Genomic DNA, 72,089 nt, shown 5'->3' with positions numbered 1-72,089 from the left:
GTATTTTATTCTCGTTTTGTGTAGAAGAATAAAAAATGTCACTGGGGGCTTATTATTGTTTCACACTTGAATGGATTCAAATAGAAATAACAGTGGTGGTCACCATTATGTGCAGTTGCAAATAGCACGGCTCCCTCTGTTCATACTATTCTTTAATTATTATAATGTCATTATCCATATGCGGCAATGTTGCATGAAAAAGAAACCCAGGCCCACCGGGTATTAAGTGCAGGTTTTTAATCTCCTCACTGTTAAATGAGATCACACCATAAAGAAGGCATTATTAGTGATGCTATCATCATCAGTGCAACACAATGTTGGAGACTTTTAGCAGATGTACCACACAAAGCCTTTTTCCTATAGTAATTCTCTGTTGTCTCCCTACATGATAATACTATGATACATATTTTTATTATGCTGCATTTGAGTATTTTCTTTTGAAATTGTCAAGCCAGATATATATATGCTCTAACCACTAGGCTACCCTGCCGTGATGACTCCATAGAGCCAGGCAGGGAAGAGGGAAGACATATCTACTGGGGCCATGTATATATATTTATACAAGCTACTTTAGACAGGCAAGTTAGAAAATGAATCCAACATGTTCCCCTTGAGTATTTATATTAGAACATGTATTAGTATGCAAAGAAAAAGGAAATACCAAAGACCAGGATCTAGCTGTAGAGGAAGAATAAGAAGAATAACGCAAAAACCAAATACACCACTTCATTCATAAAACAAAAACAACATAGCAGACATTAGAATAGAAACCAATAGTAATCTGTCATAAAGCTGAAGTTAAACACTTTGAAGTAAGCACCTCATTAAAGACATCAGAGCCATTGGACCACTCTGATGACTAGCATTGCAAATTGAGGATGCTTTAAAAGAGGACAGAGTGGCCTCCCTGATAAAGTTCCTGATTTCACTTAGACTGTTTGTGATGCGCAATCCATGAGAGACACAGCAACTAGGCAGGCAGTCATTTTTTTCTCCACAATTACCTGAAGTCCTTGATAATGAGCAGCAAAAAAAGACACATAATTAGAAAAACACCATTATTGTAAGGAGAACACAACTGTATAATGAAGCAATTATAAATGAGTGCCTTTGTGCTTGTCATTCATTTCTGCTTTTAAGGATGTGGACATGAATCATGGCTAAACGCTGGAACCTTGGAGAGTTTAGAGCATGTTTAAGGTAGGTTAGACTAGCGAGGCCTCTGGAGGGTTTCTCCATAGTCAGACCAGGTCTGGAAAGGAAAGCCCTTGGTGATTTTTTAAAATGTAACTTACCTTTATTTAACTAGGCAAGTCAGTTAAGAACAAATTCTTATTTTCATTGACTGCCTAGGAACAGTGGGGGCAGAATGACAGATTTGTACCTTGTCAGTTCGGGGATTCGAACTTGCAACCTTTCAGTTACTAATCCAATGCTCTAACCACTAGGCTACCCTGCTGTGATTACTGCATAGACCCAGGCAGAGCCGAGAGGGAAGACATATCTACTGGGGCCAATTCAAGATATTACAACCCTCTCAGACACACTTCAATGGTACCAGTCTGCCTGGCCTCCCTAGCGTATATGACATTACATTCAGTGTAAAAACTGTGAGCCATGTGAGTGGCCTGTAAAACATGGCGTAGATACTAAGGGATACACACCAAGCTTTCACTGCTTTTGTGACAAAAATTTGCCATGTGTTATCTGGGTGTTTGTTTGTATTGTGAGTGGTGTTAGAGGATAGTGATCTGGCTACAACGGAAAGGTAATGAGGAGAAAGTTTGCTGAGTGAGAAGCATAATAGAGAGTGATCTCTACTGGGATTGGATTTAGGAAATAAATTCCTCATCTGATTTGAAATAGACCCATGTTTACTATAGCTTTCCCTTTGAAATGCACACTGTACTCCTTGTAAAGCCACGCAATTAAGCCTGGAGATGTATTTCATTCAAATAGCGTGCTCTTCCTCCCCAACCACTGAGCGGATTGGAGACACAACTTTTTATTAATTAGCATTTTTTCTCTTTGATTTTCAGCTCATATTTAGATTCATCGTGACATGCAGAAATCCCAGGTTCCTCCAGATATGTGAAGAGTTTCAATGAGCTCAGTTGTTTTGCTGCCTCCCCAAAGACATCAAACAATAAACATGTGAACAAAGAAAAAAGAGGAAGAGTGAGAGGAGTCACTCCGCCTAGTATACACAGGGAATTGAACTCCAAAGGAATTGTCCTCCTCATTTAGAAACACCATCTTATTAATAGGCAGACACATGCTACAGGCACACTGCATCATTATTGTCTTGAGAATGCAATTGTATGGAAGGGGCAATTAGGATGGAGAAGCTGTGAGGTTGCCATTATTTTAGCATTTAATGACCAGGCAGTACGGCAGGAGCTTGATGTAGAAATGAGGGCTGCAATACTAAAATTATGCATAATCTGGCAGATTTTACTGCACCCCCCCACACTCTCTTCCTTAGCCTTGAATAAATTTACATGGAAATGCTTATTCCTCTAATTTATTCGGGGAATTAGAATATACATTACCAATATTTCCATAGAAGACATCAACGACATGCAGTTAGGTTTTTAACGACTTATTTCTTTGTTTTCAATGGGTGTGAATTGGATTGTTACCCTCCCTAAAAAAAGCTTTTTAGGAAATCAGACAAATAATTACTGTAGAGGTATGAATATGCATTTGGATTTGTCTTAAATACTGTAGGAGGACCTATATAATTAAAAAGCTTTCAGGAGGAAAAACAGTGGCACATACGATAAATACCACAGACATACCACAGGATATGAATGTAAGATGCATGGGTATACGGACACAATCCAAAAGCATGTGATATTGACATGTATGCTAGACCATTAATAAGCTGCTGTATCCGCTGTGTTCAGGGTCACCATTGCCTGCTATAACTATACCTTGTCAAGACTGCTCCAGCCTCACAATATGTACCTCATGTACCTCCTGTCAGCAGACATAATTCCTGTGTGCTGGCACACCACTGACTTCTGCATAAGTGATGCAAGCCTTCCACTAGAGTTAGGAGCTGGCGTTTTTTCACCACTGAGAGATGTTCATCATTCTTGATCTGTCTCTGTCAGGGCCTAGTGTTTTAGTGCCTCTCACGATTAGGCAGAATTGACAGGCCAAGAAGGCAGCGAATAGCAGAAACGTGTGCAACTAAGGGAGGTGTGGTGTAGGGTGGAGGATGAAGTGAAGTGTGGCCATCATTTAATCTGCAATTTATCAGTTTAGGCTGCACCATGTAACATCAGGATATTACATTCTACAGAGGAGAAGCAGTATCTCTCCTCTGCCTTCTCTTGTATGCTTCTTAATGTCGTCTAGGGAGGCTGGAAGAAGAGAGGGGGCGGGATTTCTTTATTGTTGTTATTATTATTTCTGAAACCCTTCATTAATATATAGCATTGTGGACTCATCTGTGGGGTAGATGTGGTGTTGGTGACAGAGTGATGGAGTGAAAGAGGTGTGCTGCAGAAAGAGAGAAAGTGAGAGAGCATCTCGCATGGTGACTGCGCCATTGCCTGTCGTGAGACCGAGGTCATACAGTATTGACACACACACGTACACACCCGCAGCACACACTCATGCACACATGCACACACAGACACACACACAGAGCGAGAGAACTGATGCCAACTGTGTCTACTAAAACAGTATCTGCTATTATACATGTTCTCTCTAACAACACTGACTTCGATACATGACCTCTAACAACACTGACCTCTATACATGACCTCTATCACTGATCTCTATACATGACCTCTAATAACACTGACCTCTATACATGACCTCTAACAACACTGACCTCTATACATGACCTCTAACAACACTGACCTCTATACATAACCTCTAACAACACTGACCTCTATACATAACTTCTAACAACACTGACTTCTATACATGACCTCTAACAACACTGACCTCTATACATGACCTCTAACAACACTGACCTCTATACATGACCTCTAACAACACTGACCTCTCTACATGACCTCTAATAACACTGACCTCTATACATGACCTCTAACAACACTGACCTCTATACATGACCTCTAACAACACTGACCTCGATACATAACCTCTAACAACACTGACTTCTATACATGACCTCTAACAACACTGACCTCTATACATGACCTCTAACAACACTGACCTCTATACATGACCTTTAACAACACTGATCACATTTTGGAGTAATCAATGTTTAATTGGCACGTTTTCCATTAGGCATCTATTGATCCAAACGCATCTAATACATATGAAGTGCTTGCTGGTCCCACTCTACACTAAATAGATGTATTGATTTAGTAGATGGTTACATTCACTATATTACCTTCAGTTGAAATTCCTTTACAAGATACAATTCCTTGACAAGACAAAAAAAGTATGTAAATGATCCTGATGCATTATAATTTGATAAGATGTGTGTTTTCCTCAATAGCATTTTCCTGTGGTAACCCCTAGGATGGGAAGCCCAGGGGCATTGTCTTCTGCTTGTAGACAGGGAGCAGTGGCCAGTGGCCAAATAAACTCCCTCCTCCAGAGGTGTCACTCAGATTACCTCCCAGTAAGTGATCCCCAGCCCAGTGTTTAGTGGACTGTTACAAAGCCAAATCACAGTTAGTGGCAAGGGGCTTTGCGTTTCTCTCTCAAAATGGATTAATTTCCTCCTTTCTTGGGAGAGCTTACTCCACCTCATGTCCTGCACATACGGCTAGTAGTAGTAGTGAGCAGACACTGCAAGTAGGGCCTAGTACAGGGGTGGGAAATTCCAGTCCTCGAGGGCCTGATTGGTCTCACAGTTTTGCCCCAGCTAACACACCTGACTCCAACAATCACCTAATCATGATCTTCAGTTTAGAATGCAATTTGATTATTCAGCTGTGTTTGCTAGGGATGGAGAAAAGTAGGATGTGTGCAAAATTATGAACCAAAAGTATGCTAACTGAAAAGAGAAATGCATTGATAATTATTAAAGTTAAAGTATACCTCAATTTTAAATCACGAATATACAACAATAGCATAGTCATCATCATACTGATAATGTAGTCTGCCCAGTACATCACTGGAGCCAAGCTTCCTGCCATCCAGGACCTCTATACCAGGTGGTGTCAGAAGAAGGCTCTAAAAATGATCAAAGACTCCAGCCATCCAGGTCATAGACTGTTCTCTCTGCTGCCGCACGGCAAGCGATACTGGAGCGCCAAGTCTAGATCCAAAGGGCTCTTTAACAGCTTCTACCCCCAAGCCATAACAATGCTAAACAGTTCATCAAATGGCTACCCGTACTATTTGCATTGACATCCTTTTTTACGCTGCTGCTACACACTGTTTTTTACATATTCAAAGTCAGTTTACTTCTACCTACATGTACTGTACATATAACATCAATTACCTCGACTAACCTGTATCCCAGCACATTGACTCGGTACCGGTACGTACTGTTTATAGCCTCGTTATTATTATTTTATTGTGTTACTTTTTGAAACGTTCGTTTATTTATTTATATATTTTTAGCATATATTTTTTTACTTACTCTACATAAAAACTCTGCATTGTTGATTAAGGGCCTGTAAGTAAGCGTTTCACGGTAAGGTCCACACCTGTTGTATTCGGCTCATCTGACAAATACAATTTGATTTGATTTGTACAGTCAGTATGTGTTAATAAGGCTGAGAGCAGAAGCTATTGATCAAAAGCTACATTGTGTTTTTAGTGGTTGATCCACTTGGCTTCCAGAGCAAGAGTCAACCTGGAAGTGCAATGGGTGTTTAGGTCACAAAAGGCAGACAGGATAATAAGAGCAGACCAAGGTGACCAATCTGAGCTGGGTGTCTGTGCGCAGTCCACCTACAGCTAACGACAGACTGGAGCCTGGGCTGACACACTGTGCAGGGAATCAGGCTCTGAACCCTTTTAAGCTAGGGTTCGACAAACAGACTTGCACAGCAGAAAAATTCTGTGCAAGTCAAGTACCTTCAGGGCATACGGAGGGGAAGAGAGGGGGAGCAATCTAGGGCATCTGAAAAGGTAAATTAGTAGGGAGCTATGACTGGATTATGCAGGTAGCAAGAAATAAGTGTTTTAGTTATGCATTGACTCTAGAAATACATTTACAGTGCCTTCGGAAAGTATTCAGTCCCCTTGACTTATTCCCAATTTTGTTGCGTTAAAGCCTTATTCTAAAATGAATTAAATAGTTTATCTACACACAATACCTCACTACCTCATAATGACAAAGCAAAAACAGGTTTTTAGAAATGTTGGCTGATTTAAAAAAAAAAACGGAAATATCACATTTATATTAGTATTGAGACCCTTTACTCAGTACTTTGTTGAAGCACCTTTGGCAGCGGCTACAGCCTTGAGTCTTCTTGGGTATGACGCTACAAGATTGGCACACCTGTATTTGAGGAGTTTCTCCCATTCTTCTTCCCATTCTCATTGCAGAACCTCTCAAACTCTGTCAGGTTGGATGGGGAGCGATGCTGCATTGCTATTTTCAGGTCTCTCTCCCCTGCGTTGTCTTGGCTGTGTGCTTAGGGTTGTTGTCCTGTTGGAAGGTGAACCTTCGTTCCAGTCTGAGGTTCTGAGCAATCTGGAGCAAGCATCTCCCTGTACTTTGCTCCATTCATCTTTGCCTAGATCCTGAATAGTCTCCCAGTCCCTGCCGATGAAAAACATCCCCACAGCATGATGCTGCCACCACCATTCTTCACTGTAGGGATGGTGCCAGGTTTCCTCCTGACCTGATGCTTGGCATTTAAGCCAAAGAGTTCAATCTTGGTTTCATCAGACCAGATAATCTTATTTCTCATGGTCTGGGAGTCTTTAGGTGCCTTTCGTCAAACTCCAAGCGGGCTGTCATTTGCCTTTTACTGAGCAATGGCTTCCGTCTGGCCACTCTACCATAAAGGCCCGATTGGTGGAGTTTTGCAGAGATGGTTGTCCTTCTGGAAGGTTCTCCCATCTCCACAGAGGACCTCTAGAGCTTTGTCAAAGTGACTGTTGGGTTCTTGGTCACCTCCCTGATCAAGGCCCTTCTCCCCCGATTGGTCAGTTTGGCTGGGCGGCCAGCTCTAGAAAGAGTCTTGGTGGTTCTAAACTTCTTCAATTTAAGAATGATGGAGGCCACTGTGTTCTTGGGGCCTTCAATGCTGCAGATATTTTTTGTTACCCTTCCTCAGATCTGTGCCTCGACCCAATCCTGTATCAGAGCTCTACGGACAATTCCTTCTAACTCATGGCTTGTTTTTTTTTTGCTGTGGGACCTTTTATAGACAGTTGTGTGCCTTTCCAAATCATGTCCAATCAATTGAATTTACCACAGGTGGACTCCAATCAAGTTGTAGAAACATCTCAAGGATGATCAAAGTGTCTGAATACTTATTTAAATCAGGTATTTCTGTTTTTATTTTTTTTAATGTCATTATGAGGTATTGTGTGTAGATTGCTGAGAATTTTAATTTATTTAATCAATTTTAGAATAAGGCTGTAATGTAACAACATTTGACTGAGGTTCACCACAATTTATATTTTTATATTCCTTTGCAAACAATTATGAATTTATTGGTTTTACTGTAACTATGTACACAATACCCATAGCATATCCATGACATGTACTTCAGCTATTTAAAAAACAGCATATAAGGTTACCATTTTGAATTACTTAGATAAGTGACTTACTGTATTTTCTCCCACAAAAATCGTGTTGGCCACCATGGAATAATCTACCCATCCAGAAGGATCATAAGCTTTACTTCATGCAGGAGCAGCACAGTACTGTAGTTAAGTCTTAACAGACAGCTCTCTGCTCTCTCTCTCTCTCTCTGTCTCTCTCTCTCTCTCTCTCTCTCTGTCTCTCTCTCTCTCTCTCTCTCTGTCTCTCTCTCTCTCTCTCTCTCTCTCTCTCTCTCTCTCTCTCTCTCTGTCTCTCTCTCTCTGTCTCTCTCTCTCTCTCTCTGTCTGTCTGTCTCTCTCTCTCTCTCTCTCTCTGTCTCTCTCTCTCTCTCTCTCTCTCTCTCTGTCTCTCTCTCTCTCTCTCTCTCTCTCTCTCTCTCTCTCTCTCTCTCTCTCTCTCTCTCTCTCTGTCTCTCTCTCTCTCTCTGTCTCTCTCTCTCTCTCTCTCTCTCTCTCTCTCTCTCTCTCTCTCTCTCTGTCTCTCTCTCTCTCTCTCTCTCTCTCTCTGTCTCTCTCTCTCTCTCTGTCTCTCTCTCTCTCTCTCTCTCTCTCTCTCTCTCTCTCTCTCTCTCTCTCTCTCTCTCTCTCTCTCTCTCTCTCCACAGCAGAGAGAAGCCTGCTTCCCTCACTATAGCCTCCTATTCCCCCCTGGATGCCTGTAACCTGAATACCGGACAGCTAGCCTGGGTTCATGCAGATCCTTCACAGTGCATGGCTTCTCACTGAACCCTGCACTGACACAGAGCAGTAGTAAAATGTGAATGCCTTTGTGCAATGCCTAAAAGAGATGGATGGGACACAAGCATGAGTATACAGAAATGTCAAACAGGGAAAGTGAAAAGCAGTTCTGTTCCTACCATCTTACATAATGAAGCAAGAGATCATTTAAATGTAATCTTTACACCTTGGTAGGGCAACTGTATGTCTGAAAAGGATAGGGATCTGAGGATACACGTATCTTCATGGGTTCTCTCCAATGACAGAAAACTCGATTCCTCCTGAAATGTGGATTGAACTCTTCCAAGATGAAGACATGGCATGACATCTTACGCTCACTTGATGTCAATGATAGGACAGCTCACTTCTAGATCGGGCACGTTGCCAGCCAGCCCTCCTCGGGTCCTGAGATCCAGTTGTCGTCTCAGACCCCATATGAAAAAATACTATAGTATACTATGTTGAAATACTGTAGTATTTACTATAGTTTTGGGGGCATGACTGTAGTATACTATAGTAGTTACAGTTTACTACAGTATAAATACTGCAGTGAGGAAAAAACTGTAGTGTATACTATAGTAATTACTGTACTGTTTATGTGGACTTTAATATACTGTAGAATTTACTGTATGGTTTTGCAGACATTACTTGTCACACCCTGACCATAGTTTGCTTTGTATGTTTCTATGTTTTGGTTGGTCAGGGTGTGATCTGAGTGGCCATTCTATGTTGGATGTCTTGTTTGTCTATTTCTATGTCTGGCCTGATATGGTTCTCAATCAGAGGCAGGTGTTAGTCATTATCTCTGATTGGGAACCATATTTAGGTAGCCTGGGTTTCATTGTTTGTTTGTGGGTGATTGTTCCTGTCTCTGTGTTTTCACCAGATAGGACTGTTTAGGTTTTCGCACACTTATTGTTTTGTTAGTTATTTCATGTCGAGTTCCTTTATTAAAGAACATGAATAACCACCACGCTGCATTTTGGTCCGCTTCTCCTTCACCAGAGGAAAATCCTTACAGAATCACCCACCACAACAGGACCAAGCAGCGTGGTAAACAGCAGCTGCAGCAAAAGCAGCAGCAGGAGAAGGAATGGACATGGGAGGACGAACTGGACGGTAAAGGACCCTGGGTTCAGCCTGGAGAATATCGCCGTCCCAAGGAAGAACTGGAGGCGAAGAAAGCGGAGAGGCGCTGGTATGAAGAGTCAGCACGGTGACGCGGATGGAAGCCCGAGAGTCAGCCCCAAAAATTTATTGGGGGGGGGGCTCACAGGAAGTATGGCGAAGCCAGGTAGGAGACCTGCGTCAACTTCCTGTGGTTACCGGGGGGCTAGAAAGATCGGGCAGGCACCGTGTTATGCTGTGGTGCGCACGGTGTCCACAGTGCGGGTGCATAGCCCGGTGCGGTATATTCCAGCTCCGTGTATTGGCCGAGCTAGATTGAGCGTCGAGCCAAATGCCATGAAGCCGGCTCTACGCATCTGGTCCCCAGTGCGTCTCCTTGTGCCGGCTTACATGGCACCAGCCTTGCGCACGGTGTCCCCGGTTCGCCTGCATAGCCCAGTGCGGGCTATTCCACCTTGCCGCACTGGCAGAGCGACCGGGAGTATGCAACCAGGTAAGGTTGGGCAGGCTCGGTGCTCAAGAGCTCCAGTGCGCCTGCACAGTCCGGTCTACCCAGTACCACCTCCACGCACCAGCCCTCCGGTGGCAGCCCCCTGCACCAGGCTTCCTGTGCGTGTCCTCGGCCCAGTACCACCAGTGCCAGCACCACGCATCAGGCCTACAGTGCGCCTCTCCTCTCCAGCGCTGCCAGAGCCTTCCTCCTCTCCTGCGCTGCTGGAGTCTCCCGCCTGTTTAGCGCTGTCAGAGCCTTCCTCCTCTACAGCTCTGCTGGAGTCTCCTGCCTGTTCAGCGCAGCCAGAACTGCCAGTCTGCATGGAGCAGCCAGAGCTGCCAGTCTGCATGGAGCGGCCAGAACTGCCAGTCTGCATGGAGCAGCCAGAGCTGTCAGTCTGCATGGAGCAGCCAGAGCTGCCAGTCTGCATGGAGCGGCCAGAGCTGCCAGTCTGCAAGGAGCTGCCAGTCTGCATGGAGCAGCCAGAGCTGCCAGTTTGCATGGAGCAGCCAGAGCTGCCAGTCTGCATGGAGCAGCCAGAGCCGCTAGTCAACATGGTGCCTCCAGATCCGCCAGTCAGCCAGACTCTTCCAGATCCGCCAGTCAGCCAGACTCTTCCAGATCCGCCAGTCTGCCAGACTCTTCCATATCCGCCAGTCAGCCAGACTCTTCCAGATCCGCCAGTCAGCCAGACTCTTCCAGATCCGCCAGTCAGCCAGGATCTGCCAGAACCGCCAGCCAGCCAGGATCTGCCAGAGCCTTCCTCCTCTCCTGTGCTGCCGGAGTCTCCCGCCTGTCTGGCGCTGCTGCCGGAGTCTCCCGCCTGTCCGGCGCTGCTGCCGGAGTCTCCCGCCTATCCGGCGCTGCTGCCGGAGTCTCCCGCCTGTCCGGCGCTGCTGCCGGAGTCTCCCGCCTGTCCGGCGCTGTCGGAGTCTGAAGAGCCCCTCTGTCCCGAGCTGACCCTCTGTCCCGAGCTGCCCCTCTGTCCCGGGCTGCCCCTCTGTCCCGAGCTGCCCCTCTGTCCCGAGCTGACCCTCTGTCCCGAGCTGACCCTCAGTCCAGTGTCATTAAGTAGGGTCGCCGTGGCTAGAAGGCCACGGAAGCGGACAAGGTGGGGGACTAAGACTACAGTGAAGTGGGGGCCACGTCCAGCACCAGAGCCGCTCCCGCGGACAGATGCCCACCCAGACCCTCCCCGATAGGTTCAGGTTTTGCGGCCGGAGTCCGCACCTTGGGGGGGGGGGGGGGGGGGTACTGTCACACCCTGACCATAGTTTGCTTTGTATGTTTCTATGTTTTGGTTGGTCAGGGTGTGATCTGAGTGGGCATTCTATGTTGGATGTCTTGTTTGTCTATTCCTATGTCTGGCCTGATATGGTTCTCAATCAGAGGCAGGTGTTAGTCATTGTCTCTGATTGGGAACCATATTTAGGTAGCCTGGGTTTCACTGTGTGTTTGTGGGTGATTGTTCCGGTCGCTGTGTTTTCACCAGATAGGACTGTTTTGGTTTTCGCACACTTATTGTTTTGTTAGTTATTTCATGTCGAGTTCCTTTATTAAAGAACATGAATAACCACCACGCTGCATTTTGGTCCGCTTCTCCTTCACCAGAGGAAAACCCTTACATTACTGTAGTATTTACTATAGTGTTTTTGTTTTATTATCTTTGACATAGCAGTGGGGGCTTTATCCTTCAGGAAACCTACTGGACAAAATACGAAAAGAGAAAATGTTCCATAACCTGTTGGTAGGTAGATAGGATTGAGGTCTGAAGAGAAAGTTCAGCACTTTTGCTATTTTTTTAATAACCAGTAGGGACCACAAAATATGCTCTATACTTGGCATGTAGATTTCTCACTTATGGAAGGCACAAATTGGGATATGGGGGATGTGAATGGGCAGGGTATATGCAAAATAAATACTGTAGCATATACTAGTAATTACAGTAGTGTTTTTGCAGACTGTGGTGTTTTTGTGGACATTACTGTAGTATTAACTGAAGTAATTTTTGCAGACAGTAGTGTTAATGCAAACATTACTATAGTATTTACTGTAGTGTTATTGTGGTCTGTACTATACTGTATTATTTACTATAGTATTCTACATTATAATACAATATTCTATACTAAGTACTGCACATGATTGATATATACTACAGTGTGTAGTATAGTATTCTACAGTATACTACAGTTTACTGTAAAATCCTATAGTAAGTAATGTAGTATTCTATAGTAAACTGTAGCATTGTTTCATGTGGGAGCAGAGGCTGATATCAGCTATTGCTGAAAAGGGAAATCTGCAGTTGAAACCCTGTTATAGTTTTGAGACTATACAGTGTTTGTTAACAATTGAACAAAGATGTAAAACAAGCTTATATTTGGGGTTCTGATTGGTTGAGCTATATTTAACCTGTATCGCTTTCGCGTTACAGATTGCCCGATAGAAATGTAAAGGTAATTTCCGATTGAGCCGTGAATCCAGTCTCTGCTTACGCGGGATCATTGCCTTGAAATTTAAATCACACTTTAACTCTGAACTTCCACAATACAGATTGAATAGATCCCTAAAACAGATGAGCTAAGCTCATGAGGCATGTATAAGTTATACTCTTCAAGAATCAATGGGTATATATCATGAATTTAAAAGTCAAAAAATGGATGTAGAAAATCGCAGATTACCCTTTTAAGGACAGCATAACCAAAGTAGGTCACACAAGGACAGGGGAGGTACCCAAGACATCTTCAGTGCATGTGGGTGGGATGATCATCTAACCAATCCGATGCGCCCAGTCAAATCCCTTCTCAAGCTCACAACTGATCTGTGATATCCATCCCGACAGAGATCAACATAATCAGAAACAGCATCACATGCCCTGTCCAGATCATACTCACTGTGAAGGCCAGGCATTGACAGTACATCCTGCTGGACAGCATGTGTTTAGTAGTAGCTAACGTTTTTGAGGAAATGATTCAGTTGAGAATAGTCTGTGGCACTTAGGCTGATTGTGACAGTATTGTGGGACTATGACTAGTTCATGTAACTGATGAATGGTACAGTTTAATAAGAAAGAAGTATCACTTTTTGACTGAATACATCACACGCTCATGCACGAACGCACACACACAATTCACAAAACTGTATATTGCTGTAAACAATACAAAAGAGCTTTTCTCAGAAACATCAGCTCAAATTCATTTAGAAGCATCATAGACAAATGCATGGTTCAGGAATCACATCTTTCTCCAGGGGATTTTTTTTTAGAATAGAAGTCTTCCATAACTATGCTGCTTAATTGCAAGAACAAAGGAAAGTGCATGTACAGTAATAGCAGCATCTCATTGTTGCCATGTATGGGAATGCCATGATAATGTATGAAAGTGAAATGAGGGGTTTGTGCACCTTCACTTGTCAAGTCCACCAGGTAATTGCATGTTGATTGTTGCCATTTACATGATGGCTAAGTGCATCTAATTCTTGTTATATTTCCATTTCCATGGTTCGATTTGATGTCACCACCTACACTTTCACCCGTAGGTGATTAGACATGCATAGAAAACTGTTTGTCTCAAATGGTGTAGGTAAGTGCAATTGTATGAAGGTGTGCTGTGTTCTAACCACCACAAGCGCAGATGTAAATGACACCAATGCCTAATTAACACTTTTTGGTACACAATAAAGGAACATGACAGACACATTTAATTTCCTATCTCTTATTTCAGAACTAAACCACTTCTATTGGCATGGATGGATTTGACAGGGCTGTCTTTGGCCATACAGCCTAATTCAATGTTATATTATATCTTTCTCTCTGTCTGTGAGTCTCGGTTGATACAGTCTCCGAGGAACAAAAATGTTCTCTTGAATAATTTTCCTGATCATGTTGATGAAATCAGCTTTTTTTATATTATGCACCAATACCACAGGCTCCTCCATTTTTTTGTTGTCAATTATTTTGTACTGCATTTCAGTTTGTAGAATGGGTCTATTGACGTGAGACAGTGCTGAGTTTTCAGCTGCATCATATCAGCGGGAGATCTCCATCACGTTGCCCATTCATTCCCAGTCTGTGTAGTTTGGGAATCATCATAGAGAAGAAAGCTGAGTTTCATTATTTACGCCTGTTATCACCTCAGGCACAGATACTCCTGAGTTTTAATCTGCTCGTCTCCCAGCATCCTCCAGGCTATTTCATTTAGGTTTTAATATGTGTATTTGACATTTTGTTCATTTAGCCTCTCCTTTAATTTAATTGACGTGCTGCTGCCTTGTGCTGTTGGTTTTCTCCTCGGTGAAAGGACTCCTTACAATTGCATGCCTACTTCTCATAGTTGGCCTATTGCTTATTCAACTTCTTCTCTTCACTGCATCCCCAGATGGAGTAGGTTGATTAGTATTAGAGAGGAGGGAAGAAAAAAACAGAAATAGGACTTTTGAAAATTTGAACTATAGTATTAATAGTGACCATTTAGACATACATAACACATAGACACACACACACAGTCCAACTTCCAATGTATTTAGACAGTTGGTGTATTACTTTGAGCCATAAATATATACATGTAAACCTACATGGGGTTAGATAGGACGTTTTGCAATGCCATCATCAACTGTTTTACCACTTGAATGCATGCATGTACGAAAAGTAGTTAGGAATAGAGGAATTATAAAACAGTGGTGACCACAGACAGGTATGTAAATGTAAATATGTATCGATTCTGTCTGTCTACCCAGTAATTTGAATGTAGGGCTGTGTGAAGGTAATATGCATTACTTCGAAAATAGCTTCGCCTGTGGCGATTTGTTTGAGAGCGCAACTGTGCAACGCTAATGGTGAACTGCCCAAATGAATGGGGACGCACACCTTTCATTATTACGATTAGATTAGGTGGCGCCAATTGATGGATTCACTTGTGGCCAAATTTACCGCATTACCGCGGTTCCCATCAATTTGGTTTAATACCAAATACAGGTCTTAATGTTATGGGCACTTGCTAAGTAGCTTTTTGTCTTTGTCAGTCATTCATTAATTGTAATGATACGTTTACTTCTATCCTTAGGGATTTTGATATCATCTTTATTAAGTAGGGGACCACATAACCTAGCGGTTAAAAGCGTTGGGCCATAAACCGAAAGATGTCCGGTTCGAATACCCGAGCCGACCGTCTGAAAAATGTTTAGGCCTACTTGGGCAAGGCACTTAAACCTTGTTGCTCTGGATAAGAGCGTCTGCTTAATGACTAAGATGTATAAAGACAACAAATAAAGAACATAGGCTTCTCTACAAAAGTAAAGTTTTATTGATCTAATAAATTAAAGATATAGAGACAATAATAATAAAGCGACTAGGCTTTATAACATTTGTGTATAACTTACTTTCTAACGCTTTATTTGTCCATGCATTTAGAAATATACATATTTTTTAATAATCTACGTCCGCTCTTTCATGGATATTGTTTACAATTACATCAACCGACATGCTTGTGTCCATAGACTTTTAACTTGGTAATGTTCCATAGGTCCCTGGTGTTCTTTGTCTAAACTCAGCTCAGGAGACCGTCGTCGGGAATGGTGCGTCTGCCATCTGCAGGAGAGCGACCGCACGCCACATTAAATGACCGTTCCATTGGCCACAGTCCACACATTCAGACGTTCTCAAGGCTGCAACTCTTCTTTTCAGACTATTGATTTACCACATATCGTTAAAAAGGAAAGTGCACTAAACATGTCCAGTTAGAGTGAACCTTAATTTCCCTCAGTTCCCATGGTTTGGGTAGGCCTATTTTCCATTACAAAACGTCAATTAACACAGTGGAGGCCCACTGTACACTAGTAGCCTACATTCCTCTCTGAAGCTAACCTTTCAAATATTGATTGGTGAGGCTTACAGAAATGTACCATGGTACTGCTATGGTACTTTAATTCATACCATAGTACTACTATGGTACTGGCATAGATGTGGATCATGGAAATATCATGGTTTTAAAATGTGTTATAACACACATTCTACCACAGTAACACACCATTATGATAAATTGTAGCAAAAATGATCATATGGTCCCATCTTTATCAATGTGTTAGTTACCATAGTACAATTGCAGTATACTGCATTAACCCCCTGATTTCAAAAGAGGTTGGTTGGCATTATATTTATTAATCTATATACCATTATAGGCTAGTTTCTGATAAAGTCAGAGGCAGGCTACTAGTGGTCCTGGTTTGTCTGTAACATCAAAGAAAAAGGGAAATAGTTGCTGTTAAAAAGGAGTAATACTTTTTATTTTTCTCATGTTTGGGTTCCCTGTGTTGCCAACCTGAAATATCGATCATGTGAGATTTTGTAACCTAATTTTGGGCATTTTGTAATCCTTTTCAGAATTTATAGTCAAGGGGTGTTACTCTTGTTTTGGCCCGCAGAGGGAGCCGCTCGTTGCGCTAGCCTGCCTCGTCAGTGAGTCAGTTGAATGAGATCCAACTGAAAATTTCAATAAAACTGAAAATTTCTATAAAAAAAACGTAGTTAGTTCAAGTCAAGCTACCCTGTCTATTCATGGCAGCAGGACCACCGAAAGTTCACCCAGTGTAAACAAATGGAAACATTGTAACTCGCTGTTTTAATGGATATGTTGAGAATCACATGATGGAAATGTATCTATGAGATATTATGATAATTTATACATTTTTGCAAATAGTTTTTTAGTATGTTGACTATTTAGAATTGTATAAGACTAGCCAAGTCGGTTGAATGAGAGAGAGACAACTGAAAACTGTAATGAAGAGAGAAGCACCAGATTAAATAACTTTTTTATATCTTCAAGGTGTCAGACTCAATTCTTCTCACCATACCCTATCCAGGTTTTTATTTTCTTTTTATTTAAGCTTTATTTAACTAGGCAAGTCAGTTAAGAACACATGCATATTTACAATGACGGCCTACCCCATCCAAACCCGGATGACGCTGGGCCAATTGTGCGCCGCCCTATGGGACTCCCAATCACAGCCGGTTGTGATACAGCCTGGAATCAAACCAGGGTCTGTAGTGGCGCCTCTAGCACTGAGATGCAGTGCCTTAGACTGCTGCGCCAATCAGGAGCCAGGTCCCCAGGTTTAAGAGGATGCACTACTCTATTGGACCATGTGTGTTGTGGTTTTTTACTAGGACCTAAAGGGGTTTAAGAGGGTACTACAGCTAGACTTTTCCATTGCAGAGCGGGTAGTCAATGTTGCATTATGTTCATTTTTGTACCATGGTAGCTAGTATACTGAACAAAAACATAAATGCAACATGCAACAATGTCAAAGATTTTACTGAGTTACAGTTCATGTAAGGAAATCAGTCAATTGAAATAAATAAATTAGGCCCTAATCTGTGGATTTCACATGACTGAGAATACAGACATGCATCCGTTGGTCACCGATACCTTAAAGAAAAAAGTAGGGGCGTGGATCAGAAAACCAGTCAGTATCTGGTGTGACCACCATTTGCCTCATACATCGTGACACATCTCCTTCGCATAGAGTTGATCAGGCTGTTGATTGTGGCCTGTGGAATGTTGTCCCACTCTTCTTCAATGGCTGTGCGAAGTTGCTGGATATTGTTGGGAAATGGAACATGCTGTCGTACATGTCGATCCAGAGCATCCCAAACATGCTCAATGGATGACATGTCTGGTGATTATGCAGGCCATGAAAGAACAGGGACATTTTCAGCTTCCAGGAATTGTGTACAGATCCTTGTGACATGGGGCTGTGCATAATCATGCTGAAACATGAGATGATGACGACGGATGAATGGCACGACAATGGGCCTCAGGATCTCGTCACGGTATCTCTATGCATTCAAATAGCCATTGATAAAATGCAATCATGTTCGTTGTCCGTAGCTTATGTCTGCCCATACCATAACCCCACCGCCACCATGGGGCACTCTGTTCACACTGTTCACATCAGCAAACCGCTCGCCCAGACGATGCCATACACGTGGTCTGCGGTTGTGAGACCGGTTGGACGTACTGACAAATTCTCTAAAATTACGTTGGAGGCTGTTTATGTTAGAGAAATGAATATTAGATTATCTGGCAACAGCTCTGGTGGACAATCCTGCAGTCAGCATGCCAATTGCACACTCCCTCAAAACTTGAGACATCTGTGGCATTGTGTTCTGTGACAAAACTACACATTTTAAAGTAGCCTTTTATTGTCCCCTGCACAAGGTGAACCTGTGTAATGATCATGCTATTTAATCAGCTTCTTGAAATGCCACACCTGTCAACTGGATTATCTTGGTAAAGGAGAAATGCTCACTAATAGAGATGTAAAGAAATTTGTTCACAAAATTTGAGAGAAATAAGCTTTTTGTGTGTATGGAACATTTCTGGGATATTTTATTTCAGCTCACGAAACATGGAACCAACACTTAACATGTGGTGTTCATCACTACCATAGCACAGAAATACCATGGTATTTGTGACCAAAATACCAAAAATAGAACCATGGTATTTTTTCATTGTACTATCATGGTACATTTTTGTAATGGACAGTATTAATATCTACCAAATCGTGAAATAAATTAGCAAAGAAAAAAGAGCCTCTCAGTAATTGAGTTTGTTCTAAGTTCACTGAGGTCAGACTTACATTACATTTGCAAACACTATTCAATTCCCTCCTAATTCAAGGAACTTAATGCACTGAGGCTGGACTACAGTATGTCCCCTGTAATAAATGTTATCATTAAAGAATATAGATGACCACAGTACTCTATTTTGTCTATAGACCTGTAACACAGATATAATTTAACCTCTCAATGTAGGCTACTAGTGGAGGAGCAAGGAGAGATATGACTCTCCATGGTTCCCCCAGAGTCAATGGAAGTGTTTGGTGCAGACCAGTGTGTGTGAAGTCATGCACAAGCCCCGCTGGACTGATCATCTGTTATTCCAGAGCCATCTGGGCCAGGCTCCAGGGCTGTTTATATCCTCAACAATCTGACATCAATATGAAACAACAGTTGCGTCAGAGAAGCCCAGTCCACATTTTCTTCAATTCAACCGCCAAAAAATAAAAACTGCAAGCATCTTTTGTATCTAATTTAAACATCAGCACAGAACGAATTGTATGCTGTTGCCCATACAGCAGAGGAAATTAGAGCGGTCTAATATGACCACATTGGGATCATGTACAAGCAGAGAAGGGGGAAACAAAGACCTCATCCTCCATGTATCTGAAATCAACAGAGTAACAAATAAACAAAAGAGCCAATCTGCAAATGAGGCCAGTTTAGCCATTGGTTTACTAATTCATCTAATAAACTTCAAAACATTTTGTATTTAAATGAACAATCGGGAGATATCAGGAGATGCAAGGCACCCCACGAGTAGTTATGATCTTGCTCGAATGTCCTCTCCAACAGTTATGTTCCATGTAAAAAATGTGGTCAACATGAACCACCTATTGTGCAGCCTAAATCTCAGAATTTCTCAGAACCTAAATCTGAATTAGGAAAAGGAGGACCGAGCACGCCCCCATTCTCATCGACGGGGCTGTAGTGGAGCAGGTTGAGAGCTTCAAGTTCCTTGGTGTCCACATCAACAACAAACTAGAATGGTCCAAACACACCAAGACAGTCGTGAAGAGGGCACGACAAAGCTGATTCCCCCTCAGGAAACTAAAAAGCTTTGGCATGGGTCCTGAGATCCTCAAAAGGTTCTACAGCTGCAACATCGAAAGCATAGTTGCATCACTGCCTGGTACAGCAATTGCTCGGCCTCTGACTGCAAGGCACTACAAAGGGTAGTGCGTACGGCCCAGTACCTGCCACCCAGGACCTCCACACCAGGCAGTGTCAAAGGAAGGCCCTAAAAATTGTCAAAGACCCCAGCCATAGACTGTTCTCTCTACTACCGCATGGCAAGCACAATGCCTTTCTCTCTACTACCGGAGTGCCAAGTCTAGGACAAAAAGGCTTCTCAACAGTTTTTACCCCCAAGCCATAAGACTCCTGAACAAGTAAACAAATGGCTAACTGGACAATTTGCATTGTGAGCCCCCACAACCCATCTTTTTACACTGCTGCTACTCTGTTTATCATATATGCATAGTCACTATAACTATACACTCATGTACGTACGAACTCAATTGGGCCGACCAACCACTGCTCCCGCACATTGGCTAACCGGGCTATCTGCATTGTGTCCCACCCACCACCCCTCTTTTACACTACTGCTACTCTGTTCATCATATATGCAGTCACTTTAACCATATCTACATGTACATATTACCTCAGCCTGACTAACCGGTGTCTATGTAGCCTCGCTACTGTTTTTCACTCACTTTTTACTGGTGTTTTTATTTCTTTACCTACCCATTGTTCACCTAATAGCTTTTATGCACTATTGGTTAGAGCCTGTAATTAAGCATTTCACTGTAAAGTCTACACCTTGCACGTGACAAAAAGTTTGATTTGAATTACAGAGCTCTCTCTCCCATAGCATGATATTTATGCATTTTATTTAACCTTTATTTAACTAGGCAAGTCAGCTAAGAACAGATTTTTTATCTACAATGGATGGCCTACACCGGCCAAACCCGATGCACGTTCAGCTGTGATACAGCCTGGATTCGAACCAGGGTGTCTGTAGTGACGCCTCTAGCACTGAGATGCAGTGCCTTAGACCACCGCCACTCGGGAGCGAAATGGAACAAGACTAACCTACAGCATACACCTTCCCTCCGTCCACAAGAGAGCCCTCACATACTATTACCTGCATGCACAGAAATAACATGATACAGGTACAGAAAAATGCATTTTATTGTTTTAAAGAATGATATGATACATGAATCACCTTAAAGACAAACGCCTTCCCCTTCGCATATGTCATAATTGTGCAAGCTTACAAATGTGAAATGGATTATTTTCTGCTTGTTCTGCCTACTCTGTACAGGGACTGGAGCACAGAGAGGATTGTAAAGCTTTGATGAACACATTTCCATAGTTAAGTCTCTTCTTGTCCACCATTCTGGCAACTGTCCACTTGTTTGCATACAATCAATGCTAAACTCAGGCTATAGTACAGAATTATTCTCAATGTTAGGATGTGTATTTGTACTTTAACTTCACAATGTGAGGTATTCTGTCACTGTATGAACAGTATGAATCAGGTCAGACACAAAGGCTGGTTGTAGTTTTCTAGCTATTGAAAAGTATCTTTGTTCACTGATATGTAGAAGGCAACATTAATACACAAGCCAGGTCCAGATTGTTTGATCACATTGGTCTGTACTGTACATACTTCTAAAGTGACATCACATAAACACTTCTGGTTACAGTCTATCTACATTTTGTGACCAATCAGTACATGGGTGTTTTCAAACAGGTTAAACAGCAGTATCAACTATTTTGCACAGGTGTATTTAAAAACCATTAGATGCTGTACACTCAAAAAACAGGAACATAAGTCAAGAAATGTGGAGACAACACTAATATCACAACTTGAGATTGCTTATAAATGTGTCCTTAACTGATGTTATTGGATAAAGTGTAACAGTCAGACCTAGCTAAGCTACCCATATAAATCTGTTACAGTATCATTTGTAATGTCAGAGGCTTTAGTTAAAACGAGTGTGACTCATTACTAAAGAGCAGAGTAGAAAACATGTGAAGTTCTGCATGTCATATGTACGGAGCAAGCTTCGCTTACCTTGTACAAAAAACATCCAGAGTAATTAAGCTCCGAACATTGAAAAAGAAATTACATCAGTGAGACAGGCAAAAGAAAACCCAGCCTCATTCTTCACAACCCTTTCAGAACTGGTCGAAGTTCGAAATTAACTCTAGAAATATTTTAGGTTTTTCACCAACAAGGATTTACTGCTCATCAAGGAGTACTGTAGCTACAGTAAGGAGATCGTCCTGACATTGTGAAAGAGGAGGGTGGACCTCTCAAAAAAAACACAACAAACCAACATATCACACATTCACTGTACAAACCTCTCACGCAACATAGCCCACCTTATCCCACACTGCCTTTTTCAAATGGTCAGTAACATATCAGATAGTGTTCTGATTATTTGCTCTTTTTATTGTGCTGTCTATTAATGGGATACTGTTTGAAAGTAGTGATTTAAATGAGAAAATAAGACATACACTTGGCACAATGCAAAGTTGCACAAACAGAGGGGCAGTGTTCCTGCTTTTTGTAGCTGCAACAAACAGATGATTTTATGAGTTTTGGTGCCTTTGGCTGTAAGTGATTAGAAACATGTCTGTAAATGAAAGAAAATGAAACTGGAATATCTCTGCACTCTAAAATGAAAGAAGAAATCAAATAATACAAGAGTGCATATACATTTAAGAGTCCCTTTCTTGATCGTGTGAGGAGGTAAAGAGCTAATCCAATCACTAGTCTTTCTGCTCTATGCTGAAACATGCATGCATTATAACAGCTTCAACTACAGAAAGTCAACTTGTTCATTTGGAAATGCTTTACTACCTTGTTATACCATGTAATTGCAAGAGAGCAGTCATCAGTGTCAATAGAGGAAGCTGATGCTAAACAGTGAATACCTGTTCCATTACTCTTCATATCCAACCAATATTAAAGAGTATTGTGCACAAACAGAAACGTCAGGCTCATTGGTTCTAACTTTGAGGTAGGATATTAAATATTGAAGGGGAAAGGGGATGAGTGCAAAGGGAATGAACCGAAACAACCAGTGGGTGTTCCACTCACAGCACTAAGGTTGGAAAGAGGTTTCTCAGAGAGACTGGATGTGGGGATCAAAGGTGATAATGCAGGGGTGGGCATTAATTTAGGCTTGAAGGCTTTTCAAAATTCAGTGGAGAGGCACACAGATTTTTTTCCCGGACCGATTTGTTCGTCAAAAGTAATTCGCTAGCAGTTAATTGAAAACGTATAGGTCATTATAACATTTGAATTTTTACATACTTGATCTTGTTTTAGACGTTCAAGAGTGGCCTGGATTATTTTTTTAACCCAATAATCATTTCCCCAAAATATATATATTTTTATTACTCAAACCTCCGGCGGGGCCAGACTGAATAGGGCTCGCAGGCAGGGCTGTATGTTGCCCACCACTATGATAATGGCATGGGGAAGTAATGCCTATCCTTTATGGAAAACCAAAAGCAGAACCCTCACTCTCAAGAAAACATGTTTTTTTTTGTTTTTTGTTTTAAAACAGACTTACACAAAGTGGCCCTCCTCAAGGCACATTTCAGTATTTCTAAAAATACCAGCACTACTGATATTGTGCAGGAGCTGATCAGTGGTGACCCTGTCTATAAGCTGTAGCAAACAGCCAACAACTTATCCTGGGGGCTTCTCAGTCTGAGGACAATGCTGTGCTTGCCCTCCTAACAATATTAAAATATCTCAACCCTTACAGCTGCCTTAAATCTCCTAAATAGGCATGATGTGTGATTTCATTTATAGAAATAAAATACAATTCCATTAAATAGAATGAAAGAAATAAATACATTTTATATATAAATATGTGGGCCCTTCTGTCCAAATTGCCACGGAAAGTATTTAGGGAAGGATGAACCGAATAATGAATACATCGGTTTACATTTTATGAAAAAAATCTGTCCTATTATTGATGTGCTAATGTCAAAAAATATATACTAATATTAGCAGGATTATTTTGGGTTGCTTTTATCATTTACTTGAGTCACTAATACTCAGTCAGTATCTATTGAGTTATGTGATTCCCCAGGATACGATGCATCTTGAAGAGCATTAGGATGAAGAGTATTTCAGGGGAAAGATTGCACAACCTTAACAACCTTTCTCTCTCGCTCACCTTCAGGTAGTCCCCCTTCCACAAGATATATCTGAGATCATCTCTAGGAAACATGGTCCCTTTTCATCTGGTTAGACGCTTTCATCAGTCAATTTAACGTCAGAATCGTAACTTTAGATATAACATTCAAGACATACACCCCCACACCTCACCATGACTAGAGACAAGAGATTAAATGAAAAATGCTAATTAGTTTAAATTCAAAGTTAACTGCCATTTTTTCCAAGGACTTTTTCTCCATGATAAAACCTGGATTTTGTCCACATAATAATCATATATACTTTTTAAATCTCTCAAAGTCTCTGACTATGTACAGCTATACAGACAGGGTGTGGGTCTGGGTCCTGGGGAGCAGAGGGAGAGGGTTGGTTGGGAAGTCTCCCAGTCTCCCATCTCCTTCCCCATACAGGTGGCGGTTCTGCTTCACTTGCGATCATCGATGGTCTTAATGAATTCCACTGCCGCGGTGAACTGCATCCACCAATAGCACTCCTCCCCACTCAGCCGGCTGGCGTAGAAATTATTGATGTACTGAATAGTGGACAGCAGGCAGGGCGGGTTTGCCTGGGGGGTAGGGGGGCTCACATTAACCACAGAGCCATACGCCAGGCCATGTATAATACATGCCATGGGTAAATGTCTATACAGGTTATCATACAGCAAGATCTTCATGCTACTACATATGTACTATACAGCTGTCAATGTGAGAAAGGATTGTCAGAATGTATGCTGAGGATTCAGTTTCTCCATCTGTGCATTAGGGAAACTGGGTTCATACTTCTAGCAAGGCCTTTTGCTCACAGTTGAAGCAGTTTGACCATTTAATGTGGTACAATGTGTGTTATCTAAAGTGAATATGATATTGACGTAAACATCTCAGAGTAACTTGATATCAATGTGCGATGGATGCTCACCTTTATCAGGACAAAGACGAGCACAGGGACGAAGTCGTCAGCTCCGGGGACAGAGTCTTCGTTGGCCAGACTCAGGAGGTTCATGATGGTGGAACACATGCGCAGGATACACTGCACTTTGTCCCGAGGAGTCTTGTAGGCACTGATGGTCCGGATCTCTGACTGGGCAGACGGCCAGGGAGCCTCCCTCGCATACACCTCGAGCCAGACAGAAAAAAGCATTCAGCATGTCAACTCTGTTGAGCTCCAAACATCAACACAAAATGAAAAAATGACTGATGGACAATTGAGGGGATACAAATCTGTGGGGAGTTACCTCTGGGATTTGAAGAGCTTTGTGATTTGCCGTCACCACCTTTGAGAGACGCGCTATGTGTTCCTGTAGAAGCCTAGAGGGGGGAACATAGTGTATTGACTGTTCACTTAATCTAAGCTTGAAACCTACTACTATAGCAATACAGTGTAATCTTCATTCAAATCTGTAAAGGATAATGACGTAAACTAGCATCCGAGGAGGACAGGAAGCTGGGTCATTTCTAAGCATGAGTGGCAGCAGCCACACGAATGCTGGGGCGATGTGACCGAGGTGAGGGGGCTGCGGTCACAGTTACTCACTGGTCTCTCAGGATGTCCCCGTCCTGGTTGGGGTAGAAGGCCAGCTTGAAGATGCGGTTCATGACGCTGCGCTCTATGGCCATCTGGGCATCCTGCAGCTGGTCCTCGCTGGCGTACTGCCAGATGGCATCATGGGCCATGGCCCCATAAAGGTAGCGCAGGAAGTCCTCCACCGCCGCCGTCTTGTCGTCTGACGCTGTGCACCCCTGGAAGGCTGGGGGGGAGGAATCAGAGATAGACACATTGAGCACTGGAACAGAAACTGAACACTGACAGACACACTGAGTACTGTTCACCCCTGGAAGGTTGGGGGAAGAACCTGAGGTACAGACACACTGAGCAATTAGAGTATTTTAGAGGTTCCAGATTGTAAATGAAACACTGCAATGTGATGCAGGTAGTTTGGTTGAATTTCAGTGTCTGTATTTTGAATTCCATACTATGGCCCTTCAGAGGTAAATCAACTAGCAGAGACACAATCAGTCAATTCATGGTTCCAAAGTCCCAGTCAGTACATCAGTAATAAGGAGCAGAGACCTTTGATGAAGTCCAGGGACTTCGCCTCCATGTGTTCCAGTAGGAGGCGAACACAGACTGTGGTGAAGTAGCGGTTTGCCACCTCCTTGTCCCTCAGCACCCGCTGCAGCAGCCGCTCCAGGTGGGCCTGGGACGTCTGCAGGCCTTGTCGACACCGCGTCAGATACGCTATGTAGGGCGCCCGCTTCCTAATGGGGGGGGCGACAACATTTATTTATTTACCTTTATTTAACCAGGCAAGTCAGTTAAGAACAAATTCTTATTTTCAATGACGGCCTGGGAACAGTGGGTTAATGTCAGCTCGGGGATTCGAACTCGCAACCTTCCGGTTACTAGTCCAACGCTCTAACCACTAGGCTACACTGCCACCCCACATGCAGGCATTACAGATTATGCTTCTGAACGGTTGCATTCGGTGACAAAATTAGATAGTACTACTCTAAATCGAACATTACTCACAACATTGATAGCCTATCTAAATGTTTATTTTAGCCTTCCAAATAGAGCTACAGTTGAAGTCAGAAGTTGAAATGTATTTGGCTAAGGTGTAGGTAAACTCAGTTTTTCACAATTCCTGACATTTAATCCTAGTAAAAAATACCCCGTCTTAGGTCAGTTAGGATCACCACTTTATTTTAAGAATGTGAAATGTCAGAATAATACCAGAGAATTATTTATTTCAGCTTTTATTTCTTTCATCACACTCCCAGTGGGTCAGAAGTTTACATACACTCCATTGGTATTTGGTAGCATTGCCTTTAAAATTGTTCAACTTGGGTCAAATGTTTTTTGGTAGCCTTCCACAAGCTTCCCACAATAAGTTGGGTGAATTTTTGGCTCCCTCCTCCTGACAGAGCAGGTTTGTATCCTTGCTCACACATGCTTTTTCAGTTCTGCCCACACATTTTCTATGGGATTGAGGTCAGGGCTTTGTGATGACCACTCCAATACCTGGACTTTGTTGTCCTTAAGCCATTTTTCCATAACTTCGGAAGTATGCTTGGGGTCATTGTCCATTTGGAAGACCCATTTGCGACCAAGCTTTAACTTCCTGACTGTCTTGAGATGTTGCTTCAATATATCCACATAATTTTCCTCCCTCATGATGCAATCTATTTTGTGAAGTGCACCCCCGTGCTTCACGGTTGTGATTGTGTTCTTCAGCTTGCAAGCCTCCCCATTTTTCCTCCAAACATAGCGATGGTCATTATGGCCAAATGTAACTATTTTTGTTTCATCAGACCAGAGGACATTTCTCCAAAAAGTACGATCTTTGTCCCCATGTGCAGTTGCAATCCGTAGTTTGGCTTTCTTATGGCATTTTTGGAGCAGTGGCTTCTTCCTTGATGAGCGGCCTTTCAGGTTATGTCGATATAGGACTCGTTTTACTGTGGATATAGATACTTTTGAACCTGTTTCCTCCAGCATCTTCACAAGGTCTTTTGCTGTTGTTCTGGGATTGATTTGCACTTTTTGCACCAAAGTAAGTTCATCTCTAGGAGACAGAACACATCTCCTCCCTGAGCGGTATGACGGCTGCGTGGTCCCATGGTGTTTATACTTGCATACTGTTGTTTGTACAGATGAAAGTGGTACCTTCAGGCGCTTGGAAATTGTTCCCAAGGATGAACCAGACTTGGAGGTCTACAATTGTTTTCTGAGGTCTTGGCTGATTTCCTTTGATTTTCCCATGATGTCAAGCAAAGAGGCACTGAATTTGAAGGTAGGCCTTGAAATACATCCACAGGCACACCTCCAATTGACTCAAAAGATGTCTATTAGCCTATCAGAAGCTTCTAAAGCCATTACATAATTTTCCCAAGCTGTTTAAAGGCACAGTCAACTTAGTGTATATAAACTTCTGACCCACTGGAATTGTGATACAGTGAATTTTAAAGTGAAATAATCGGTCTAAACAATTGTTGGAAAAATGACTTGTGTCATGCACAAAGTAGATGTCCTAACTGACTTGGCCGAACTGACTTGTCCAAACTATAGTTTGTTAACAAGAAATTTGGGAAGTGCTTGAAAAACGAGTTTTAATGACTCCAACCTAAGTGTATGTAAACTTCCAACTTCAACTGTACATATTTCAAACAAAACAATATAAAGTTCAGTGGTACAGTTGATATGTCCTTGCAGTAATAGCAGTGAATGTGCAGTGCTGCTCCTTTTGCAGCGTCTCTTCCTCCACAGTTACCTGTAATCCTCGGCGATGGCTGCCAGCAGCTTCCTGCAGGTACGTGCGTCGAAGCGGCTGACGCAGCGAGTGGTCTCCTGGATCTGGGCCATCTGGTTCTTATCCTGCAGGTTGATGGCCTCCGCCAGCTGGACCTTCAGGAAGCACACGATCTCATTGTCTGGGAAGGAGACGGGAGACAGACAGTGGTGGGTGAGACGCTCAGACACACTGGCCCCTCGCTGGGAGAAGGACTACTGCTGTAATCGGATCAGCCTGCCATGCTCCCCCCTGACATGTGGATGTGACTGATGACGACAAAGAGAGTGTCTTATGGATTTCAAATGTAACCATTTCAAAAGGATGTCACTTTCTATTGTGTAGTCATGTCATGCTGGTAAACGTGTAGCGGGCAGGCTTACTTACAGGAATGAATGTGGCCAGATATAACATAGCCAGAAATAATAGAATGGTACCTTCAGAGTCCGTGTGGTCTGGCAGCCCATTGCGCGTGGTGGCAGGAGCCATGAGGGGGAAAGCCACAGAGTCTGCTGAACACAAGGCCAGTCTCAACTTCTTCTTTGCATCACTGCAACATATGAGCAGAAAAAAGGAAAATGGAGATTTGGTTTGGTTCTTATCAATTTTGTGGTGTCAATTTTCATGCCTCTGAAGAACCTCTTGTTAATAAAGCATTGCATGAAAGCTAACGTAGTAACACATTTTGTATTATTACTGTTATCATAGGTGTGTGACTTCTGTGAGCTGGTAAGGGTTTACTGACCTGAATGAGAACTTGCTGGAGTCGTGTTGCTGGGCTGTCTGGCTGGCTGAGTCTGGCAGGTCGTCTGTGGACATGTTCTGCAGAGCTTCGTCGTGTAAACCCTCCTCTCCACACAGCTCTGTGCACAACACATTCACACGCTCAAATTAATTCACTGAATGTGTGTGTGTGTGTGTGTGTGAAAGACACTGACCTCCTGTGGTGTCATAGGCTGCAGCGGTGGCTCCTTCACTAGGGCTGGTCCTCTTGATGTTCCTGTATTTGTCCAGGATGTCTTCTGCTGCCTGGGCCTGGGAGTTCCTGGACAGAGTGTCATCTGACAAACACACAAGACGCATTTGGGTTAAACCTACCATGGGAAACATACACCCCCCCCCCAATTCAGCCATATCTGAGTGCAATGACAAATCAGGACAGACCTTGTGGGACGCGTTCATGGCACACATCGTCTTTCTCCTGCCTGTCCCTTTTCCGGAAGGCTATCGGAGCTGTGGAGAGAGCATAATGAGTAGGCTAGGAGAAGTGATGCTCTGCTCTCACTCTCTCTGGACCGCAGTCTCATCATGACTCACTTCATGATAGCAGAACAAGAAGTGTTGTTGCACACATTTACGGTGGTTTTTACCATTGACTAACAATGTAGATGAGACATGCACACAGTAGCATAGCAGAATATAAACTGAACAAAATTAAGATGTATCCCTATTCTGAATGCACGATAATAGCAAAGGAATGCTAGAGAGGTAAATAAAAGCAAAATGGCTGAAATAATACAACTGCCAGACCGTAATGGACAAAACATGTCAGATTCACCCTGAGTGTAGAAAACATTAGGAACATTTCCAATGACAGGCTGACCAGGTGAAAGCTATGATCCCTTATTGATTTCACTTGTTAAAGCCACTTCAAAATCAGTGTAGATGAAGGGGAGGAGGATAAATAAGGATTTTTAAGCCTTGAAACAATTCAGACATGGATTATGTATGTGTACCATTTAGAGGGTGAATGGGCAAGACAAAATATTGAAGTGCCTTTGAACAGGGTATGGCAGCATGTGCCAGGAATTGTGTCAAGAACTGCAACGCTGCTGGGTTTTTCACGCTCAACAATTCTGTGCGTATCAAGTATGATCCACCACCCAAAGGACATCCAGGGAACTTGACAACTGTGGGAAGCATTGGATTCGACATGGGCCAGCATCCCTGTGGAACACGTTTGTAGTCCATACCCTGAAGAATTGAAGCTGTTCTGAGGGCAAAACGGGTTACAATTCACTATTAGGAAAGTGTTCCTAATGTTTTGTCCACTCAGTGTACACATATTAAAAGAAATATATACAGTGAGTGTGTGTGTGTGTGTGAGTAATATATATATAGCGCGATAGAGATATATATGCAAATAAGCAGGTGAGGCTATTAACACACAAGTGTCAAAAGGACAAACAGGGGGTCTAGATCCAGATGACAGAATAATCTTACAGGTCGGTATTTACAGCCAGAGAACGTGGAGAGGTATAGCAATGTATAAATGCGTTGCCATTCTGTGTGCCCTAATGCTGCATTGCAAACATTACAGTACAGAAAAATGGGGGCATCCAAAAGAAATGCATGAATGAGGAGCCGGAACATCAACTCAGGCAGCACCATGTCACATCACAGCTCTCTCTATCACAAAGGGCCACGTCTACAAGCGTCACGGCTTACAGCACTCAGCCACTAGCACTGCCGTCAGGGCAGCTAGCTCGATGATGACAGCTAGTGTTGGAAGTGTTACCTGGGACTTCACTCTCAGCCGTCCAATACAGCACTGTGTGAGGAACACAACAGACAGGGTTGGCCTTTCACACACTCAAGTCTACCTGGCTGACACTGAGGGGCTAGGCTACACATCACCATGATATTTCACAGCACAGCAGCAGCAGGACCAGGCGAACAGAAAGGCCTTTTTGTGGACTCTGGTTTTCAACAGTTTGACAGAGGGGTTGATATAGAATGGATGGACAAGGACATTTTTCCCCTCAAAGACTAAAATATTAATAGGCTATTCCATGTACACTAAACGGTGCTCTGCTGTTCTTTCTGTCAAACTCAAACTTAACAGGTTTACACTTCTCTGGGCAGAGCAGGCTTTATTAATACAATGTTTAATGTTTACTAAAGGAACATCATTATCTAAAAGAGTAATAAGCAGTCATCTCTTGTAGGCACAGCTCATTATTTCCCTGACACTTCTATGAGAGATGGTTTTGGAGTTTAACCGCAACAAGAGATGTGTAATCAATCAGCGGCGATGACAGAGAGGTCTATGTAATGACCATTTGGCTGGGGATGACAGGACCGCTGGGAGGGTTACCACTGCACACTACACCAGCTCAAACCCCTCACGACTGATTCGTTTTTAAAAACTAAAAAAGAAAATCTTGTGCAAGTGAGATGTAAGAAAACACTTGTCCATTTGTCTAGTGTAACATTCAACAACAAGAAACAGTATTTTTCAAAGTAGAACATCGACGGTGGAGTGGAGCGATCGTGCATCATTCTTCTCACATTACGAATTGTTAAAGTACAGGTCTTAAAAAAAAAAAGTGTACAATTTCTGCAATAGATGTTATTAAGAGAACATCGTGAAAGAGTGAAAATGAACGAAACATAGTAACAATTTCATGCAATTTTCAAAGAAATTGTCAAAATGCTTAACCCACTAAAAGCATTTGTTGAAACATAGAGGAGGGTGTGCCAAACTGACACAGAGATGGAGGGGGAAAGAGCAGGTTTAGAAGTTCTCTTACCTTTGGGAATGGCTGACTGAAAGCGTTTCTTCCACCATGGTCTGTTGCGATCAGACTTTTCCTCATCACTGTCCTTTCTCTCCTCAACCTTTGGAAAATAAATATTCAAGTATGTTTTTGAATGCATTCTGGCGCTGTACGGGTAGCACAGGAAAGAAAGGTTTAATGTACTGACAAAGTGACATTCTACTTCCTTATCTCACTTCACCTTTTATAAATGTTATCTTTAGTGAAATGACTAAGACTGTTGTTACAGAATACAGTTGGTATAAAACTGGGCTTGGAGAGCAGAGCAGCATGCAGGACTGATGTGACAATGACGAACAGCAGCTCTCACCTCTCCTTTTAGGGAATCCTTGCTAGGGGACGAGGACGGCCCCATGGAGAAGTGCCCGGCAGGATCCCGCTCCTCGGCTGCCGCTCTGCGGTTGAGGCCCGGGTCGCTGGTAGGCCGGCGGCCTTGGCAGACAATGTCAGAGCTGCGACTGCGTACCAGCCTGTCTGGGTAGGAGTGGCGCTGCTTGGTGTGCTCCAGCTCGGCTTGGGCCAGGCAGTGGGGCGTGAACAGGGAGTAGCGGGGCTCCTGGCCCAGGGCACAGGTCTCTGGGATGGGAGGGTCAGGGGGAGGATGAAGGGGCCTGGCGTAGTGCACTTTGGGCCTCACGATGGTACCAGTAGAGAAACCTGTGGGGAAAAAAAGGCTTAGTTTGGTTATACAGCTTAGCACATAGGGGTGTATCTGAACAACAACTACCTCCTCATTCCTCAGAAACACTTTCACAATTATCAAGTGTGTCCAGAAACAAAGGAAACACAGCAAAACAATGAGGAAGTGGAGGAAAGTGAGGCTGGTTGGTGGGAGACTAGCCCTAGGTGTGGGTAGGCCACCTGTTCCAAGGGTAGATTCTCTCTCCTGAAAAGCTTCCAATGGCAGCCTGGTGCCATGAGCACAGTGGCACAAGGGACTGTGCCAATGTGCCTGGGGTGAGGTCTCTCAACCTGTCATCCCCCTCACCTTGCCACACAGCTCACCTCACTACCCTCACTCAAATTAGCTAATTGAAGTGACATTCCCACCCAGTAGACATTTTTATTGCACTAATGTTTTGTCCAGTAATTGGGGCAAGACTCTTTTGGTTCATTTTCTCAGAGATCAAGCTGTTCTGTGAGCCTACGCCACTAGAAACTTAATGATGCTAATTTCCTGGTCTGATTGGGGGAGCAGAAATTACCTTCCCCGGAGGATAGGGGATCGAACATGGCCAGTAAGGAGTCTGCCTGCGAGGCCGGAGAAGCCAAACTGTGGTGTGCGCCTGAAACAAGAATGTTATTCATACATTAAACAGAGAGCCACTTTCTGATAGAATTGTTCATGCCATTAAAAAAAACAACAAATGGGCTATTCTTTGTATTGGCCATCATGTACCTATGCTTGATATGAGCCATCTCGTCTAAACATTCATTAGAAAACAAAGCAGAACGTTTCCAACAGGGTCAGCAGCATTCTAGTAAAAGGTTATGGCAGCTCATCTGACAGGGATTGATAGGTCTAGCTGCTGATAGTGTAGTGATGCCACATCCAGGCCACACGGGAGGTGACACTCTCCCCTCTCTCCTACCGTGGGACGACTCCTCCCCATCTGGACTGGTCACAGAGTCCTTCCCCCCAAAGTCCGAGCTGCACTCCGACCGCAGGTCCTCCGTCTTGCCTCTATCTTCTGATGTTGCTGCAAAAAAAAAAAAAAACATCTGTTAAAATCTGTGCCATCCAGGAGTTGGTAACATTTTGTGGAAGACTTGGTTTGGATTTGGCTGACTAGCTTCTATTCTGAGTGATGGGGAACGTGTGACAGTTAGCAGTCAGAGCATACAAAGCGTATTGAGAGGATATGCTGAACGGTCCCTCTCAGCCAGGGGCCCACTGGGACCTCTAAATATGGTAACGGGAGCTCCCTTGGGTGGGAAGTGAGATGCAGCAGTAAGATTGATAAATCAGACAGAGCCTATCCATCGGCACGGTCCGTGTGGGCCAGGTTCCTACAGGAGCTCAGCCGTGGGCACAGGCCTAGTCATCTTAATCTGAGATGCTGCGTCAAGCATGTCAATGCACCCTGTTCACCTGAGCTACCAGTGTTAACCTCTGTGTCCTGGACAAACTCTCACAAAGACCTGGTTGTACTGGCTTATCTAACACTATCTGACTGCTCTCCAGCCAACACAGACAAAACCCAATATGGCTCTGAAATACATTCATTATAATTCTTTGACTGGTTAGACTTGTTTTATTTCAATATGTACGTTAGTATAGAAACTGATGTGTTAGGTATACTGTAAAGCTTCTATGAGTGAAAGAGGTGCAGGGTACCTGAGATGACACTGAGCCCTGGGGTGCTGGGCCGGGAGCTGACCTCTCTGACCTCTGTGTCATCGGAGGTGCTGCCCAGCCCTGAGCAGCTCTCCAACTCCTGTAGACGCTCTTCCTGCTTCAGATCTGGGGCTTCTGGAGGGGGAGGAGCAACACACAGAGAGTACAGTCACATCCAGTTACAGTCAACAATGTAAGCTGTTCATAGGCACATAGTGCATGTAAGGATGCAAGTGTAGGCATATACCTTACTGTATGTTTAGACTCCCTTGCCTGGCAGGATAAAGTAATAGCTAAGAAAACTAATATGCACGAAAGCAAACAAACCATCTACAATTGACAAAGGGAAAAGCGTAAACTCGAGTCTAGGCCGTTTTGTGGCTGCCCAATGGAGCTGTTCAGCTTAACCCAGAGGCCCCAAAGTAACCGCAGTACTCATTTGCATGCTCGTTAGTAATAATGTGCTAGTGAAGTGCTCTTCGGAGTGTAGTTTTCTGCTGCCTAGCCATGAAACAAACGCTCAACTCCAGGCGCGCATCAGATAGCCCTATTACAGAGCAGAACAGGGGCAGCAAACGGAAACAAAAAGCAATCAAGACACTCATGCATGTCAATTTAACACTGCACATATTGCAATGGTGCACTTCAATTAACAGAGAGAGTCCGGGCTTTCCCAAGAAACACTTGTACTGCTATTACTAAAGTAATCTATTGATATTCATGAAACGCTGACTTTCAAGGGGTTTAACCACATAATCTAACATACGTTTTAGGACATTGTGTTAACCAAAGAGACATATTTTAAGATTGGTTTGACTCCTACTGTTCATAATAACGTTTGGTTTGTAATTGCTGCAATGGGACCATATTCACACTGTGCTGGAACTGCTCAGCACAACATGTCCATACATAAACCCCCCCCCCCACTGTCAGAAGATTGTGTTGCAATGCCTACAGATTTGTGAGAGGATGTTGCCAGCAGAAAGGTTGACACCATGTCAATAGACTGCAAACAGCTGCTGTCCTTGAACATTTCCTCATGGCTGTTTCTCCACTACAGGTGCAAACACACCTGGAGGTTCCTTTGGGGAAACCCAGAGCTGTATTTTACTGGCAAAGGCAGATCTACCCTGATAGACAGGGTAGTGTACACAAACATGACAAATTGCACCCACTTCCTTGATATGGAACTGGCGGGGCACACCTGGCGTGTCCACCCACACACATGGAGTCATACCGTAAACACACCTACTGGAGTGATTCCTGCCGATGTAGTGCACGGAGGAAGACAAGAAAAGTACTTCTACGTAGAAAGTCATGGAAAAAGTTTGTAGAGTTACGAAACAGACAAGAGGAGACTCCATTCAGCTCCTAGAACCCCTTCTCAACATTGAACCCACCTGAGTCGCTGGGCAGGACCTCGACACTCCAGGCCTCGCTGGTGGTCTCTGAGATGGTGGATCCATAAGGGTCTAGCAGCACTGAGCTGGAGCCTGGTAGGCACAGCAGGCTGCCCAGCATGTTCTCAACAGTCGCCCCTTAGCACAGACAGACAGAGAGAGAGAGCCTGAGGTCACAGGCATTTCACACTGGGCCCACAGGCACACACTACTGTGCCAAAGTTCAAAGGTTAATGGCAATATCTCACCCCACCATTGCCTCCTGAGCCATGACTGAGATGTTGATTAAGCTGGGCATTACTCACAACTAAATTACCCCACACCCACAAAGTCCTCCACACGACGTCCCTCCATTTCCATTTGGGATGCGGCAGGTTAACAAGGCGGAAGAATGCGGAGGAGGGAAAAGATCTAGCAGGTGTGACTGGGAGTATGGTGGCCGGGGAGCGGATCAGGAGTCGACCCGTGGTACCCGCACCCACAGGTACGCCATGTTTCCACTTCACAGCACACACACCATGGGCTGGGAGGGGGCAGGGCCCTTTCTAGCGGCAGGAGAGCTCTACCCTGCTGTCCATGTTTACAGTCTTCAAGGTAGGGGCGCAGAGCACTTGTCTTTCAGGTGGATGATTAAATGAGTGGCACAACAAGAAGTGAAACAATTAGAATTTCTGCCTCATTATCATGGTAATCTTATCAGTGGGATAATGAGGTATTAATGGATATTTAATGTGCATCTCATAACCCAATCCCTTGGAGAAAACACATAAGGAAATCGCTGTAAATTCACTTAATGATGGAAAAGTCCCCCAACGCCATATTCCAAGCAATGAAAAATGGTGGATGCAAATGAGAAGGAACCAAGGTCAATAAGACTGCAGGGACTGAGTGAATGTCAGAGCGAGAGAGAAACCAGTGAGGGAAGAAAGGAGAAAGAAAGGTTTGCGTGGAATAAAATGAACATTCTGATAATTATGTCTTAGAGAACATTGAAGGTTGTCCTTACTTATTTAACAATTGAAAAAAAGAGATGGAATACTCCAGAATATCGCCCCGTAGCGCTCACATCTGTAGCCGTGAAATGCTTTGAAAGGCCGGTCATGGCTCACATCAACATCATCATCCCAGACACCATGGACGCACTCCAATTCCCATGCCGCCCCAACAGATCCACAGAATGACGCAATCTATTGCACTCCACACTGCCCTTTCCCACCTGGACAAAAGGAACTACATGACAATGCTGTTCAGTGACTACAGCTCAGCAATCAACACCCTAGTGACCTCCAAGCTCATCACATAAGCTAAGGATCCTGGGACTGAACCCCTCCTCCTGCAACTGGATCCTGGGCTTCCTGCCACGCCGACCCTCAACACGGGGGCTGCTCAAGTCCCCTCCTGTACACCCACGTCTCTAACACCATCATCAAGTTTTCTAACGACACAACAGTGGTAGGACTCATCACCGACGACGAGGCAGCCTATAGGGAGGAGGTCAGAGACCTGGCAGTGTGGTGCCAGGACAACAATCTCTCCCTCAACTTCAGCAAGACAATGAGCAGATTGTGGACTACAGGAAACGGAGGTGCGAGCACACCCCCATCCACATTAATAGGGCTGTAGTGGAGCTTCAAGTTCCTCGGTGTCCACATCAAAGGAATTAACATGGTCCACACACACAGCTGTAAAGAGGGCAAGTCAGTGCCCCTTCCCACTCAGGAGGCTGAAAAGATTTGGCGATGACCCTCAGATCCTCAAAAAGCTCCACCACTGAGAGCATCTTGACTGGCTGCATCACATGTTACGGCAACTGTAAGCACCCGACCGCAAGGCGCTACAGAGGGGGGTGAGTACGGCCCAGTACAACACTGGGGCAGATCTCCTTGCCACCCAGGACATCTATACCAGGCAGTGTCAGAGGAAGGCCCAAACATTTTTCAAAGACTCCAGCCACCCAAGCCATACTGTTCTCTCTGCTACCACATGGCAAACGGTACCAATGCACCAAATCTGGACCCAACAGGAACCCTGAACAGTTTATAATCCCAAGCCATAAGACTGCTAAACATGACTCCTAAATAGCTAATCGAATAGCTACCTGGACGACCTGCATTGACACTTTTTTGCACAGACTCTATACACACACAACCTCGACTGACACCCCAACCCACACACTAGATACACCCACACACGCACACACACAAATAACATGTATACTGACACAAAACACACTCACCACATCCGCTGCTGCTACTGTCTATCATTTATCCTGTTGTATGGTCTCTTTACCCTACCTACAGTATACTGCTGCTACTGTCTATCATCTATCCTGTTGTCACTTCACCCCTACCTTTATGTACATAGCTACCTCAATTACCTCATACCCTTGCACAGGGAGTAGAAAATAACAACGTGGCTATGCACAGGGAGTAGAAAATAACAACGTGGCTATGCACAGGGAGTACCGAGTTATTTTCTACTTCCTGTGCATAGCCACGTTGTTATATTCTACTCCCTGTGCAAAGCCACGTTGTTATATTCTACTCCCTGTGCATAGCCACGTTGTCATTTTCTACTCCCTGTGCATAGCCACGTTGTCATTTTCTACTCCCTGTGCATAGCCACGTTGTCATTTTCTACTCCCTGTGCATAGCCACGTTGTCATTTTCTACTCCCTGTGCATAGCCACGTTGTCATTTTCTACTCCCTGTGCATAGCCACGTTGTCATTTTCTACTCCCTGTGCATAGCCACGTTGTCATTTTCTACTCCCTGTGCATAGCCACGTTGTCATTTTCTACTCTCTGTGCATAGCCACGTTGTCATTTTCTACTCCCTGTGCATAGCCACGTTGTCATTTTCTACTCCCTGTGCATAGCCACGTTGTCATTTTCTACTTCCTGTATATAGCCATGTTATTTTTACTTGTTGTTTGTTATTCACCGTGTATTTTCTTCCTTTTGTCAATATTTATTTTTATATTTAACTCTGCATTGTTGGAAACGACCCATAAGTAAGCTTTTCACTGTTGGTCTTCACCTGTTGTTTACGAAACATGTGACAATTAAAATAAAATTTGGATTTGATGACGGCTTAACATTTTAGCCATAAACCACAAGGTGGCAGTATTCTGCTACATTTTCTGATGACGTAAGGACCTCTATGTCTTTGGGAGAATCTCAATTGCATACTCCTCGCATCTTCTCTCCCTGCCCCCTTCTCAAAACCAATTGTTAGAGAAGGTCAGAGGGGAGGGACCTCTGGCTTATAAATCCAATGGATTTTAAGAAGGATGCGAGGACACAAAGAGTACACCATTGAGATTCTCCCTATGACTTACCAGCTATTTCCTGCAGTCGATCCTCATCCATGTTGGGGTCAAAGTCACTGCCCAGCACATCTGTGCTCCAGGTCTCACTCACTGTCTCAGAGATGTCCCGGTCATCTGTCAGGCCCATCATGTCGCGGATCTCAAACTTACGCAGTTTGTCATCCAGGTTGTCCTGAGTGGTGGCTGGGGGTGGGACAGGGATAATGACAATGTTATCATGGCTCAATGTAATGATCCCTGACATTGATTTCCCACAACACACCATGTTCATGCTCCAGCAGTTGTAGAGCCTCCACCCCATTGCTCCCTGATGGCCCAGCTCCCAGCTCAGACACAGACTCTCCCTCCAGGTCCAGAGACGACACGGAGTTAGACCGGTTGGATGGACCTGTGCAAAGAAAACAATTACATTTAGAGATCTCCAACTACAACGCATCAGAATACACAAGGTCCTCTTTTTGTGGTACATGAAGAGTTACTGTTTGCATTAGAACAGATACACTTATTACAGTAGTTTAAGAGCCATTAACACCTCATTCCATGGTGATACATTAAAAACAGTATGTTGTGTTGCTGTAGTAACTAGTAAGTCAGCAGGGCATGTGAGCTGTTAGAACGCTGACCCTCTGAGATGCCCTCCAGGTTGTCACTGCAGAGGGAGAAGCGTAGGGTTTTGTCTGGCTTGCCATGGTGCTTGGTGTCATCTGCAGGAGTGTCCCCTTGTGACCCATCAGTCAGCTGCATGGTCAACACCTGAGAGGGAACAGCACTGGTTACCGCCATACTGGCTCTTAATGTGGGCTTCCGATAATGACAAATATACCTGTTATATAAAAAATGCATTGACCCTTGATTTCCAATGTTGTATGCAAGTATATATTACACCATTTACTCTCCATAACAACATGCATGTTCCAGGCTCGTTAGATACCTCATTCTCTGACATCATCCCAGGGATGGTCTGCGGGCTGCTTCCTAGTGAGATCACCAGCACCTCCTCTGGCATAACCTCCTGCAGGGACTCCAGAGAGCTAGCCTCTGCCTCCCCCTGCTGGGCCAGCTCGGAACGGCTACGACTGCGGGAGGCTGCTGGGGGAGCAGGGAGAGAGAGACAGGGTATAAGGCTTTACTCTTTCACTGACAGATTCAGGGGGAGCAGGGGACGAGATGTTACTAACTGAGACTCAGTGGGAGCAGGGGACGAGATGTTACTAACTAACAGAGACTCAGTGGGAGCAGGGGCCGAGATGTTACTAACTAACAGAGATGTTACTAACTAACAGACTCAGTGGGAGCAGGGGCCGAGATGTTTAACTAACAGAGACTCAGTGGGAACAGTTACTAACTAACAGAGACTCAGTGGGGAGCCGAGATGTTACTAACTAACAGGGTGGGAGCAGGGGACGAGATGTTACTAACTAACAGAGACTCAGTGGGAGCAGGGGGACGAGATGTTAACAGAGACTCAGTGGGAGCAACGAGATGTTACTAACAGAGACTCAGTGGGGAGGGGCAGATGGAGACTCAGTGGGAGCAGGGGAGATGTTACTAACTAACAGAGACTCAGTGGGAGCAGGGGACGAGATGTTACTAACTAACAGAGACTCAGTGGGAGCAGGGGACGAGATGTTACTAACTAACAGAGACTCAGTGGGAGCAGGGACGAGATGTTACTAACCAACAGAGACTCAGTGGGAGCACGAGATGTTACTAACCAACAGACTCAGTGGGAGCAGGGGCCGAGATGTTACTAACTAACAGAGACTCAGTGGGGAGGGGCGAGATGGAGACTCAGTGGGAGCAGATGTTACTAACTAACAGAGACTCAGTGGGAGCACGAGATGTTACTAACTCGAGATGTTACTAACTAACAGAGACTCAGCGGGAGCAGGGGACGAGATGTTACTAACTAACAGAGACTCAGTGGGAGCAGGGGACGAGATGTTACTAACTAACAGAGACTCAGTGGGAGCAGGGGACGAGATGTTACTAACTAACAGAGACTCAGTGGGAGCAGGGGACGAGATGTTACTAACTAACAGAGACTCAGTGGGAGCAGGGGCCGAGATGTTACTAACTAACAGAGACTCAGTGGGAGCAGGGGCCGAGATGTTACTAACTAACAGAGACTCAGTGGGAGCAGGGGCCGAGATGATGTTGGGAGCAGGGGCCGAGATGTTACTAACTAACGGAGACTCAGTGGGAGCAGGGGCCGAGATGTTACTAACTAACAGAGACTCAGTGGGAGCAGGGGGCGAGATGTTACTAACTAACAGAGACTCAGTGGGAGCAGGGGACGAGATGTTACTAACAGAGACTCAGTGGGAGCAGGGGCCGAGATGTTACTAACTAACAGAGACAGTCGAGATGTTACTAACTGAGGGAGCAGGGGACGAGATGTTACTAACTAACAGAGACTCAGTGGGAGCAGGGGATGAGATGTTAACTAACAGAGACTCAGTAACAGATGTTACTAACAGAGACTCAGTGGGAGCAGGGGACGAGATGTTACTAACAGAGACTCAGTGGGAGCAGGGGACGAGATGTTACTAACTAACAGAGACTCAATGGGAGCAGGGGACGAGATGCTACTAACTAACGGAGACTCAGTGGGAGCAGGGGACAAGGTGTTACTCTGTAATACTCAGAGATTCAGGGGGCGCAAAAGACAGGGATCGGCTTCAACTATAATAATAATAAAAGCAAAAAGGCAGGCTATACTAACTATAAACAAAAACTCATGTAACTATACACGACTACATACGGACTGCATTGCTTCTTTGATTACCTGTTAGTTGCTCCCAACCCGTTAGCTGCTCCCAACCTTTCAGTTTTGCATTGTGAAAGAGGTATTGCAGTGAAATGACTCAATTGGATTCAATCATTAAATCATTCAATCAATCTTTCCTAATAGAGACTGGATATTTAGCTCTGCACTGCTTAGACAACCTGTGCTGTGTAACCCGTCCAGTGTAATGCAGGTCAATGAGTGCATCCAATAAGGTTCACAAATCACAAGTGCATGTCGGACACAGTGAGGCAGCCACACTCCACATCCCAATCAGCACGTGGCATGCATACCATTCTAATGACTGACCTGATTGTGCTCTGGATGGTAATTGTGATACATTGCTTTATGCAGAAAAGCAACAAAAAAAAACACCCCCAAAAAATGTCTGACTTCAATCTTCTCTTTAGCCAAAAGCACGTATCATTAAACATAATAGAATTTACCACGTGAATGAAAACAAGCAGCAGAGAACCAGGTATAAACCAGGTCAACAAGACTAGAGCACAGGGCAAAGCAGGAATGGTGAAAAGGCATGGTGACAAGAGCACATCTAGCAGCTAGCTCTATCTGGTGGTGAAGCAGTGGGACTGCAGCAGGGACCATGGCTATGAGCATGGCTGGTACTGGGTGTATGTGACTGGCAGTGGCACATGACTAGGTGGCACAAACATGCTTTAGTTCTAGTCAGCCTCACAGCTACCCACCAAAAGGGGTAACTAATGGAATGTGAGCAGACAGGGTGGTGGTTGTGGAGTCCCAGGAAGTTGCTAACTGTTGTCCTGGGTTGATCACAGGCAGCAAAGGAGGAAAGGAGGAAGAAGGTTGAGGGCAACAGAGAGAATACAGAGCGAGTAGCAAGCAACTGCGTGAAACAGCTTCAAATCAAAATGGTTCACATTTCAGTAGGGCAGCTTAAAGTGGCTTATTTCAAATGGAGGAGGATGTTGTCGCAATCACACATAACTGATGTATTCCTAATGATGGAGAAGGTATATATTTCTCCATCCATACCAATTAAGAAAGGGTTCATTTATATTTTGTAATTTAATTGGCTTTCATTTGCGTAATGGATCTCCAATCTAGAGGCTGCTAATTACCTGTAGAACAGGCCCAGAACCTCATTAGCTTCCTACATAAGGGGCTTCCTGCAGCCATTACAACTTTAGCTACTTCACCTAGTTATTTATTACCATGAATGAAAGAACCTATAGTTAGTACATAAAAAGGCTGGTTTCATTGTCATTTCAAACTGAACTCTCCAACTGGTGCAATGCTATAACAGGAACAACAAATACTGGAGATAAACCACGTATATCATTATGCAGTATGTATTTCTCTGTCAGAAAGCCAGTGGCTGCAGGTCTACAGTAACAACAGCCGAGGAGGTCGGTAGGTACCTATGTTCCTGTTTTTTTTGTTGGCAGGGGTGGTGGCTGGGGAGAGCTGGGGGGTGTTGGAGGGGGTGAGCTCCAGACTGTTGCTCTTCACTGTGCGGGACTGGGGAACGTTGGCCAGCATGGTCTCCAGGAGCATGTGCTCCTCCTCCCGGAGGTGGTCCCCTGCCATCACACTCCGTACAAAGTCCACCTGAACACCATAGGAGTTAATTACTTAATTTAATACTCTCACATCCTAGTTTCTATGAGGAATCCAATTACCTTTTACTAAGGCTTCAATAGCTAAGCTGGTGGAGAACTTATGACACGGGTGATAAATGCAGGGCTCTTCACAATCAAACTAAAAGTGGGGCTTGAGACATGCCAACAGAATACAGATAGGGTAATTATTGATTACCACACTAATGTTATAAGGAAAGGTAACTAAGGAAGGATCCACAGCACCACAATTCCAGGAGGATGTGGTAATACTTTGTTTCTTGAGTACGCTACGGTAACTCCCAGTCATTGAGACATAACAGCACCCTCAACAACCTGTGTGAAATGTCTCCTCCCTTTCTGGTCTGACAAGCCTGGGCATGTCAAGTTCACTTCCTGTAACATAGGAACGCTTACTGTTGCCCGTCTAAAACATGTGTACATACTGTTCAAGACTAGGCTAACTACAACATAAGCCACACAAGATTCAGACTGAAACAGTCAGATCAGCAGCGTACCAGGCAGAGGAGCTGACTGTGTGTCATGTACGCCACAGTCCTGCTGAGTCCTTCTAGTAGGTTCATGGAGGACATGGGCGGTGTCTCCACAGCTCTCCCTCCGATTACCACATCCAAGAAGGCAGCTACACAGCTCTGAGGTGACACAACCAGACAGTCAACTTCAATAATAACGCAAGAAGCAAAACATGTATTCAGAATGTAATAAAAGCTACCCCATGGACAAACCGGTTAAATATTAAGATGTGTGTTTGAGGATGTTACCTTATCGAACTTGGCCAAACTGTTTTTCCTCCGGGGGTCTGCATCATCGTCAGCCATTGCCAACTGTTGAAGAAGCTGCCCTACCTACAGGACAAAGATAATGATTAGAATGCATAAAGGGGAAAGGTAACAATATTTGATCGTAAGTGGTCAATGTCCAGTCATGGATAAGAATAGTGTGGATGTATGAGTCTGTTGGGTTGTCCACTGACCTGCATGAGGTTGAAGCGAGCCACCTCGTTGATAGGGGCATCTGAGATGATGCCGTACTGCTCAGGGTTGACTATGGCTGGGCAGATGAAGCAGGTGAGCAGCAGGTCCGTGCACATGGTCCGCACCTCACCCACCTCGAGCCGTTCCACGCACGATAGCGTCTTGTACATCTGAGACACTATCCAGCGCAGGTTGTGGGGGAAGCAGTAGGTGTTCTGCTTCAGGTAGCCGATGAACTTGTTGACCAGGGTCACCAGCTTGGCCTCGTTGGCTTCCACGGCAGCTGCCACCTTCTGTCTGTAGCCCTCCGAGCCCTTCTCCCCAAACAGGCGCTCCTGCTGGGCCGGCGTGAAACGCTCCATCACCTTGGAGGGGTCCGTCTCCAGGTGGTCCTCGTCCTCCACCAGCAGCTGCATGATGGGCTCGTGGAGGGTGGCGGTGAGGAAAAGCTTGGCGGAGTACAGCCCCTCGGAGAAGAGCTTGAAGAGGATGCTGAAGGCGCACGTGCCCCGCCGCAGCAGCCGCCGAGGGTTGTCGCTTTCCTTCAGCTCAAACTCCACCAAGTAGCGGAGGACCTGGAATTGATAGAAACAGTAGCACCATTACCATTAGATTTAGCAGTACAGAGGTTAGAAATGGCCTCATCACACTACCTATGAGGACAGGTAATAGTGGTAAATAAGAGGTGGCTGCTGTGCATTTGGTGAGTGCATTTGGCTATTGGCTGTGTGTTTATAGTACAAGTGTCTAGATCATAGATCAGAAGATGTCCGGGCAGCTTACCTGCAGCAGGTAGCGCTCATCCTCCTGCATGATACAGTTACCGTAGAGGGAGGTGAAGACCGTGTAAATGACCCCCTGTGTGTGCTCCTGGTTCAGCCTCTCCCCAGCCACCAGGCAGGAGGCCAACAGCCGAGGGTTCTCGCGCACCCGACCCAGGAACTCCCCATAGATGCTCTCCTGAAAGCCCAGAGTCTTGTAGCCGTCCAGGAACTGCGTGTCCTCCAGCACTTTGGCATGTTGGCAGCATTCGGCCGGGGATGCCTCAGCACTGTAGGACAGGGAGCTTTAATTACTACGAGAGGAGAAGGCTCCACAAACCAGTGGCTGGAAATGGGCAACAGTGAGCTGTTGATTACTGATTGGAGTGACATGCTTGTATGACATGCTTGCTGATCACAGGACTCCTCTGATTCCTTGCTATTTCCCTTTTGGGCTGCTAATTCTACATAGTGCTCGGCTGGCTCTGACACGCACTGTGTTTGGCAGGATTTACAACAAACATCACATCAGGAAGATAAGATAGTTTAATACGGTGGGATCCTACTTTAGGACTACTAAGTTACTAGTTCACTAAAGGTCACACTGCCAAATGCAAACAAGTGGAGGACAACTAAGAATGTATTTTTATAATGGCGAGTTCCTATTAGAACTGTTTCTATTCTCCAATTGGATCAATCTCATTGAAATGACCTGGTCAGAACAGTTTTGGGGGGCCCCATGCTGACCTGGTGAGAATGAGCCGGTCGAGGTTGATCCTCTGCTGTTTGGTGATCCAGGCAGCACGGTACAGCCTCTCAGCAGTCTTCAGCACGTCCCCGTTGAGCCGTTGGATCAGCTGCTTCTCTGAAGCCACATACAGCCGCTCCTGCTTCAGGTGGTGGGCCAGAGTGTGGATGTCTGGCTTCACCATCTTTACCAGCTCACTCAGAGGCTAAAGTCTGCAGAAGAGTGAGAGAAGAGGGTGATCAGTGACACTGGGGGATAAATGGTAATGACATTGTTGGCAAGAGAATGAGTACTGGACAGTCAGGACAGAGCACAAGTTGAAAGTTTACATACATGTTTTTCAACTACTCCACAAATTTCTTTCAATGGATCATTTTTATTTCTCAGAGTGGAATCCCGAGGAAGAGCAGGGAAGGCCATGTTGGCAGAATCCTAGCTCACACACTGACAGAGGAAGTAGACTGTCAGTAGTCAAGAGAAGGCAGAAACACTAGTTCTATTGGCTAAGATTGACAGTGGGGTGGGGAGGCTTTTAAACAATAGCAAGTCCCTACTCTCGCTCATACAAGCATCTGGTAGCATTATTCACAGCACGAGAGTATATGCAAATCATATTAGTCTCCCTTTCCTTCACACACAAACCAGACAAAGTGCATGAAATTTAAATGATTTCCTAGAGCATTCTTTGACACAAGGTTCTTTGTGGATGGCTGCTACTGAGGAAAACAGACAAGATTGTGAGGCTTGGAGGCCTGTGAAAACTGCCCAGAGAACCCTGCCTCAGAGCTTGCACACAACTACAAAGGCTTGATACTATTAAACGTATGTGGTTTGAGGCATAAATATTTTGATGAGGCTTAGAAGCGTTTTCTTACCCATGTCATGCCAGATAAGAAAGGTTAATCATGGGTTATACACAAAGTGTGTTCCTTTAGTAGGCTAAATCCAATGATGGACTGGCCACTGTGGAGTTCTGGAACCATGAAGATACTGGGGGATCTCGGGCAAATAGAAATCTGTCAAACACTTACTTAAGGCTAATCAATAGATTAATGACCAACATAGTGTACCAGTCCATGAGAATACGCATGTGCCGTAGGCTCTTGAAAGAGTAGACTACATTTGTCACAGTCCTGTGTGGAAGTAAAGGGTGTAGGCCTAGGGCCGACACACAGTTTCTGGGTTGAATATTTGTTGAGTAGACCTACCTAATGAGTAAGTAATGGAAAAGGACGGGGGAACTCAAAAGCAGAAGAAAAACCACTGTAGGTGGTGTGAAAAGGCACAAGCGGGGGTGTGCGAGAGAATGACGGTAGTTAGTGGTGGTAGTTAGTGGTAGGTACGCTAGAAATAGAATTCAGTCCAAAGCCATCCCTCCCAACATTACGTACATGATGCTTAGGCTCAGAACAAGGAATCATTGTGAAGCAAACCATCTGGAAAATAAAACTGAAAAGCACCTCAACCAATGATGCAGTTCACCACAAGAGCACATTTATGGAGGTGTTTGGAACACAGCCCAAACATTCCCTCAGTTGAACATGCAACACAAGCCAACAGAACAAAGTGCTTTTTATAGACACACAGAAAGGAATCACTTTCTAAAGGCACTCGAAACTCAAACACAAAGTCCCCTTTTCACTTCCCCTCAACATGAGATCAAATAGGACTGTTTGCATTAGCAGGTTAACAACTCCAGTTGTACTATTTGTGGTACCCCACGCCACTGCCTAGCAGCTAAGCAGCAGCTTCAAAGGCTGTGTCCCTTTGAAATTCGTCAGGCCTTCTTCAGTTGGACTGCAGACATTTTACCAGCTCCTGTGTGCAATGGTTTGGGGTGCACGCTGCACCTCCCAACAATCACCTCTCAGAAGGAGCTCACACAGAACAAAGAGACATGGCAAAACTCTACCCAACCAATTCCAGCAATCCTGCCCCACCACATCCAACTGACAACATAAGATAGTCAGATATTTGGTCTTAGATAATTAGGAAAATACAAATATGAAACTGAAAACAGGGTAAGCAGGGTAGCTGAAAGTGATGTAGTGGTGGTGGTAATAAACAGCCTAAAGTACTTCAGTCAGAACAAGGATCTGAGAAATTATTCACTAGGCTACATCACCGAAGCTCAGGAATAGTGGGTGTCGGACAGCACAATAAAAATGTGAATAAGAGAACTTTGTCTCTTTCATGCGTGAGTTCCCCACAGACATTGTTTGTCACATCTAGTAGGCCTACCATATGCCTGTCCTACAACTACTGTGTAGGAACACGTTTTTGTTTTTTTAAAGACCTGCCACATACTTTTGTATATGCATTATACAGTGTAGTGTATGTGGATACTCCTTCAAATAAGTGGATTTGGCTATTTCAGCCAAACACGTTGCTGACAGGTGTATTCAATCGAGCACACCGCCATGCAATCTCCAGAGACAAACATTGACAGTAGAGTGTAGAGGTCGACTGATTAATCGGGCATGTCCGATTAACTTGGGCCGATTTCAAGTTTAGAACAAATCGATAATCTGCATTTTTGGACGCCGATTATAGCCGATGACATCGCATTCCACGAAGAAACTGTGTGACAGACTGACCACCTGTTACGCGAGAGCAGCAAGGAGCCAAGGTAAGTTGCTAGATAGCATTAAACTTATCTTGTAAAAAAACAATCAATCTTCACATAATCACTAGTTAACCTAGTAATATCATCAACCATGTGTAGTTAACTAGCTTGTCCAGCATTGCATATAATCAATTTATCATCGAATCACAGCCTACTTCGCCAAAAGGGTGATGATTTAGCAAAAGCACAATCGTTGCATGAATGTACTTGACCATAAACATCAATGCCTTTCTTAAAATCAATACACAGAAGTATAATTTTTTAAACCTGCATATTTAGTTTTTAAAAATTCATGTTAGCAGGCAATATTAACTAGGGGGAAAATTGTGTCACTTCTTGCTTTCATTGCACGCAAAGTCAGTATGGCTCATCAGGCATCAAGCTTGAATGTTCAATCAAAGCTCTATTTAAATCCAGACATAGGCATATTTATATGCTTTATAATGCTTTTGAATGACACTTCTGGTTTTGGCGGGAAATACTGTGTTACTCGGGAGAAAAAAGATTTATTCTCGGGGTTGAAACATTTGTAAAATACTGGAAAAAAATAACCCTAGTGATTGCATCAATGCCTACAACCTTGGGTTAGGCAATCGGATCCCAGGGATAACAAATTAGTAAACGTTTCCTCTTACACATCCATACCAAAAAGGAGGGCATTCTGTAGGTCAAAGCAGTGCAATATCTACAAAGGCTTTAAGTTCAGAGGTGGGAGCAAATGGGTAGCTTCCAAATATAAGGAAAGGAGAAATTCTGTATGCCTAAAATCAACACCTTCACTGAGATGTATGCTCAAAATCTTATTTTGCTAAATGTAGGCCAAATGCTGCCTGCCAGGAAGACAAAGCCTGACAGCGCACTCCTATGCTGAAAGAGACATCCTGATCCTCTGCTCTGGAGCGTTCAACATCCTAACTCCTGACCTTGCCAAAACAAAGACTTCAACCTTGCCTCGGAACAACACGACTTGTACTCCAGGGGCAAAGTCAGTTGATATTCAAAGGAACCTGAATGATATCCAATGTCTGGTAGATCACTATAACTCAAGAATAAAAATGTAAAAAAGCTAGAAGCACACTCTTCTCTTCATTTGTGTGATTGAGATGTATTCATGTTTTGGCTCTAACAATTAGCCTAATCAAAAGGTAAAGTGCATTCCTTAAATCAACGTAAATTATTGTGACCATTCTGTTTTGAAAACTTTTTGAGCCCCGCTTGATACACACACACGTATGAAGTTCTCTATGGTTCATCATACTACCTTAGTCATGGATAGTCACGGCCCATGCACTGGGTGGGGCTCAATTCTACACCTAATGTAGGTGATCAGGTGGGTAGGGAGAGGCGACAGCCGTTCGCTAGCTAGTTAATTATTCCAGCAACAACTTGCCCATCTAGTCATTTTTAGGGCCCCAGCCTTGTCTTGTTCACTTTTGCAACAGTCGACATCTTGCGGAATTGTTAGTTTAATTAGCTAGTTATCTAACTAACGTTAGTTACTAATACTAGCTAATGTGTCACCGTCGGCCTCTGTTGTAAACAGTTAGCTAGCTTTCTTTCATCATACTGGCATACGTTAATAACAGTGAAATACTAGCAATCTAGCTAACGTTAGTTAGAAAGCTTGCTATTAGAGGCGAATTGGATAGCTATCTAGTACACTACATAATTATCTAACTAACGTTAACTAGCTAACGTTAACACTAACAGGTCGCTATAGCGTAGTTAGCTAGGTGCCTAGGTACTAGTTTACAATCAAAATTGTTAACTAGTTATCACAGAGAGCATAGCTAACGTTACTGTACTTAGCTAGCTATCAACAACGGTAACCGTTAACTAGCTTACTAGCTCGTTGGTTAAGTAACGCTAGCTAGTGACCTAGCCAACTTGAAATGTTGCAGCACTGTTACTAGCCAAACATCGAGTTACGGTGGGATACCTTTATAGGGATATGTCAATGTTGCCCGGGTAGGCCAGGCTGGCCAGTTGTGGAAGAAAATAGCGTTCAATCACGGAGGACATCCAATAAGTAGCTAGCTAACGTTAGCAGAAGAAGGCCAGCGATAAAAACAGAACTAGCTAACGCGTTAGCTATAACACGAATTCAATGACTTACCAAACAAGTTGTTGATAGTATACCAGTTCTTTATGGAATCCCTATAACCGTGAAATAATGTCAGTGTCTGACCAGTTAAATCGCTAGATATGTCTGTTCCTGATCTCCCCTTTCCTTCAGCGCGCTAGCTCAGTCAGCTGTCATCTGCTGTCATCACGAGTAGGCGCGCTCCACCCGCATGCGCGCTGGGTCACTGAGATTTCAGTAAATATCTCAACCTGGAATACTTTTCTGAGTTTTCTGTTTTTACATTAACAAGAGCTAATGTCGTCTGTAGTGGACTTCAGGATGCTAAACTAGGTTTTCTTACTTACTGTACACATTTACGGTAATGTTAAAAAAATATCACATTTACTAATAATCGATTCCTCTACATACACATGCAGTTAAAATACACCAATAAAAACAAAAACACTTATGTAAAACATATACACAGTACCAGTCAAAACTTTGGACACACCTACTCATTCCATGTGTTTTCTTTATTTTTTACTATTTTCTACATTGTATAATAATGGTGAAGACATTACAGCTATGAAATAACACATATGGAATCATGTAGTAACCAAAAAAGTGTTAAACAATTCAAAATATATTTCATATTTGAGATTCTTCAAAGTGGCCACCCTTTGTCTTGATGACAGCTTTTCACACTCTTGGCATTCTTTCAACCAGCTTCACCTGGAATGCTTTTCCAACAGTCTTGAAGGAATTCCCACATGTGCTGAGCACTTGTTGGCTGATTTCCCTTCACTCTGCGGTCCAACTCATCCCAAACCATCTCAATTGGGTTGAGGTCTGATGATTGTGGAGACCAGGTCATAAATTGCCAACAGACACTATCCCATCAGTATAGCGCACCACCCTGCAATATATATATTTTTGCTGGGTCAGGAGGATATATGAACTGTGCATATGATGCTCTTGGAATCTCAAGGCTGTGAGTCCCTGACCTTTTCTTTCTGGGGATGCAAAATCTAGAAAATCTTTGTCCATGACCATCCCATCTTTCTTTCTTTTTTTACTGTAAATGTGTAGGAGGCATCCCTACTGTTCAAACTAGGCGTACTACCTGAACAAAGAAAACTTACTATTTTTACAAATGCAGGTCAGATTTGTATGCTATAAACTACAAACTAGGTTTTTGAATAATATGAAATACAGTAATTTGACTTTCCTGATTTGCCACTTTAGCAATGTCTACATTTCATCAATAGGTGGCGATCAAGTTCCATGAATTTATACACTCTTCAAAATGACTTGTCTCCAGGTTTTTCTCGCCATCCATCTCCATTTGTAAAGAAAAACAAAGATGAAAACTGTCTTACATAAGAATGTTGAGATGTCTGTTTGAAGACCAGCAGAAGTAGTGCTGGTTTCTCACATTTAACTGCATTTTGCAGGGTGGTGTGCTATCGTGATGGGATAGTGTCTGTTGGCAATTTATGAGGCACTATCAAAATAGCAATAGAATATTGATTAACCATTTAAATGACTATCTGTATTATCTTTGTCTCTATAATGGGCTGTAGTCCTTCCGGATATCTAGTTTCCAGTACAGAGGATGTGCCATGGCTAATTTGATTTACAGTCTGTCTATGCATTAGTTAGAAAAGGATGTGCCAGTTGCTCATCAATCTTGAAGTCATCTGAACGTCCTTCAGGGCTATCTGATAGAAGTGTGAATAACTACAGGCTTCCCATCTACTTGCATAAATTGGTCAAAATGGAACAACACATGGAGACCATCAACAAAAGACACTGACGTAGCTTGTAAGACCAACAAAAAGGGGAAAGACTAAATACTTGGTTGATTGATCACATTGTATGATCATTGTTTTAGTGTCCTGTATGGTTTACTTAAGAGATGTGAGATGGCTGAATACAGGGCTCTGCATGGTTTACTATAGAATACAAATGCAAAGAGAAGGGTCTGTCTTCATTTTGTGTTTATTATACATGGGTTATAAACATCACAAAATAGAAAATTGGGTAACATCTAGCAGGGGGAAATATGATGTAAAAGATCAACCTTAGATTTTCAGGCTCTATCAATGGACATTTAACATGCTCGTTTCAGTGCTGTGTAGCTAGATGCATTAGGAGACATTCTGTATAATGTATGTTCAAGTGCAATAGAAGCTTTTAGCAGCTCAACGCTCCAGCTTGTCATTACCAATATGTTACTGTTCAAATATGAAGGTTGCTCTTTCTGTTTCTTCTCTTTATTGCATTTTTGTGTTCGTTTAAAGGTATGAAATACATTAGGCGGTATAGGATATTAATGTATATTCTTCAACAAATGTGTTAATTATACCATAAATATGTATCTCAAAAGGAAGGTGTATTTTCTCAACCAAAAATAAATAGTACTAGCATTTTATTCTTTAAACATAATATTACAATTCAAATAATTAAATGTCAGTTTATTATAACCATTGTCAGTTTTTCATACGAACAATCAATATTTAAAATACCTGAATATAAATAACATGCTTTAAGCAAAGTAAATATTTGCAATGTCAAGCAAATGCACCACATTCATTTACAGTCAAGAGTCAAGCCTTACAAAACAAATCCACACATTGCTTTCTGTCAAATGCATTTTCTACTGAAGGCCACAATCTAACAAGTTATCAAGCGTGTTACAGTGAATTGAACAATGTAGAATCAATAGAATGTTAATAAAGTGATGAAAGAGGATGCAATTAATGCCGCAAACAAAACTCAAGGGGGGAGGGGATTCAGAGCATAGGTGTAGACACCTGATTTTTCTATCCATAAGTAGACATAATGAAAGCATTATTATCAGCAGTGATATTAATCATCTTAACTAAGATGTATACCCAGACTGGCACAGCACAGCAATTTCAAGACAGACTTTGATATTACAATATTTTCAGGATATAATGAAGCATGTGCAGAAATACAACTGTCAGTATTTTTTTGTATATATATATTACAGCTGCTGAGAACAGCTTCAACACGTAGAACACTAGTGGAGCTCTACATTTGGAGCAAAATGATGCTTTGTAGGTTTAATCTAGATTGCTTTAGAAATGTTCTGAATAGCAGTGCCTCCCTCAGTTATATTCAGCCAGGCAGTGGTATTTTTCTAGATAATTGTGAATTATTTGTGCCTGACAACCCAACCCAATTCATGTGGTATCAACACAGACAGTACCTTGTCAAAACAGGGATTAAAAACAAAATGATGACTTGTAAATACAGTATGACCATTTTACATGCAGATCAAGCTATTTTCAGTGTAACAGGATAAAAACAACACTACTGCAACAAAAACCAACAATGATAAAGTGTTACATTATAGTTTGTTTGTTTGTGTGTAACATCAGTCAACACTTTCCTGCACATTGTTTTAATAATTCTTAGTGATTGCAAACCTTAATGCAAACATTAATAACAGTAGTCTTATTAACAATCTTCCTTTCTGATGTAAAATACATATGTATCTACAAACATTCATCATAAATACCGGTTAAATTACATGTATCTACATGTACATATAGGTGACATCAGTGGTGCACAGGTCAGTACTATATAATATCATCCAGGAGATGGGGGGTGCCTACCCAGTCTAGCGTTCTGGGCTCAGAAGCAGCCATGATCATACACATGAACTGCTTCCCTGTTCTCTTATCTATGGGGTAAATGGTAGTGGGTGTGAATCTCTTGTTGCTCTCCACAAACTCACAGAGTTGATTGTATATTTTGGGATACTCATGACGCAGGAAGACTCCCCTGGTCCTGAGCGCACGTTGGATATTGATAAAGCAGATCTCTCTGGCTTTCATACCCTCCTTTCCCTCTTTGTCAATATCAGGTGTGCCTGGAGGCGGGGTCAGAATGAGTGTCTCCATGTCACTCTCCTTCTTGAAGACATTTTTATCTGGGCTGGAGGAGGCCAACGAAATCTTTGCATATTTTCGGACTGTTGGTGTTTGGACTCTTGGTGAGGGTCTGTTAGGCACTAGTTCACCAACAGCGATGGATACATTCAAGAGGAAACATTCATTGGGGTCATACTCATTGCCAGCCTGCTGCAGGTCCTTGCAGTAATCCCCCAGGTTGTCTTTGAAGCTGTCCAGCTCTCTGAGAGACAGATATGTGGGGGACATGACGAGGCTCTCAAGCCCGACCTTCAGGAAGTTGTCAGCAGTCCCTGGGTTAGCAAAGCCCAGGAAAAGAATGCCTCGCCCTCTGGAAAGGTAGCCAGCTTTGGAAATGCGAGAGAAGACTTTATGGATCTCAGAGTTCTCTCTGCAGTACTTCAGCATGTGTCTGCACACACTGCTGATACGTCCATACAGACAGTTCTCTTTATGGCTGTCCCAGTCATCCCGACGGCAGTTCCGGGAGCAGTAGAAGGTGTAGCAACTATGACAGGATTTGAAGTAAAGACAGGCATTGAACAGGGTCTCTGTCCGCTTGCACTTCCTGTTGGCACACATCATGGTGTCATTGTCGTCTGTGCTATGGTCTGGGGAGATCTCCTCTGGACTCCTCTGTAAGCTCTGTAAGCCATCACACCCACTGTCTGGGTCTTTGATAGTGTCAGGGCTGGTTTTAGTGGAGGAGGGTGGTGTGTTGAGAGGTCCTATACTCTCTAGGCCTCCTAGACTCTCTAGGCCCGAATGTTTTATCTTTCCTTTTTTATCATCCTCACTAATCAACTGTTTTATTTGGTTCAATAGATCCTGACTAGGCTTCCTGTTGGTCGGTGGTTTGTAATCAATGACAAGATCAGCTAGCAGCTCGTCCAGTTGCTCTAGGCTCTGCTGCAGGGAATAATTGTTGTGTTTTCTGTCTTTGGTCAGTTCTGCTGACTCAGATGGCTGCTCTTGATGATGAAGAACATTTTGAGTCGGTGCCTTTTCACAATCCAGTGTATCCCAGCTGGCTGAACGCACATCTCGCTGTTTGTGGTTGCGTGCACGTATGTCATTGTCGGTTATCGTGATCTCAGGAGTTGCAAACCATAGCCCAGCCTTAGTGTTCCTTGGAGGATTGTTTGGTCCTTTCTCTAAGGACTTTTCAGAGATGGACCGGGCAGCATAGCGCCTTGGTGAACTAGATAGATTGAGTATAACTGGCTGTGATGTATCACTAGGAAACAGAGGATGTCTCCCCTGGTAAAACAGATTCTCATAGCTGCGTCCACGGGGTACTGCTTGCTCCCTGTCATGAGGAGGATAAAGAATATTGTCCCAGGATTTGGAATGGTTTCTGACTTCTGCTACCAGTCTGTTTGGCTCCACATAACTGTTTGCAAACCAGGGGGACATTACTGGCTCTTGTCTTACTCTCTGTGGTGTCAGCTGAGAGGACTGGTTCGAGTATCCAGATATACTTGAACGATACCAGTCATCTGCATAAGCCTGGGACATTTGTGGTTGTTGACGGCCCTCCGTGTGATACGCCTTGTATGGAATATACTGTCCTACTGGGGGGTTGTACGGCTTGCTGTAGAACACCTTGGAGCCATTTGACTGACAAGGATATGCTCTGGGATCTTCCCCATAGTATGCTCTTGCCTGTGGTGTTTGAGCAAAGTATGGCCCTGCTTCGCTTGTGGAGTAAGGTCTGGTATAGACAGCCTGCCCAAGGTCTCTGCTGGATATGTGTTGCTCTGTGTAATATGGTCGGCCTGGGAGAGTGTGAACCCAGCGAGTCCTTGGATCATGCACATACTGACTATTAAGAGTACTGCCTTGGCTGGTGAGGCTGGAATTATCATCCTGATAGTACGCTCTAGCAGACGGATGGACAGGATATCTAGTCGGATCCTCAGTGTAGAAGAATTTAGTTGGTATATTGGGGTTTGAGAGAGTCCTCTGCTCCCTTGACAAGTATTCCCTTGGCATTATAGGGGAGGGCACCCTTCGCATGTCTACTGGCTGAATGTAGCTGGGGGTCATGCAGGTAGTGTACTGATATGCTTGTCTATAATCACCACTGTAACATTCGCTTGGCGTGGGTGTCCGTACCTGCCGTGGCACAGACAGACCTCTACTCTGACTGGAGTAGGAATATCTCTGCCAGGGATGTTCAGTCCTCATGTTCTGAGACCTCCGGGCTGTGTGCTGCAGGACTGCCGCATCTGGCTTGATATCAACACGACACCTGACATGAGGAGTGATGGCAGGCTGATCCTGTTTGCTCACCTCGGAGAAACAGTCCGAGACATAGAGGGGAGAGCGTGGTTGCAGTTTTATAGGGTGTACCTCGTTCAAAAAAGCCCGGTTAGAGGAGTAAGAGTCCCGGTGTGGTTCAGATGTCCTTATCGGGTCTGGTACAGCCTGTGAGACATCTCGTCCCCTCTTGTTTGCTGGTGGGGAGACTGAAATGGGCACCGGGGTAAAGGTGGTCTTGACTCTGGGGGCACTTTTAGATCTAGACCTCTTCTTTGAATCTGACCTCGTGGCCTGACTGGTACTGGATTTGTCTGGGTCAGCATGTTGTGGTGGTGGTAGTCTAGTGTTAAACAGATCAGGGGAGGAGAAACGGAGGTGTCCTGGATGATCCAGGCCATTCCAGGTCACCTCTTTATGCACCCCCTGATGCTCGGTCCTCTTGTAAGGGTATTCCATTGAGGCGGAAAAGGACTGTGGGTCGTCCAATGACTCAAGGAAGTCAAAGCTACGGCAGTGTCTTTTGTTGATGGTCTCCGTATGTCGCTCCAGTTTGTCAATCATTTGCGAGTCACATTGTTGAGAGTGCCCAGTGATGGGGTTTAATTTGATGTCCCGATACAGAGTGGATACCAGTATATCTGGGGGATCTGTGCGTGTCATCTTAGAGGGACTCCTCCGATCTCCCCCTTCAGATTGATTCAAGATCAATATGACCTGAGAAAAGAAAGATAGAGAAGCATTTTAGATCCATAGTAAAACATACACATATACTGTTACATTTCTTTTCAATGTAACAGTGGTTCTACACAGACATTAAGGTGTTGTGACGATGGAGAATACCAACATAAATAATATAATGATAATGAAAGTCAGTGGGTTTATCTTCCATACTGTAGACCTATGGCCTATCTCCTTCCGGATCCAATAAAAAGAAGGAAAAGTTCACATCTACTAAAGCATCTGTCATCTGTGGATTTCCACACAGCTTGAGAAAAAAACTGAAGGATTTAATTGTATCATGCATGCTGTGATGTCCTTTTCTGCAGTGTGCTCTGTATCAAGGTCTGGATTTAAAGAACTCAACTCCCTGCCAAAGGTTGTTGTAATTTTAGGAGAGTGAGACATTTAAATTTTACTGCCCATCATATTGCCAAGACGCTTTACACTATCTACAGTACATCGAAGATGAATCTCTTGCACGAGACACAACACTAATATACACAAGGCCCATAAATATACATTTTAAAGAGAGATATAATGGACATTGTGGACGTTCCCCTCAATAAAGTATTGCCTATCTAACAGAGAGATAGTTACCTAATCAGTATTGTATTTTAATCTCAAATCAGACTCTCTTATTTGGATCTTGCATGCAAAGTTTGGTAATGAAAAGAGTGCAAAACTGCGCTACACTGTAACTGTAATCATTCACTCTAGAGAAAAGGAGTCACTAAACCACACTGAATAATTCAATGGTTTGTTTCAAGCACTTGATTGTTTCAAGCACTTGATTGTGTAAGGATCCAAAAGCAAACACACAAATAGTATAATAGTGAAGGGCAACTCCTCAGTAAATAAATCTCCTTCCATTGATTGTAGATGACAGTCAATCCATAAAAAAGGCTAAGTAAGATGCAAATGGTTTGATTTGTAGAATGAACACTGACTCTTTCTTTCACACAATATATTGATTTTGAAAGATAACTTAATTCATTGAAACAGAATAGATACAGTGGCACAGTGGCTAGCAGTACACACCGAGCATTTCACTAGTACATAGCTTGCCATTCATATCATAAACAACAGTACTTCATAATAAACAATAGTTCACCACTGTTTATATGGAGAAATAGTGTCTGTTTAAAAACAAGAATAAGCGAGTATGTAAGCATTGATGTTTCAAACTGTGCATTAATTTTTATATTTTTGTACATAGAACTTGCTTCTAATGCTTTTCCGTTGGACTTTTAAAGCATATTTCCATGACAGAGACATATAGAGAGGCTCCCTTGTTGGCTCTCGCCCATGAGCTAACCCTGAGATACCATCTGTTCATCCTGAGTTGATAGGACTGACCAACCATCTCCCCCGTCATGTCTCCACAACACACCTAAATATCATATTTTGAAACAACCATCCCAACCTTACCAGACCTACGGACACTATTAAATAATGTACCATGGTTACAGTCACTGATTCATCTTCTAATTCAAACCAGATTTCAACATTCAGCAAATATGTTTGTTTTTTAAACAACAATTGTACAATTGCTCAATCGTACAATTGCTAACAACTTGCTATCAAAATACATATGCACTGGTGTGTTTGTTTAAATGAACAAAATATATTTATTGGATTATTATAATGCTATTACTATTTTAAAAGGTTATTTCTGAGACAATACCTGATAAATATTATGGCAGACTGTAAGATGAAGTGTAACCACATTTTTTTGACAAAAGAAATGTTCATAATTATTTATTTTTCATAAATATCCAGATGTCTTATTGATGGCCACTGCTCAAATTTCACTGAAGCATGAATATTCTCTAATCAATTTTACATCTGTGTGAGCCAATGCTTCCCAAAATAGAATTAAAGCGGATAGAATAAATGATTAATATACAGTATTACTCAGAAAGTAGGTAAATTGGCTTGTTTGTTGCTTCTGTGTGTGTGTGTGTGTGTGTGTGTGTGTGTGTGTGTGTGTGTGTGTGTGTGTGTGTGTGTGTGTGTGTGTGTGTGTGTGTGTGTGTGTGTGTGTGTGTGTGTGTGTGTGTGTGTGTGTGTGTACTATCATACCCTTGTTCCAACATTATGCCAGCTATTATGCCATTGTCCATCGAAACATGGCACTCTCATGCTGATTAAGGCATTGAATGTCCTTTTTAGAGTCATCACAGTGACAGCAATTTCTTTCTTTTTTTCCAAAAGACATGTGAGCAATGTTTGATGAACAATAAAGAACTACTTAGCTAATTAAATACCCTGTTGGGAGCTGCTTTAGTGCCCCATACCAAAAATTGTATGTAAAGTGGGCCTCATGTTATGGTTAAACAAGTTATTTATTAGAGGCTCTTAATGAAAAAATAAAACACATCTTTGAGCTAAACTATTGTGGATCTCTGGAATTTGTAACTTTTTGAAAATCTGGATGTTGTTGACATCCAGATATGTAGAAGGACAATTAACAGTATAATGTTGAATCATGAAAGACCTACTCTGTTTGTATAGTCTCATCTGAAAATGGCCATCTGTCAGTGTGAGAAAATAGCCCTTTCCCACTGGGCACAGACGTAAATTCAATATATATTCCACGTTAGTTTAAAAAAGTAAACATCTACTCCACAGAGACAACTGTGGGGAAATGCGTCGGCACAATAATACGCGCATATTGTAATAGTGTCATTATCAGATTGCTACATGATCTGATCATTGCGATCTGAAGCACACTTTTTCCTCGTTTATTGATGCGGCACGGCCCTGCTCACTGCGCTCGCATCCTTCCCAAACTGACCCAATGTCTTTGAGCATCGATGACATCATTGGAAGAGGTAATCGCACACTCAAATATACCAACATGTTGTGGCCGTACTTAGAGGAAAAGGAAGAGTTTTAATTCCACCATCAAATAGGAGTGGATCTCATCTTACCCTTCTGCCAATGATCCTCTTCCATCATCTGTAGGCTACATTATCAATCCATTTCTCCTGTACCGTTCAGCCTATCTATATATCTTATATAGTCTTTATAGTAATCATGCCATCTTTGCATCTTGTGCTACATGTTGTCCACATCACAGTCCCCACGCAGTGATTCAGTGCGCCCTCATGGTTTATCTGAAGCATTCTGAGGAAGGGGGTGTGTCTGAGGCTGCGTTTATGGGCGTACAATGACGCGCTCGCGTGCAACTTGTGTGTTCGTTCTTGTATGCGTGCCTGTGTGCGCGTTTATGAGGGGGTTTGATACGCTCATTAAATCCATGTCTCTGACCAGGTTTTCATCCAACCTTTTTTTGCGAGTAAAGTACATGTCGGATAAAAAAAAATGTAATGACAGTCCTGATGGAAAAATACATTAGTCGTTAAACTTTCCAAATGTCGACTAAACTAAATAGCCTACACTAGGCAATGTGGGATCTTTTTGTGTTGGTAAAATTAATTATGTGAGAAATGTTGGTGGAAACGCTTTTATGAGCAGATATTGCCTAAATAACCATCAAATCGATGTAATTTAGAGTCATGCGATGACATGTTGTGTGGCCCTCCCACTACTACTCGTTGGGAAAGCAAACGATTTATTCGGATACTGATGAATCTCGCAGGGTGGTGCGAGTGCAAGGTAATGAGCTTTGATGCTGCTTTCCAGTAATTATCAAGTCTTATTCTGGTGACATGATCATTGATGCTTCGCTGCCATTTGACAAACACAAACAATCTCGCTATTTTGTCCATAATAATCTCATAGTAGGCTATACCCGCAAGGTACCTGCGAGCTGTTGGCTAGAGTGCACATGCCAATACCAGAGTGGGTACACTCGCTATATAACGCAATCTCTTTGGGAGAAAGTGCTATTTGTCTTGTATTTTTCATTCTGTACATGGGCATTTGACCGCAAAAATGTATTTTTATGTGCACTACGTCATCACGCACTGATTTTTATCTGCAACAAGTCAATTTGATGGAAACACATCTGGTTGGAAAATGGAATATTATTTTTATGATGATTTTAAAATATTCCCATGAAAATCTGTCCCCAATTGGATGGAAACCTAGATGCGAGGAGAATTGCATCCTATCTGTGTTCACGAAAATAGCTGCAGACACAAACATGAAGGCTCATTTTTCCGAAAGGGATCATCACTGTTCATGTGGGAAGATAATTCACTCATTAAATCATTTTCACTTAGCTCACACAAATATCATGTAAAAAAATGAACTTTTCATTATTATGTGCTTATTAATTAATAGTATGTTATTGATTAAACAGCCCATTATATCCTCACCAAAAATGTAGGCCTACTATGTGAGATGAGGCATAGCAGCATGTTCAAATCCACACCTAAACAGTCTCCTGCTGTGTTCACACTAAGCCTCACATTCTTCACTCATTTTGTCACATGATCATCCTCTCTCACCACAATCTCTTGCACAACAATAGAAAGTCTACTGATTATAAAATGGTGAATTCATGTCAAAATGATTTGGGGCGCTTCAGTGAAGTGAAAAACAACATAGCAAAGCAAAAGCTCTGAAAATGACCTCTCATCAACACAGGGTAATGACTGCAGCTCCCCACACCTGCTCCTAAATCTCACCTAGACACAGTTTCTGCATTAGTTGAATTGATGATGGTGACAGCACTGTGTGGGCCCCAGAGCAGCATGTGACTAGCTGCAGCATTAAAACTGCTTACTGAAGCAGTCTCACAGAGAGAGGAGAGAAACATGTAGCATACAGACAGTGCTCATAAACTGGAGATTGAAATGATGCTCAATTGCAGTGGTACCCATTTTGTTAGAGGGCAGAACTAACCCTCTGTATCTCTCTGAGCTCATAACATACAGCACCAGATCCGTTTCCAATTTCATTAGAGAGCATTGACACTGTACTTGCAATAAATAAAAATTCATGCCTGGGTGATCAGTTTTATCAGAGCACTGCAAAACAGCTCCCATTGATGAGCCTGAGTCCTCCATCTGTCTCATCCCACGTGTATAAGATATGATTCAGAATGACAGCAATGAGGATCTCACTCTGCGATGTGTTTTAGCATCCAGTCTCACAGAGAGTGAATCACCTTCTCCTGCCCCACACTATGACATCAGCTACTGTCAGCTGTGTGATAGCAGGTGTCTCAGCCTCTGCAGAGGTTTTTGAGGGAGGAAATCAATGGCCTTGTGTTGATTCGAGGCCCCTCTCAAAGGGATCAATCAGACAAATGCCAGATATTAGCAAAATGGAACTGAACACAGAGCTTTAAACTGTAAACTGTAAACTGAGCCACTTTGGCTCTTGACTACTTTCAACTACCAGTATGCTCTCCAAATAGTCATGTTGCCAAAGTCATTAAAGAGTCCTCTGTACTCTGAAAAGTCTATATGAGTTGGTATACTACCACTGGGGGATGAGTGGTCCCCAACATGAACATATTGCATAAGTCTCTGTGTCTCTTAGATGGACATTTCTATATCCGGCATAGAGTGTTATACAATTATATAAGAGATGTAGACTACAGCTTTCAAAGACATTCAGACCAATTCTCTATAATATAGCCAGCCAATAATAGCAGATCCAACAGCCCATCAGAAGCAAAGGCTTCACCTTCAAGTTAAATAAGCAAAAAGGACCAAAAAAACACAGAAAATACATTAGAGGGGGTTGTCGGGGTAAATATAAGCCTATGTGCTTGTAAAGAAAATGCATTCAGTTTAAAAGTTTCAAGTGAAATTCTCCAGGGAATCTCAAGATGTCTGTGCTCCCCTTGGTGGTGAATATTTTAAATACACAGGCTTGGGCCTTCAATTATGTGTGGATTTTTTAATTATGTGTGGTTTCTAAGAGTTCCTACAGTCCATGGAAGTTCACTATAAAATATGTAGATGTTTTAAATCAGGCCAGGCTTTACCCCAGGCTGAGACTCTGGGGATTGAGTTAAGAACAGTGTTGTGAATCTGAGGAATCCTTTGGGAGACTTTCCATAAATCCATTGGTCAAGACTGAGAGGATTAAACAGTCAAAAAATTCAACTAAACCACTCTCTTCGCAAAGGCCCCATATATATCTGCATTGCTCAAACAAACCCGAGCAACCATTGTGAGATACTACTGTACAGTTGGAGCTAGTAACACAAGCATTTCACTACACCCGCAATAACATCTGCTAAATATGTGTATGTGACCAATCAAATTTGATTTGATGCTGTAATGAGGCACTAGCCTCTGGGCTCAAAAGTCCATGAGTATAGGGTGATGATTTAGACACAGCCAAGAGTGCAGTAGTGTTGAGGCTTCAAACTAATAGGGAACTGAAGCCTCCACCCTAGCACAGCCTTGGGTCAAGCCTGGCGTGGAGTGGATTGAGTCAGGCTGGCTGGCTGGCTGGCTCATAGACAGACAGGATGATTGGGCTTTTTCACGAGTGAGAAACAGTATAGTCTTGAATCTCTTTTGTCCTCATCACACTGAATTTTCTTGGGACATTTTGTCTGGTGATGAAATTTGCACAGGGATTTAGTATAGCAGAGATTTTCTTATGAAACCCTAATTGAAGCAGTTTAAAGTGGTGTTGAGTATTTCAGTGAGGGAAAATGCATCAAGCATGCCTTCACAACAGGCTACATGTTAACATCAAGAACAGTGTATTGCATTTATTTTTTGTTGGGATATACAGCGGGGAAAACAATTATTTAATACACTGCCGATTTTGCTTACAAAGCATGTGAGGTCTGTAATTTTTATCATAGGTACACTTCAACTGTGAGAGACGGAATCAAAAACAAAATCCAGAAAATCACATTGTATGATTTTGAAGTAATCAATTTGCATTTTATTGCATGACATATGTATTTGATACATCAGAAAAGCAGAACTTAATATTTGGTACAGAAACCTGTGTTTGAAATTACAGAGATCATACATTTCCTGTAGTTCTTGACCAGGTTTGCACACTGCAGCAGGGATTTTGGCCCACTCCTCCATGCAGACCTTCTCCAGATCCTTCAGGTTTCGGGGCTGTCGCTGGGCAATACGGACTTTCAGCTCCCTCCAAAGATGTTCTATTTGGTTCAGGTCTGGAGACTGGCAAGGCCACTCCAGGACCTTGAGATGCTTCTTACTGAGCCACTGCTTAGTTTCCTGGCTGTGTGTTTCGGGTCGTTGTCATGCTGGAAGACCCAGCCACGGCCCATCTTCAATGCTCTTACTGAGGGAAGGAGGTTGTTGGCCAAGATCTCACGATACATGGCCCCATCCATCCTCCCCTCAATACGGTGCAGTCTTCCTGTCCCCTTTGCAGAAAAGCATCCCCAAAGAATGATGTTTCCACCTCCATGCTTCACGGTTGGGGTGGTGTTCTTGGGGTTGTACTCCTTCCTCCAAACACAGCGAGTGGAGTTTAGACCAAAAAGCTCTATTTTTGTCTCATCAGACCACATGACCTCCTCCCATTCCTCCTCTGGATCATCCAGAGGGTCATTGGCGAACTTCAGACGGGCCTGGACATGCGCTGGCTTGAGCAGGGGGACCTTGCGTGTGCTGCAGAATTTCAATCCATGACGGCGTAATATGTTACTAATGGTTTTCTTTCAGACTGTGGTCCCAGCTCTCTTCAGGTCATTGACCAGGTCCTGCCGTGTAGTTCTGGGCTGATCCCTCACCTTCCTCATGATCATTGATGCCCCACGAGGTGAGATCTTGCATGGAGCCCCAGACTGAGGGTGATTGACCGTCATCTTGAACTTCTTCCATTTTCTAATAATTGCACCAACAGTTGTTGCCTTCTCACCAAGCTGCTTGCATATTGTCCTGTAGCCCATTCCAGCCTTGTGCAGGTCTACAATTTTATACCTGATGTCCTTACACAGCTCTCTGGTCTTGGCCATAGTGGAGAGGTTGGAGTCTGTTTGATTGTGTGTGTGGACAGGTGTCTTTTATACAGGTAACGAGTTCAAACAGGTGCAGTTAATACAGGTAATGAGTGGAGAACAGGATGGCTTCTTAAAGAAAAACTATCAGGTCTGTGAGAGCTGGAATTCTTACTGGTTGGTAGGTGATCAAATATTTATGTCACGCAATAAAATGCAAATTAATTACTTAAAAATCATACAATGTGATTTTATGGATTTTTGTTTTAGATTCCGTCTCTCACGGTTGAAGTGTACCTATGATAAAAATTACAGACCTGTACATGCTTTGTAAGTAGGAAAACCTGCAAAATCGGCAGTATATCAAATATTTGTTCTCCCCACTGTATATATATCCACCACCGTTAACAATTTTGGGGTCACTTATAAATTTCCTTGTTTTTGAAAGAAAAGCAAAAAAATGTCCATTAAAATAACATCAAATTGATCAGAAATACTGTGTAGACATGGTTAATGTTGTAAATGACTATTGTCGCTGGAAACGGCAGATTTTTAATGGAATATCTACATATGCGTACAGAGGCCCATCGTCAGCAACCATCACTCCTGTGTTCCAATGGCACGTTGTGTTAGCTAATCCAAGTTTATGATTTCAAAAGGCTAATTGATCATTAGAAAACCCATTTGCAATTGTGTTAGCACACCTGAAAATTGTTGTTCTGATTAAAGAAGCAATAAAACTGTCCTTCTTTAGACTAGTTGAGTGTCTGGAACGTCAGCATTTGTGGGTTCGATTACAGGCTCAAAATGGCCAGAAACAAATAACTTTCTTCTGAAACTCGTCAGTCCATTCTGGTTCTGAGAAATGAAAGCTATTGCATGTGAGAAATTGCCAAGAAACTGAAGATCTCAAACAACGCTGTGTACTACTCCCTTCACAGAACAGCGCAAACTGGCTCTAACCAGAATAGAATTAGGAGTGGGTGGCCCGGTGCACAATTGAGCAAGAGGACAAGTACATTAGAGTATCTAGTTTGAGAAACAGACGCCTCACAAGTCCTCAACTGGCAGCTTCAGTAAATAGTACTTGCAAAACACCAGTCTCAACGTCAACAGTGAAGAGGCGACTCCGGGATGCTGGCCTTCTAGGCAGAATTGCAAAGAAAAAGCCATATCTCAGACTGGCCAATAAAAAGAAAATATAGGTTTTGTCTTGTCTTCCATCACATCTGGTTCCAATTCCATCAATTACATGTTGTGTATTTAACCCTCTGTTCCCCCTCATGTCCTTGTCGGTAATTGTTTTCTTGTAGTGCTTATGCACGCTATGCTGGTATTTACCAGGTTTTGTTTGACCCATGTATTGTATTGTTCTGTTGACGGTGGTTTATGGATATTAAACGACACCGTTGTAAATCAGTTTTTGCTCTCCTGCGCCTGACTTCTCTGCCGCCAGTATGCACCTCACTACAGCGCTTCACAGATGAATCCCAGTTTCAACTGTACCGGGCAAATGGCAGACAACATGTATGGCGTCATGTGAGAAAGCAGTTTGCTGATGTCAATGTTGTGAACAGAGTGCCCCATGGTGGCGGGGGGGTTATGGTATGGGATAGTCATAATGTACGGACAACGAACACAGTTGCATTTTATTGATGGCAATTTGAATGCACAGAGATACCGTGATGAGATCCTTAGACCCATTGTTGTGCCATTCATCCGCCGCCATCACCTCATGTTTCACCATGATAATGCCAGCCCCATGTTGCAAGGATCTACACACAACTCCTGGAAGCTGACAATGTCCCATTTCTTCCATGGCCTGCATACTCTGTTCTGTTCTGTTCTTTTCTGTCCTACTATCCAGGTCTATGCCCAAACAGTTCGAGCTACTACTTTTAAAAATCCATCTCTCCAAAAATAAGTCCCTCACTGTTGCCGCTTGTTATAGACCCCCCTCAGCTCCCAACTGTGCCCTGGACACCATATGTGACTTGATTACCCGCCATCTACCGTCAGAGTTTGTACTGTTAGGTGACCTTAACTGGGATATGCTTAACACCCCGGCCATCCTACAATCCAAGCTAGATGCCTTCAATCTCACACAAATTATTTTAAAATATATTTTTGATACTGTCGCAAAGCTAACTAAAAAGCAGCATTCCTCAAGAGAGGATGGCTTTCACTTCAGCGGTGATAAATTCATGCACATCTTTGAGGAAAAGATCATGATCATTAGAAAGCAAATTACAGACTCCTCTTTAAACCTGCGTATTCCTCCAAAGCTCAGTTGTCCTGAGTCTGCACAACTCTGCCAGGACCTAGGATCAAGGGAGACACTTAAGTGTTTTAGTACTATATCTCTTGACACAATGATGAAAATAATCATTGTCTCTAAACCTTCAAGCTGCATCCTGGACCCTATTCCAACTAAACTACTGAAAGAGCTGCTTCCTGTGCTTGGCCCTCCTATGTTGAACATAATAAATGGCTTTCTATCCACCGGATGTGTACCAAACTCACTAAAAGTGGCAGTAATAAAGCCTCTCTTGAAAAAGCCAAACCTTGACCCAGAAAATATAAAAAGCTATCGGCCTATATCAAATCTCCCATACCTCTCAAAAGAAATTGAAAAAGCTGTTGCGCAGCAAGCAACTCACTGCCTTCCTGAAGACAAACAATGTATACGAAACTTGTTCAATCTGGTTTTAGACCCCATCAAAGCACTGAGACTGCACTTGTGAAGGTGGTAAATTACCTTTTAATGACCTCAGACCGAGGCTCTGCATCTGTCCTCATGCTCCTAGATCTTAGTGCTGCATTTGATACCATCGATCACCACATTCTTTTGGAGAGATTGGAAATGCATATTGGTCTACACGGACAAGTTCTGGCCTGGTTTAGAACTTATCTGTCGGAACGATATCAGTTTGTCTCTGTGGATGGTTTGTCATCTGACAAATCAACTGTAAATTTCGGTGTTCCTCAAGGTTCCGTTTTGGGACCACTATTGTTTTCAATATATATTTTACCTCTTGGTGATGTCATTCGGAAACATAATGTTAACTTTCACTGCTATGCGGATGACACACAGCTGTACATTTCGATGAAACATGGTGAAGCCCCAAAATTGCCCTCGCCTGTGTTCCAAACGTAAGGAAGTGGATGGCTGCAAATGTTCTACTTTTAAACTCGGGCAAAAATTAGATGCTTGTTCTAGGTCCCAAGAAACAAAGCGATATTCTGTTAAATCTGACAATTAATATTGATGGTTGTACAGTCGTCTCAAATAAAACCGTGAAGGACCTCGGCGTTACTCTGGACCCTGATCTATTTTTTGATGAACATATCAAGACTGTTTCAAGGACAGCGTTTTTCCCATCTATGTAACATTGCAAAAATCACAAACTTTCTGTTCAGAAATGATGCAGGAAAATTAATCCATGCTTTTGTCACTTCTAGGTTAGACTACTGCAATGCTCTACTTTCCGGCTACCCAAATAAAGCACTAAATAAACTTCAGTTAGTGCTAAACACGGCTGCTAGAATCTTGACTAGAACCAAAAAATGTGATCATATTACTCCAGTGCTAGCCTCTCTACGCTGGCTTCCTGTTAAGGTAAGGGCTGATTTCAAGGTTTTACTGCTAACCTACAAAGCATTTCATGGGCTTGCTCCTACCTAACTTTCCGATTTGGTCCTGCCGTACATACCTACACGTACGGTACGGTCACAAGACGCCGGCCTCCTTATTGTCCCTAGAATTTCTAGGCAGGGCTTTCTCCTATAGAGCTCAATTTTTATGGAATGGTCTGCCTACCCATGTGAGAGACGCAGACTCGGTCTTAACCTTTATGTCTATATTGAAGACTCATCTCTTCAGTAGGTCCTATGATTTTGTGTAGTCTGGCCCAGGAGTGTGAAGGTGAACGGAAAGGCACTGGAGCAACGAACCACCCTTGCTGTTTCTGACTGGCTGGTTCCCCTCTCTCCACTGGGATTCTCTGCCTCTAACCCTATTACGGGGGCTGAGTCACTGGCTTACTGATGCTCTTCCATGCCGTTCCTAGGAGGGGTGCGTCACTTGAGTGGGTTGAGTCATTGACGTGATCTTCCTGTCTGGGTTGGCGCCCTCCCCCCTTAGGTTGTGCCCTGGCTGAGATTTTTGTGAGCTATACTCGGCCTTGTCTCATGATGGTAAGTTGGGGGTTGAAGAAATCCCTCTAGTGGTGTGGTTGCTATGCTTTGGCAAAGTGGGTTGGGTTATATCCTGCCTGTTTGGCCCTGTCCGGGGGTATCTTCAGATGGGGCCACAGTGTCTCCCGACCCCTCCTGTCTCAACCTCCAGTATTTATGCTGCAGCAGTTTATGTGTCGGGGGGCTAGGGTCAGTCTGCTATATCTGGAGTATTTCTCTCTCTCTCCTCTCTCTCTCTCGGAGGACCTGAGCCCTAGGGCCATGCCTCAGGACTACCTGGCCTGATGACTCCTTGCTGTCCCAGTCCACCTGGCCGTGCTGCTGCTACAGTTTCAACTGTTCCGCCTGCGGCTATGGAACCCTGACCTGATCACCGGATGTGATCGGCTACAGATAGCCAACTGACATTTACTCCTGAGGTGCTGACCTGTGAGTATTATTATTTGACCCTGTTGGTCTTCTATGAACATTTGAACATCTTGGCCATGTTCTGTTATAATCTCCACCCGGCACAGCCAGAAGAGGACTGGCGACCCCTCATAGCCTGGTTCCTCTCTAGGTTTCTTCCTAGGTACTGGCCTTTCTAGGGAGTTTTTCCTAGCCCCCGTGATTCTACACTTGCATTGCTTGCAAAACCCAGGGTTTTAGGCTGGCTTTCTGTACAACATTGAGATATCAGCTGATGCAAGAAGGGCTTTATAAATAAATGTATAAATACATTTCATTTGATTTGATCAAGGAACCTACCAGGTACAACCCCAAATCCGTAGACATGGGCACCCTCATAGATATCATCCTGACCAACTTGCCCTCTAAATACATCTCTGCTGTTTTCAACCAGGATCTCAGTGATCACTGCCTCATTGCCTGTGTCCGTTATGGGTCCGCGGTCAAACGACCACCCCTTATCATTGTCAAATGCTCCCTAAAACACTTATGCGAGCAGGCCTTTCTAATCGACCTGGTCCGGGTTTCCTGGAAGGATATTGACCTCATCCCATCAATAGAGGATGCCTGGTTGTTCTTCAAAAGTGCCTTCCTCACCATCTTAAATAAGCATGCTCCTTTCAAAAAATGTACAACTAAGAACAGATATACCCTTGGTTCACTCCAGACTTGCCTTCCCTTGACCAGCACAAAAACATCCTGTGGCATTCTGCACTAGCTTCAAATAGTCCCCGCAATATGCAACTTTTCAGGGAAGTCAGGAACCAATATCCACAGTCAGTTAGGAAAGCAAAGGCTAGCTTTTTCAAACAGAAATTTGCAACCTGCAGCACTAATTACACAAAGTTTTGGGAAACTGTAAAGTCCATGGAGAATAAGAGCACCTCCTCTCAGCTGCCCACTGCACTGAGGCTAGGAAACACCGTCACCACCGATAAATCCACGATAATAGGGAATTTCAAGAAGCATTTCTCTACGGGTGGCCACACTTTCCACCTGGCTACCCCAACCCCGGCCAACAGCTCTGCACCCCCAGCAGCAGCTGGCCTTCGACTCTGTCAATCACAGTATTCTTATCGGCAACCTCAACAGCCTTGGTTTCTCTAATGACTGCCTCGCTTGGTTCACTAACACTTTCTCAGATAGAGTTCAGTGTGTCAAATCAGAGGGCCTGTTGTCCAGACCCCTGCAGTCTCTATGGGGGTGCCACAGAGTTCAATTCTTGGGCCGACTCTTTTCTCTGTATATATCAATGATCTCGCTCTTGCTGCTGGTGATTCTCTGATCCATCTCTACGCAGACGACACCATTCTGTATACTTCTGGCCCTTCCTTGGACACCTCCAAACGAGCTTCAATGCCATACAACACTCCTTCAGTGGCCTCCAACTGCTCTTAAATGCAAGTAAAACTAAATGCACGCTCTTCAACTGATCGCTGCCCGCACCCGCCTGCCGAGCATCACTACTCTGGACGGTTCTGACTTAGAATATGTGGACAACTATATATACCTAGATGACTGGCTAGACTGTAAAATCTCCTTCCAGACTCATAGTAAGCATCTCCATCCAAAATGAATCTAGAATTGGCTTCCTATTTCACAACAAAGCCTCCTTCACTCATGCTGCCAAACATACTCTCGTAAAACTGACTATCCTGCTGATCCTTGACTTCGGCGATGTCATTTACAAAATAGCTTCCAGCACTCTACTCAGCAAATTGGATGCAGTATATCACAGTGCCATCCGATTTGTCACAAAAGCCCCATATACTACCCACCATTGCAACCTGTATTGTCTCGTTGGCTGGTCTTCGCTACATATTTGTTGCCAAACCCACTGGCTCCAGATCATCTGTAAGTCTTTGCTAGGTAAAGCTCCGCCTTATCTCAACTCACTGGTCACCATAGCAATACCCACCCATAGCATGTGCTCCTGCAGGTATATTTCACAGGTCACCCCCCAAAGCCAACACCTCTTTGGTCGCCTTTCCTTCCTGTTCTCTGCTGCCAATGACTAGAACGAATTGCAAAAATCACTGTAGTTGGAGACTTATATCTCCCTCACTAACTTCAAGCATCGAATGTCAGAGCAGCCCATCTGTTAATAGCCCATCCAACCAACTACCTACCTCATCCCCATATTTGTTTTTGTTTTTTTCTGCTATTTTGCACATGAGTATTTCTACTTGCACATCCTCATCTGCACATCTATCACTCCAGTGTTAATTTCTAAATTGTAATTACTTTTTTTTATTGCCTTACCTTCTTACTTCATTTGCACACA

General features: G+C 43.4%; 2 protein-coding genes across 5 annotated transcripts; both read right to left on the bottom strand.

Annotated features, from left to right (window-relative positions):
- Nucleotides 1-20,846: 20,846 nt before the first annotated feature.
- LOC135514159 (GTPase-activating protein and VPS9 domain-containing protein 1-like) lies at nucleotides 20,847-50,569 on the bottom strand. 4 transcript variants are annotated; one of them, XM_064937400.1, is made up of 28 exons: nucleotides 50,423-50,569; nucleotides 45,680-45,892; nucleotides 44,955-45,222; nucleotides 44,171-44,746; nucleotides 43,959-44,042; nucleotides 43,695-43,829; nucleotides 42,979-43,168; nucleotides 39,722-39,879; nucleotides 39,414-39,543; nucleotides 39,053-39,178; nucleotides 38,800-38,973; nucleotides 35,461-35,598; nucleotides 34,061-34,195; nucleotides 33,315-33,422; nucleotides 32,928-33,008; nucleotides 32,033-32,379; nucleotides 31,696-31,783; nucleotides 30,681-30,713; nucleotides 29,327-29,395; nucleotides 29,101-29,223; nucleotides 28,908-29,025; nucleotides 28,600-28,712; nucleotides 28,145-28,304; nucleotides 25,945-26,132; nucleotides 25,408-25,621; nucleotides 25,109-25,181; nucleotides 24,793-24,990; nucleotides 20,847-24,442 (listed from the first exon to the last, which is right to left on the bottom strand). In XM_064937400.1, the coding sequence occupies exons 2-28, from the start codon at nucleotides 45,862-45,864 to the stop codon at nucleotides 24,302-24,304; spliced, it is 4,353 nt and encodes a 1,450-aa protein (XP_064793472.1). In that variant the 5' UTR covers nucleotides 45,865-45,892; nucleotides 50,423-50,569; the 3' UTR covers nucleotides 20,847-24,301. The 4 variants fall into 4 exon arrangements, with proteins under 4 accessions (XP_064793472.1, XP_064793473.1, XP_064793474.1 ...); XM_064937401.1 differs by having other exon boundaries at nucleotides 39,722-39,876; XM_064937402.1 differs by lacking the exon at nucleotides 30,681-30,713.
- Nucleotides 50,570-52,356: 1,787 nt separating this feature from the next.
- LOC135514158 (apical junction component 1 homolog) lies at nucleotides 52,357-60,411 on the bottom strand. Its single transcript, XM_064937399.1, has 2 exons — nucleotides 60,231-60,411; nucleotides 52,357-57,291 (listed from the first exon to the last, which is right to left on the bottom strand). The coding sequence occupies exon 2, from the start codon at nucleotides 57,235-57,237 to the stop codon at nucleotides 53,980-53,982; it is 3,258 nt and encodes a 1,085-aa protein (XP_064793471.1). The 5' UTR covers nucleotides 57,238-57,291; nucleotides 60,231-60,411; the 3' UTR covers nucleotides 52,357-53,979.
- Nucleotides 60,412-72,089: the final 11,678 nt, after the last annotated feature.

Source organism: Oncorhynchus masou, chromosome 25 (genome assembly GCF_036934945.1).
Source record: "Oncorhynchus masou masou isolate Uvic2021 chromosome 25, UVic_Omas_1.1, whole genome shotgun sequence".
Lineage (NCBI taxonomy): Eukaryota > Metazoa > Chordata > Actinopteri > Salmoniformes > Salmonidae > Oncorhynchus > Oncorhynchus masou.
Note: the sequence above shows the minus strand (reverse complement) of the source record. Positions and strands in the feature narration are given on the sequence as shown.

Coding starts and splice junctions, on each gene's coding strand:
- LOC135514159 (XM_064937400.1), bottom strand. CDS start 45,864: ATGGTGAAGCCAGACATCCACACTCTGGCCCACCACCTGAAGCAGGAG. Junction 44,043..44,170: donor CTCGCTTCAACCTCATGCAG/GTCAGTGGACAA, acceptor TTTGTCCTGTAG/GTAGGGCAGCTTCTTCAACA. Junction 39,544..39,721: donor GGATGATGTCAGAGAATGAG/GTATCTAACGAG, acceptor GTTCCCTCTCAG/GTGTTGACCATGCAGCTGAC.
- LOC135514158 (XM_064937399.1), bottom strand. CDS start 57,237: ATGACACGCACAGATCCCCCAGATATACTGGTATCCACTCTGTATCGG.